Raw genomic sequence first — 72,089 nt, 5'->3', positions numbered from 1 at the left:
TGGTGTGAAGTCTCCAGTGCTTGCTGACAGTCCAGAGTACCCGTACATCTCTCTCCTCCAACAAAGAATGCCAGATAATATTTGGGCCAATTTACCAGTTTATTATTTCCTAATGAAAAGCAGATGTGGAGTGGCTTTTGAGTTGGATGGCTGTTGTTAAAACTGGCCTGTTATACTGTTCAAAATGACAAGATAAAATAAACATAACATTTTTCTGACAGCTATTTTTGCATTTCATCTCTGAGACTCTCAGATTCTGGAGAACAACTGGCCGTGAGGTGTGTGTTACACTGTGGTTTTATACAGCAGGCATTAACCCACTGGTTGCCACAAGACCTTTCTTTCCAAACGCTGTTCTGCCAGAAAGTCATGTCTCCTGAACTCAGTAAACCAGCCCGCGGGGTTCAAAGAAATGTGTAGGTCACCCGGGTCTGGAATCACGGAGTAATGTTGCTGTGGGGGGATTGGGGGGGGAGGCCATTCAGCCCAGCACATCTGTGCTGACCCATGGGCACTATCTCCTAGCACATGGGCCATAGCCTTCTCTGCATGTGCAAATCAAGTGCCCGTCTAGGCCAGCCATTGTCAATGGGGGCCCTGAGCTCCCCCACTCCCCCAACTTTCCCGGGGACAAAGCACTTTTAAGTAAGAGCTTTGTTTTCTTTTTACCTCGTAGCATAACTTTTTTATGTCGTCAGTAGGAGAGAAATACACAAGAAACTTGACTACTTTCAAGGGAAGGGGGCCCATAAACTTTGAGCAGAGTCCTGGGGTGGGGTGGGGGGGGGTGCGGAGGGGGTGCATAGCTGAAAAAAGGTTGATAAAGGCTGGTCTATAGCAACCCTGTCAGTGACTCTGCCTCCACTGGCTGTGTTCCAGAGCCACTCCCCACTCTCTGGGTGAACGAATCCCTCAGGCCAGTGGTTCTCAACCTTTTTCCACTCACATCCCACTTTAAGTAATTCCTATGCCATCAGTGCTCTGTGATCAATAAGGGGTTGCTTAAGGTGGGATGTGAGTGGAAAGAAAAAGGTTGAGAACCACTGTTTTAATCGTATCTAATTATGTGCTCGGTTTCAGATCTCCAAAAGAAACGGGCCAATAACAATTTTTCTAAAGCAAAATATTTCTGTAACAATTGGGTCGAGAGAAGTGATTCTCAACCTTCCCTTCCCACTCACAGACCACCTTAAGCAATCCCTTACTGATCACAGAGCACCGATGACATAGGGATTAATGTAACAGTGAGCGGAACATGTTTCTGGACTGAGACCAGTCGGTGGGCCAGTGACTCTTGGCTCAGCAGTTGCAGTTCCCCCCATCCAGAGGCTGCTACAGCTTTACACCGTGCAGCCGTCTGAGGTTTCTGACTACTACCAGGCCACAGATGGTAGCGAGATCCTCCAACCTATTTTTCAGGGAAACTCCCCTGAGTCTACAGTTCCTTGGAGCCTTGGCCCTGGCACTGGCCGCCGCTGTACCCTGCACACCCGCCCTACACAGCTGCAGTGGGTGCCTAAGCCAGCACGCGGCCCACTGCTCCAGACCCTCGACTACCTCCTCGACTCTTCCAGCTCTTCCACCTTGAGGCTGCCTCGAGGTACCGCTGACTCCGGCCTTCCCCTCTGACTCCGCTCACTGTACCACCACCCGAGGGTTTGTCCGTGACCACCAGGCCGCAGCGAGTTCTCCGCTGCCACCACCAGCTGCTCGGGTCTGACCTTGGTGACTTCTCCAGCATTGCCCTTCCCATTCCCCATCATTCCAGAGGCCATCCTTGATCCATTTCAGTGTTCCTTCATGCCACCTACTTAGGTACGTGTAACACCCGTGTCCGGAGAGGCCACTGCAGTCACACCACCATCTTTAATGTTGTACACATTAAATTAAAAGAGTTAATAAAAGATAGATAGAGCTTAAATATTCAATTAGCTTAGTGCAAGAAATAAAGTAGCATTAAATCATCCAGTCAGTCCATTCTGTGTGCTGGAATATTTTAGAATTTATGGGTAAGGCACCAGTCTTCATGTGTCCGTGCCTTCTTCCCGAAGGGAGCAGTGAGAAGAAATTGTGGCCAGGGTGATGGGGGTCCTTTACGATGTTGCTGCATGTCTAGGCCTCACATTGTTGTCTGTAGTGGACGGGAGGTCGGAGCCTGTGACGGCTTCGTTTGCTGCCTGGTTTCTGGCGAGTTGAATTAACAGACGAAGGAAAGGGGATGGAAGAGGCCAGAAGAAAGCGCATAGAGTGGTGGGGCCGAATGGTCTTGCTTGATCATTCTCCTGCAGTCTTGCTCACCTAACTGCACACTTCGCTTATCTTATTCCAGATTTATTGCCTTCTTTCCTTTTTTATTAATTTTATCCACTCAAATTATGGACATGACTTCAATCTTCTGTAAGCCTGGGCTTTTATTAAATTTTCAACAAGCAGATGAACATCAGGGCCGTGAGCTGTGAAGGTTTCTCACGATGGACGTCAGGAGCACGAACTGTGAAGGTTTCTCACGATGGACGTCAGGAGCACGAACTGTGAAGGTTTCTCACGATGGACGTCAGGGCTGCGAGCTGTGAAGGTTTCTCACGATGGACGTCAGGGCCGCGAGCTGTGAAGGTTTCTCACGATGGACGTCAGGGCTGCGAGCTGTGAAGGTTTCTCACGATGGACGTCAGGGCTGCGAGCTGTGAAGGTTTCTCACGATGGACGTCAGGGCCGCGAGCTATGAAGGTTTCTCACGATGGGCGCCAGGGCCGCGAGCTGTGAAGCTTTCTCACGATGGACGTCAGGGCTGCGAGCTGTGAAGGTTTCTCACGATGGACGTCAGGGCCATGAGCTGTGAAGGTTTCTCACAATGGGCGCAAGGGCCGCGAGCTGTGAAGGTTTCTCACGATGGACGTCAGGGCCATGAGCTGTGAAGGTTTCTCACGATGGGCGTCAGGGCCATGAGCTGTGAAGGTTTCTCACGATGGGCGTCAGGGCCGCGAGCTGTGAAGGTTTCTCACGATGGGCGTCAGGGCCGCGAGCTGTGAAGGTTTCTCACGATGGACGTCAGGGCCATGAGCTGTGAAGGTTTCTCACGATGGACGTCAGGGCCATGAGCTGTGAAGGTTTCTCACGATGGACGTCAGGGCCATGAGCTGTGAAGGTTTCTCACGATGGGCGTCAGGGCTGCGAGCTGTGAGGGTTTCTCATGATGGACGTCAGGGCCATGAGCTGTGAAGGTTTCTCATGATGGGCGCCAGGGCCGTGAGCTGTGAAGGTTTCTCACGATGGACGTCAGGGCTGCGAGCTGTGAAGGTTTCTCACGATGGGCGCCAGGGCCGCGAGCTGTGAAGGTTTCTCACGATGGACGTCAGGGCTGCGAGCTGTGAAGGTTTCTCACGATGGACGTCAGGGCCATGAGCCGTGAAGGTTTCTCACGATGGGCGCCAGGGCCGCGAGCTGTGAAGGTTTCTCACGATGGACGTCAGGGCCATGAGCTGTGAAGGTTTCTCACGATGGGCGTCAGGGCCATGAGCTGTGAAGGTTTCTCACGATGGGCGTCAGGGCCGCGAGCTGTGAAGGTTTCTCACGATGGGCGTCAGGGCCGCGAGCTGTGAGGGTTTCTCACAATGGACGTCAGGGCCATGAGCTGTGAAGGTTTCTCACGATGGACGTCAGGGCCATGAGCTGTGAAGGTTTCTCATGATGGGCGCCAGGGCCGTGAGCTGTGAAGGTTTCTCACGATGGGCGTCAGGGCTGCGAGCTGTGAAGGTTTCTCATGATGGACGTCAGGGCCATGAACTGTGAAGGTTTCTCACGATGGGCGTCAGGGCCGCGAGCTGTGAAGGTTTCTCACGATGGACGTCAGGGCTGCGAGCTGTGAAGGTTTCTCACGATGGACGTCAGGGCTGCGAGCTGTGAAGGTTTCTCACGATGGACGTCAGGGCTGCGAGCTGTGAAGGTTTCTCACGATGGGCGCCAGGGCCGCCAGCTGTGAAGGTTTCTCACGATGGACGTCAGGGCTGCGAGCTGTGAAGGTTTCTCACGATGGGCGCCAGGGCCGCGAGCTGTGAAGGTTTCTCACGATGGACGTCAGGGCCATGAGCTGTGAAGGTTTCTCACGATGGGCGTCAGGGCCATGAGCTGTGAAGGTTTCTCACGATGGACGTCAGGGCCGCGAGCTGTGAAGGTTTCTCACGATGGACGTCAGGGCCATGAGCTGTGAAGGTTTCTCACGATGGGCATCAGGGCCGCGAGCTGTGAAGGTTTCTCACGATGGGCGTCAGGGCCGCGAGCTGTGAAGGTTTCTCACAATGGACGTCAGGGCCATGAGCTGTGAAGGTTTCTCACGATGGACGTCAGGGCCATGAGCTGTGAAGGTTTCTCATGATGGGCGCCAGGGCCGTGAGCTGTGAAGGTTTCTCACGATGGGCGTCAGGGCTGCGAGCTGTGAAGGTTTCTCACGATGGGCGTCAGGGCCGCGAGCTGTGAAGGTTTCTCACAATGGACGTCAGGGCCATGAGCTGTGAAGGTTTCTCACGATGGACGTCAGGGCCATGAGCTGTGAAGGTTTCTCACGATGGACGTCAGGGCCATGAGCTGTGAAGGTTTCTCATGATGGGCGCCAGGGCCGTGAGCTGTGAAGGTTTCTCACGATGGACGTCAGGGCTGCGAGCTGTGAAGGTTTCTCACGATGGACGTCAGGGCTGCGAGCTGTGAAGGTTTCTCACGATGGACGTCAGGGCCGCGAGCTGTGAAGGTTTCTCACGATGGACGTCAGGGCCGCGAGCTGTGAAGGTTTCTCACGATGGACGTCAGGGCTGCGAGCTGTGAAGGTTTCTCACGATGGACGTCAGGGCTGCGAGCTGTGAAGGTTTCTCACGATGGACGTCAGGGCTGCGAGCTGTGAAGGTTTCTCACGATGGACGTCAGGGCCGCGAGCTGTGAAGGTTTCTCACGATGGACGTCAGGGCTGCGAGCTGTGAAGGTTTCTCACGATGGACGTCAGGGCTGCGAGCTGTGAAGGTTTCTCACGATGACATCTTCCACAGTCATCACTTCAATGAAATATTGAGTCGTCTTCAATAACCCTGTATGAATAATGTTGAGAGGACCATTTGCCTCCAGTCCTGAGTGTACATGGAGTCTCTTTATTCAAAATTACAGCAGGTTCATGGATGGGGAGGAATATGGAGTGGGTGCAGGTCAGTGGGACTTGACAGAGTAATAGTCGGGCACAGACTAGAAGGGTCAAAAGGCCTGTTTCTGTACTGTAATGTTCTACGATTCAAAGAAGGGTCATTCTGGCCATCAAATCTCTGCCTATTCCTTAAGTGTTCTGTTCCTTTGCTCTGTCCTTATGTCCCTGCAAATCGCTCTCAAGAGAGTGAAAGTGGGCACCGGGAGCTTAAAGACTGTTTCATTCCACCAGCCATCAGGCTCCTGAATGAGCCCCACCACAGTGCCCTCTCGCTGCCCTTGCCCTTGACTGATCTTGCTTTTCATTGTGATCCCATACCCTTTAACTTGTCCTCTTTACACGGCTGTATGAACATTAGCAATACCATAAAAGGGAAAACACGATGCTGGAAAAACTCAGCAGGTCACACGGCGTCCTTCAGAGAGCAAAGATGAAGGTGCATAACCAATGTTTCGGGCTTGAGGCCCTCATCAAGGGTGGGACTGTGCTCCTACCCCTGCCCCTCCACCCCCCACCATTTTGTTCGGGCATCTGCCTGCATTTTGCTTGTACCGTGATGAAGGGCTCAAGCCTGAAACGTTGGTACTGTAACTTTATCTTTACTCTATAAACGACACCATGTGACCTGCTGAATTTCTCCCAGCTTTTGTGTGTTTTTACTTCAACCACGGTGTCTTCAGACTCTTGTGTTTCTCTAAGTATAAGAGACAATCTGCTTTGAAGCTTGAAGAAGAACCACTCTCACTCTCTACCAGATATGATATAACAAATAAATTTAAACTTGAACTTTAATTCTGTACAAAGTGAAGGGAGGAGAGTTTAGGGCAGGCATCAGGGGTACGTTTTTTATGCAGAGAGTTGTGGGGGTCTGGAAAGCCTTGCCAGGGGTGTGGTGGAGGCTGAAACTTTAGGGGCATCTAAAAGACTCTCAGACAGTCATATGGATGGAATAAGAGGGTTATGGGGTAGGGAGGGTTTTTTAAGGAATATATAGCACAACATTGAGGGCTGAAGGGTCTGTACTGTTCTTTAGTGTTCTGTGTTAATACCTGCTCAAAAGGCCCTAACTGCTGTTGCCTTCTCCCCCGCAGAGTGGTGCAGTGGGTAATAATGCTGCCTCACTCTCCAGTGGCCCCGTTTTGATCCTGACCTCAGGCATTGCCTGTGTGGAGTTGGCATGTTCTCCCTGTGACTGCATGGGTTCCCCCTCCCACTCCAGGTGCTCCTGTCTCCTCTCACATCGAAGACGTGTGGGTCGGGTGGAATGATTGACCGCTATTGTAAATTACCCCTGGTGATGGGTAAAAATTGGGGGGAGTTGATGGGAAAGTGGAAATAATAAAATGGGATTCGTGTGAAAAGGTATAAGATGGTCAGCATGTACACAAGGGACCAAAGGGCCTTTATCCATGCTATATCTTTCTCGCCCTGTACAGGCTGTGAATTCCAGATTATAACCACTCCATATAAAAATTCCTTGATCTACTCTCCACCAGACTGAGATCACCCTCAAATTGGAGGAGCAACAGCCCATATCCTGCCTGGTTACCCTCCAACCAGATGACAATAACATGGACCTCCCTGCTTTGCGTTAGGCCCCTCTATCCATTCTCTAGCACCATTGCTCTCTCTCCCCTTTTCTGTATGTTGCTTTCCCCCTAGCTCTACATTCATAGTTCTCACCTTCCCTCTCTCCGTCCTCCTCTCCACGACCAATTAATACCTTTTGTCTGTTGGTCTGTCCTCCTCCCCCTGCCCTTCTGCCCTTCTCCCCCAGCCTTTTAATTCGGACACCTGCTTGCTTTTTACTCATACCCTGAGGAAGGGCTCTGGCCCGAAATGTCGGTGATATATCTTTACCTCCTCTGGACACTGCGAGTCCGGCCAAGTTCCTCCAGCATATCTGTGTTTTGACCACAATCGCAGTATCTGCAGAGTCTCGTGTTTCATTTGATTTATTTTCTCCCTTGTAACTTTGGAATCTTTTCTTCCTCCTTCTTTCCCTTCAGGACTTGCTTCTACCCTGCACCCTCTCCACATTCTTTCTACCACTCCTTCCTGGGGGCCAGCACATCGAGGCGACCGTGAAGAAGGCTCACCTTCTGTAGCATGATCAATGACCACTCGCAGATATGATGTAAGTAGTCAAAGGCTTTATTAATCAGAAAACCTTGGCTGGCTCACGCCCAAGGCAGATATGAAGGTGGAGACTAGGGCTTGCAGCTTTTATAAGGAATCTTATGGGGAGGGGCTACAGGTACAGAAGGTGGGCCAATCTGCCCAGCCCAGTGAGGTCATGCCCACAGAATCGCATTCCACCACACACCGCCTCTACATTCTGAGAATTCTGAGGCGATTTGGCAAGTCGACAGATTCTTTATCAAACTTCTAAAGGTGCACTGTGCAAAAGTACAAGTCTGATTGCATCATGGCCTGGTTTGGGAATTCAGGAGCCCAGGAACGCAGCATAGCCAACACAACCAGGTCCACCACAAGGTCCGATCCCTCCATCCAACATCATAAGGGACACTCATCACCTTGGTCTCAACCTCTCCTCATTGCTCCCTTCTGGCAGAAGGTACAGACGCCTGAAGACCAGCACCTCCAGGTTCAACAACAGGTTCTTTCCGACAGCCGTCAGGCTCTCAAACCTCCCCATGTTACCCTGACCTTGTCCATAAACTTCTCCGGGAGCCCTCTAAAGACCTGCCTGAGCTGTTGAAAAGCAGCAACTTTTTTCTTGCCCTCCTGTGCCCATGAATATTTATTATCTATCTGAATTATATATTGATGGTCTTTTTCTGTGCAGGAATTCAGAGTATAGTTTTGGAAGTTTTTATTCGGAAAAGTACGTGTGTGGCTGCAGAAGTGGGAATGACAGCTCATCTGTGCATTGTACTTACATGTATGACAATAAACTCGTAATCATCTCCCACCACTATTGGTACGGCTGCTGTGACCTGGCCCAAGTTTGGTTTAATCTCCCTGCTCTACGTTTGGTCTGGGGGCCACCAGCGTCTGGCTACAATACAGTCACTGAGGGAAGTGCAATCTCTACTAGACTTCTGCTTGCTTCATATCCAATGGTGTGGTAGCTGGAACACAGCCCTGGCAGTGGCACAGCAATGGTAGAGTGGGGTAGGTTCACTCCCACTGCTTTGGAACCTCCCCACTTTAACAGCGAGAATCAGTCTCAGAGCAGGGAATGTTTAGTGAACCAGGGAACAGGCCCTTCAGCCCACAATGTTGTGCCGACCCATGTAAACCAATTGCAAAACAATCTAATCAATCCCTTCTCTACAGGGGCTACAGCACATTTAAGTAAAAGCCTTGTTTTCCTTTCCCCTCAAGTAACATCAATTTTAATATCAATAGGAGAGAAGTTCCGGGAGAAACCAAAACCTGACTGCTACACAGGGAGCAGGGAGGCGGGGGGGGGGGGGGGCATAAACTGAGCAGACACCTAGAGGAGGGCAAAGAAAGTTGAGAAGAGCTGCCCTAATCCTTCCCTCCCTCGCCCCCATCACACTCCATTTTACTTACATCTGTGTGCCTATGGAAGAGAGATAGATTGACTTCCCCCCCCACCCCCCCACTCCCTTCCCCGCACCTCCTCCTCAGCCACAGTGAGAGGCTGGAACACTGGCTTCATATTGTTAGAAAGGATGCTGTGTTGCACATTGATTCAGTGAGATATTTTCAGCAAACTGCAGCCGATGTTGCAGTAAAGTTGCACTTGAAGAATTTTTTGCTGAGTTCAGTATTAATATTCTCAAACACAGAAAGTTGCTTTAACAAGTTCGCTTTGAATATCCTTTAAATCTCAGTTTTTTCTCCCACACTTTTGTGAGTTCTTCCATGGAAATACATTTAACCATACTGCTTGTATAACTACCATCGTGCAGAACAGGTTAGACCATAAGACATAGGAGTAGAATAGGCCATTCAGCCCATTGAGTCTGCCCCACCATTTAATCAGGAGCTGATCCATTTCCCCACTCAACTCCACTGCCCAGCCTTCTCCCCATAACCTTTGATGCCCTGGCTAATCAATCTCTGCCTTAAATACACCCAATGACCCGGCCTCCACAACCATCCGTGGTAACAAATTCCACAGATTCAGCTTCCTCTGGCTGAAGAAATTCCTTCGCTTCTCTGTTCTAAGTGGACGTCCTTCAGCCTTGCACCTAGATCATAGCCCTCTGTACCCCTGGCATCCACCCGATTGGTGACATTTCTGTGGCGTTACCATGGACTGTGCTTGAGGGTTCTGTCAGCGTGTCCATCAACTCCTGCCTCAGGTGCTCTGCTTTAAAACAGTTTTCTACTTGGAATCTGCAGTGGGATCTGCTTGCCCTCGTACACCCAACAGCTCACAGCCTCCTCATTATCCTTCAGTTGTATAAGCAGGCACTGTGCAAAAGTCACTCACCGTGGCAATGGCATTCCAGGAACATCAAACGAATGTTCGGGGTTTATGTTTGCATTGGAGCTTGGAACAGAAAGTTGCTTCAGCCTCTGAACTGTGAAGAGGCGTGAAATGGGTTCCAAACTGTACTGATGGATCGTGCATTTAGCGAAGTCCCCTCTGCTTGGACCCACACAGTCAGCTTCTGAGGGTCACAAGAGTAAGGTAGGAGCAGAATGAGGCCATTCAGGCCATCATGTCTGCCCCACTATTTTAACTATGGCTGACTTATTTTTCCTCTCAATTCCATTCTCCCACCTTCTCCCCATAACCTTAGACACCCTTACTGATCAAGAACCTATCAACCTCCAGTTCAAATCTACCCAATGACTTGACCTCCACAGGCATCTGTGGCAATGAATTCTACAGATTCACCCCCCCACCCCCGGTTGAAATAACCATCTCTGTTCTTAAGGGACATCCTTTTATTCTGAGTCTGTACCCTCTGATCCTAGACTCCCAGTAATGGAAACATCTCCCCCACGCAGAAGGTGGTGAACCTCAGGAATCCTCAGCCCCACGAGATTAGCACGACGCTGTTACAGCGCCAGAGACCGTAGTTCTGGTCTCTGAACAGACTGGCTTTGGAGGTGGTGCAGAGGGGGTTCACCAGGTGGGTTCTGGAGATGAGGGGACATTGAGTCACCTCATTCTCAATGGAATTTCCAAGAATGTGAGGGGATCTTTTGGAAACATCTCATATTATGTCAGATAAGATAGAGGCAGGAAAGTTGTTTCCACTGGGAAGTGAGACTAGAACTCGATTTGGGGCAATAGATTTAGGTGGAACTGCTTCTCCCAGAGAATAGTGAATGGGTAGAATTCTCATTGAATGTGTTTTAGACAGAATTACATAGTGGGGGAATCAAGAGCTACAGGGAACAGGCGGGTTAGTGGAGCTGAGTCCATGGCCAGATCAGCGGTCATCATATTGAATGGTAGAGCAGGTTCAACGGGCCAGATGGCCACCTCCTGCTCCTGTTCCTTCTGTGTGTCTTAACCTGCCCACTGGTCCCTCCCTCCTCTGTGCACTAGCCCACTCACTGAACTATCCTTCTCCCATTGAAGGCCATGCCTCCATCCCTTCTCTCCCACCGAAGCCCAGGATTGAACCTACCTGTCACTACCCTGACCCCACTGAAGCCCAAGCCTCCCTGACTCACACTCTTCCCTAAAACTGTTCCCGTTCACAATCCAAAGCAAATACCGTGGTGGCTCTAATGCTGTCCAGCTCCAGCCCAAACCTACCCCCCCCCCCCCCCCTGCTGTGCACTTCCTCCTGCAAAACCTCATTAAAGCTCCATCTGGAAAAGCTCCTTTTATTCAACAGCAATCAGATGTGGCCAACATCTGTCAGTGCTCTGCTAGCGCACAGCTCTCGGCTAAACACTCAAGGGCAGCTGACACAAGCTGGACAAGGACTGCATCAGGCCCAAACATAATGTGGTAACATGAATGCTCAGGGACAAGTTGGAGAGGAGAACAGGGTGTGTGCAATTTATATAGCATTCCCAGCACCCATGTGATCATGTTGCTTCTCCTCGTCTACCCTCTGACCATCTCCACTGCCTTTTTTCACCAATCCCCCCGTTGAAACCTACCCCTGAAATCCCCTCAGCCCCTCCCTATGGATGGGAGCTCCAGAACCTGCCCGTCTCTGGCTTGCATTTTCTGACACGACCATCCATTATTGGCTTCCCTTGCTATCGTTGTTCCCAGACGGGGAAGCTTCCAACTCCACCCTATCAGCCTGCTCCCAGAACATTAAAGATTTCTGTCAGGACACCACCCCTTTCAATTACAATGGCATCTGCCCTAATCAAAACACAAGTCATGTTACATATCCAACATCAGCCGCTTCTTGTACGTCACTCCAGCTGGAAACGTTGACTCAGAAGTATTTCTTCCCTTGAATGCCAGAGTCATCACAGTCAATTACAGCACTTAGAGGAGCACACTGTTAACTGGAAGGGCTCATCACGTCCAGCAGAATGAGAGTGAGAGAGAGAACAGTCCAATGCTTCAAATGAGAATACATCAGACTTGATCAAGACTGAGAGGGAATCTGATAGAAAGGAATAAAATTATGACAATTTTATAATAATAATATAAAATTATTATAAAATTATAATTATAAAATTAAGATAGAGGTAGGTATTGATCGGGAAACCTGATGGACATGGGGAGAAAAGTAACTAAATTCCAAATGAACTTTGTCAGTAGCAAAAAAATGGAGATCCAGAGATGCACAACTGCGTGCCCACAGAGAAAATAACATATAATTTAAGAAATAAATATGACACTTTTGCCAAAATATGACAACCTTATCTGCAGCACTTTGGTGCCCAGGTATCAGGACAGCCCACAGATTGAAAATTTAGGCAAAATATACAAAGACAACAACAGTGAAACTATCTCAAAGAGCAGAAGTCGATGAGAGAGACCGGCGACAGGATGAAATTTCCTTTCCTTTACTCTTTTCTAACTCTTTAGTTGTTTTGTGTTTCTTTTGATGCTGGGTGGGGGAGAGGGGTGGGGGTGGAAGGGAGGGGGATTACAAGTGAATTGATATTGTACTTGAATCTCAGAAGCAATTTGTACTAAAAGAATGTGTAAATATGTTAAAAATGACTGCGATTTCAAAAGTGACCCTGTGCTAATTTAGAAAACAAATAAAATATAGATCAACAGAGCCAAAAAAATAGATAGAGGGAGATAAGTTATTTCCATTGGTGGGGGAGACTAGAAGTGGGGGCATAGTCCCAAGACCCAGGGCTGCCAACATTCCCATCCTCCGCTCAGTGGAATTGGATTGAAGTGAATTGTTTATTGTCATGTGCGCAGAGATACGGTAAAAAGCACTCGCTGTGAGCTATCCAAGCAAGTCAACGTATCCTCAAGCCTGGCAGTTGGTGTGACAGTAAAACAAAAGAGCGGGTATGGTGTAACAGTGCATCACAGAGTGAAGGACCATTTTACAAAAACACAGTGCAGAGAAAGGAACAGGGTATCCATCACCTTTTATCAATGAGGGGACCACTTCAAAGTCTGAAACAGAAGAAAGAAACTGTCCTTGAATCTGGAGGTCCGTGCTTTCAAATTGACCTTAAGTTATTTGATGGAATTTGACAATTTAAATTTCCATGAACCCTTCATGATCTAATAAAAATAGAACTCCATTCTCCAAGATCCAGGGTGGTAGATTTAGGATGGAGATGAGGAGGAATTGCTTTCCCCAGAGGGTAGGGAATCTGTGGAATTCGCTGCCCATTGAAGCAGTGGAGGTGATCTCAGTAAATACATTTAAGACAAGGTTGGATAGATTTTTACATAGCGGGGGAATTAAGGGATATGGGGAAAAGACAGGTCGGTGGAGATGAGCCGTGATCACATTGACTGGCGGAGCAGGCTCAACGGGCTGGATGGCCGACTCCTGCTCTTATTTCTTATGTTCTTAAGGTCTCCGACCGGAAACATTGTCCATTCATTCTCTCGCACAGATGCTGCATGAGCCCTGAGCTCCTCTAGCAGGGTGTGCATTGCTCCAGATCCCTGCAGTCTCCATTCTCATAGGTCTCCCCTGGGGACCACAGCACATTTAAGGGGGGGCCATGGACTGAAATCAGAATTTTTTAGGTGTGATAGATGTACGGAAGAAACCAACTAAACTTGACTGCTTCACAGGGAAAGGGGCCCATAAACTTTGAGCAGAGCCCTAAGGGTGGGGGGGTCATAGCCCAAAAAAGGTTGGGAATGGCTGCTCTAATCTTACCGTGCCCCCCTTCAAGAAATCCCTGTAATCCCTCTCAATGTCTGATTGAGTGTAGCAACTTCCAGGACATAGGAGCCTGCTTGAGGAACACCCCATCCCCAACCATTCACTCACTCCACCACCGATGGCAGGAGCAGCAGTTCCACGTCTACAGGACGCGCTGTGCCAACTCTCCCTTGCGTAGCAGCTTCCAAACCAACCGCTTCTACCATTAGTCCCCTGTGGCTTTTCAATTCTGCAACTCTTGCTGCCTCCATGAACCCTGGATGAACCTTGCTGGGCCAGTGGAGATGCACCAGGTGAACTATTAATGAAATGAAAGGTCAGCAGCTCGTAGTTTAGGAACCCATCCAAGGTGTTTCAGACAATAGGCATCCTCCTGGAGTGAGGAGGTTGCTGGTGATAGTAATCTATTTCCATGGATATTGAAGCAATTATTAAACGAGTCTCACTTCAGTAACACTTGTGAATGTTGCGCATACTCAGGAGACCTTCAGTGGAAAAAGCCAAGTTTTTAAACAAAATATCCTTTCATCGCGAGAGAAACCAGCTGTCCAATTATATCCTGGAATGTGAGCCCACTGCAGAACATAGATTGGTCCCCTCTCAGATCCTACTCAACCTCTTCCAAACAGTTTGGAGAGTAAAAATGTCCTTTAATATGTTGGCAGCTTCCCCAAGACAGCAGGAGCTGCAAAGTGAGCCACTGGAGTGGAGGGTGTGTGTCTGTGATGACCCAGGCTGGATTCACAGGAAGGAAGGGAAGAGATTACTCAGGTATTAGCAATGATCTTTGCATCCTCTTTGCCCACGAGGGAGGTGCCAGAGTATTGGAGGAGGGCAAATTTGGTCCCCTTATTTAAAAAAGGTAATAAGGAGTATCCCGGGAATTATAGCAAACGAATGAAGAGAATTCCTAAGGACAGGATTTATGAGCATTTGGAGAAGTCCAGTCTACTCAAGGATAGTCAGCAGGGCTTTGTGAAGGGAAGGTCATGCATCACGAGCCAAATTGAGATTTTTGAGGAAGTAACAAAATAAATTGATGAGGGTAGGGTGGTAGATGTGGTGTCTATGGATTTTAGCAAGGCATTTGGCAAGGTTCCCCATGAGAGACTCATCCAGAAAATCATGAGGCACAGGATCAGTTGAACCTCGTCTGTGTGGATTCAGAATTGGCTTGTCTGCAGAAAGCAGACAGTAGTAGTAGAAGGAATGAATTCTGCCTGGAGGTCTGTGACTAGTGGAGGGGCCGCCAGGATCTGTTCTGGGACCCCCTGCTCTTTGCGAATTTTTATAAATGACCTAGCTGAAGTGGCGGAAGGATGGGTCAGTAAGTCTGTGGATTATACAAAGGTTGGAGGAATTGTGAATGGAGCTGAAGGTTGTCGAAGGTTACAGGAGGATTATAGACAGGATGCAGAGTTGGTCAGAAAAGTGGGAGATGGAGTTCAATCCAGAAAAATATGAGAAGATGCACTTTGGAAGGTCAAACAATGGCAGAGAACATGGTTAATGGTCAGATACTTAACAATGTGGAAGAGCAGAGAGACCTTGGGGTCCAGATCCAGATCAAGGTCACTGCACAGGTTGATAAGATAATTAAGGCCTATGCCATACTGGGCTTCAATCATCAGGGGATTGAGTTTAGGTGAGTTCATGTGGCAGCTCTATAAAACTCTGGTGAGACCCATGCTTCAAATATTGTTCTGGTCACCTCATTACAGGAAGGATGTGGAAGGTATGGAGAGGGTGCAGAGGAGATTCACCAGGATGTTGTCTGGATTGGAAAATGTTTTAAGGGGTAATGTTAGCAGAGCTGGGGCTTTTCTCTTTTCAGCCAAGAAGGATGAGAGGAGACTCGATCGAGGTCGACAAGATTCTGAGAGGCATAGATAGGGTGGACAGCCAATGCCTGTTTCCCAGGGCAGGATCAGCATACAACAGAGGATATGTGCACAAAATGAAGGGAAAGAAGTTTAGGGGAGACATCGAGGGTAGAATGTTGTTTTTTCACATTAAAAAAAAAGTTGTGGGGCCTGAAATGCCTTTCCAGGGATGGTGGTGGAGGCTGTTAATGCCAGTTAAGAGACTTACACAGGCAAAGAAAAATAGAGGGTTACAAGGTAGGGAGGGTTTAGTTATTTTTTGGTATACATGTCGGCACAACATCGTGAGCAAAAGGGCCTGTACTGTGCTATTAAGTTCTATGTTGGATGCAATGATGAGGGGAAAAAAACAGGATTAGTATCGGATCAGTGAAAGTGGATGTTGGATGGCCACTGTGAGCCTCTCTGACTCTTGCATCCAAACTTATCTATTCCAATGCCTGGGGCCCGAGCCCACAAATTCTCTCCCCCACCCTCTCTCTGCTCCAACTTCTTAATTCTGCCCTTCCATCAAGCCTTTGCTCAGTCATTCCTCCTTTTGTAGCCCAGTGGCTGGCTTTATTCGTGCTTCTTTTGGACACCCTGAAGGCTTCACCACTGTGTCAATGGAAATTATTTTTTGCATTCTCAGCACAGGAGATCATGATAGCAAGAGAGTGAGGGAGATGGAGATAGAGAGAGGGAGAGATGGAGAGAGAGGAGGAGAAGGAATGAGAGATGGAGGAAGGGAGAAAGGCAAGAAAGAAAGGGAAAGAGAGAGAGGGAAAAAAAGAGCACACCACAACTTGTAATAAAATGCGGTACCTTTTGATGGAGGTAGTTCACACAAAATATAAACAAACTTGGCAGAGAGTCAAATATGAAAATATTCTGGCATGACTAAATGCTGCAGAACATCTAGGAGGAGGGAGAGGGGGAGAGATAGAGAGATGAGAGAGAGGGAGAGGGAGAGATAGAGAGACGGAGAGGGAGAGAGACAGAGAGGGAGGGAGAGGGAGAGATAGAGAGATGGGGAGAGAGAGGGAGAGGGAGAGATAGAGAGACGGAGAGGGAGAGAGACAGAGAGGGAGGGAGAGGGAGAGATAGAGAGATGGAGAGAGAGGGAGAGGGAGAGATAGAGAGATGGAGAGAGAGAGGAGGAGAAGGAACGATAGATGGAGGAAGGGAGAAAGGCAAGAAAGAAAGGGAAAGAGAGAGAGAAAAAGAGCATGAGAGAGAGCTGGGGGAAAGGCAACAGGGGGAAGAAGAAGTGGTGGGGGTGGGTAGGGGAGAAATCAGTGATAAATCCATCCGATTGGAGGGTGCTCAGAGAGAGAGAGAGAGAGAGAGAGAGAGAGAGAGAGAGAGAGGGAGGGAGGGAAAAGGAGAGGGAAGTGAGAGAGTGAGGGAGATGGAGATGGGGGGAGGGAGAAAGAAACCCAAAGAAGGTCCAGTCAAGTTTTACAGCACAGAAAGAGACCCTTGGTCCAACCAATACATGCAGACCAAGCAAGTCCCATTACCAGTGTTTGGCCTTTATCCCTCTGAACCATGTCTATCCATGTGCCATCCTAAATGTCTTTTGAACATTGTAGAAATCCCTGCCTTTACCACTTTCTCTGGCAGCTTGTTCCCACGCACCAACCTGTGTTGAAGAAGCTCCCTTTAAATCATCCCCTTCGCACCTTAAACCAATGCCCTCTGGTTTTAGATTCTCCTACTCTGGGATAAAGACATATCTATGCTTCTCATTATTTTATAAACCTCTATAAGGATTTCCCTCAGCCTCATATGCCCCAGGGAGAAATGTCCCAGCCTCTGAAACCTCCCCTTCTGTCTCAAGCCCTCCAGCCATGGAAACATCCTTGTGAATCTTTTCTGCGCCCTCTCCAGCTTCTTGTCAGCCCAACGGTATCAAAGCTGGGATCAGAGTAAGAATTTGTGATGCAATTGGCCAGAGACCCGGGTTTGAGCCTGACCTCCAGCACTGAATGTGTGGAGTTCACAAGTTCTCCCTGTGACCACATGCTTCTGCGGTTTCCTTCCTCGTCCAAAAGATGAATGTGTCGGTGGGTTAATCGGCCAGTGTGAATTGACCCCTTTACAGCCCATAATGGGGGGGGGGAGATTCTGGGGGGAGGTGTTGGGGATGTGGGAGAATGGGATGGGATTCCAGTGGGGTTGGTGTGAATGATGCTTCATCTTCACCACGGACTTGGTGAGGGAAACTTTTGGAGAATGGGGGGATCTCATTGAAACATTTTAAATGTTGAAAGGTCTGCACAGAGTAGATGTAGAAAGGTTGCTTCCCACGGTGCGAGAGTCTAGGACAAGAGGGCACAAGTTCGGGATTGAAGGGCATCCACTTAGAACAGAAATGCAGAGGAATTGTTTCAGCCAGAGGGAGGTGAATCTATGGAATTTGTTGCCATAGATGGTTGTGGAGGCCGGGTGTGTTTAAGGCAGAGATTGATAGGTTCTTGATTAGCCGGGGCCTCAAAGGTTATGGGGAGAAGGCCGGGCATTGGGGCTGAGTGGAGAAATGGATCAGCTCATGATTGAATGGTAGAGCAGGCTCAATGGCTGAATGGTCTATTTCTGCTCCTATGTCTTATACTTCAACCTTTAAGAACTCTCAGTTTCACATTTCAATGTTTAGATACAGTGACAGGACCAGCACGACCATCAGGGGCAACTAGGCAGCTGCCTAGGACGCAGACCCCAGAGGGGCGCTGTTAAAGAGAGATTCCAACAGCTCCTCTGCATCATGAACGATGTGGTTCTGACTAACACACTATAAGCACGCACGTTAGTCTGGTGAGGCAGACGGGGGAAGTGGTATGGTGCACGTCACATCAGGTATTGGAGCCACCAGTCAGGCCCCCCCCCACCTCCCCACATGCTCAGCCCAGCCTTGGACACAAAATAGTCTGGCACCGATTCTGTACAGTGATAAGGTTTGTTTTGCCTGCTCTCCAGCAAGATTATCTATAATCTTTCTGGGCACTCCCCAGCCAGACAGCATAAATATCAACCTCCAATTTCGATTTGTCCCTTTCCCTGACTCTCTCTCTCTCTCTCTCTCTCTCTTTTTCCCTCATCCCCTGGACTCCCTTCCTTCACCTAACCCCCTTCCCTTCTTTTGCCCCTCCCCCATTACCTCTGGTCACCTGCATGCACGAGTCCCTTTTCCCCCTTGTAGAAGGGCCCAGGCCCGAAAGCCCTTTCGCTTCCCGTGGATGCTGCGTGACCCTGCTGAGTTTCTCCGAGTGCTGCCCCCCTTGACAGTGCTCCCCTCTCCCACTACAGCGTCACATCATCACTGTTACCACCCACCCCTTTCCCAGTTCAGCTCTGTGCCAGAACTCCCAGGGCATTGCCTTAGAGCCCATCCAACAGTTCACAATTAAGAGCCGTTTCCCAGTCACACTCAGCAGGTTTGGAGAGAGCAAGCGTCCTGTTCACTCTGTGTGGTTCCTGCATTAAGCGCCTCAGTTCATCCAACATCTGGGTGGAAAGAATCCTCTCTCAGATGGGATGTGCGTAATTTAGAGCAACTCCCTTCGCTCAATTCTACCCTCATTACCCTCAGTCTCGATTCTAAATGCCAAACCCAGGTTTTCACCGAAAATATAGAAACCATTCATTGACACTTCAGGCTACACAGTGAGTCCAAGAAAAATAATTGTTGGAAACATGATTAAACTCACTGTTGTACTGAGATGACATTCTACTAATCAGGATTTATTCCAGTAGCTCATTCCCTTGTATGGGCTGGATATCAGTTCAGTTTAGTTCAGTTCAAGTTTATTGTCACACGTGCCAAGCTACAGTGAGAAAGTTTGTTTTGCTTGCATCCAGCTGATCAACCCATGTGTAGAACAGTGGTTTAAAACACAATGTAGTGTGCAAAATTGCAGAGAGAGATCAAATCGAATGGGGGCGAGGTTTGTTCAGGAGTCTGATAACAGTGGCAGAGAATCTCACACCCATGATTCTTCTTCCTGATGGGGGGAGGAGGGGTGAAGGGAGTGTGGCCGGACGCTTGGCAGTGGGAAGTGCAGACGAGGTCGATGGAGGGGAGGGCGTGTGCTGATGGTCTGAGCCACCTTCACAACCCTCTGCAGATTCCTACGGTCTTGGGAGGAGCTGTTCCCATCTCATGTAGTGACACACTGTGACAGGGTGCTCTCAACAGCTCACTTGTAGAAGGTGTTGAGGGAAGCAGGAGACGTGTCGCATTGCCCCATTCTCCTAAGGAAGCAGAGCCAGCAGGAGGCACCTTCTCGGCCACTGCATCGGCGTGGGTGGAACAGGACAGGCCATCCTAAAAATTAAAACCATCAACTCTCTCCACATCCTCGCAGTCTATGCAGTCAGGAAGCGAGCCCCATGCCCCCACCCCTGAAATCCTCACCATTTCTAAAACAAAGTTATGGACTGAGACTTCTGAAGGAGTGACAACAAATTCAGTTCTTTTGGTTCTTTCCCCCATTGACCAACAATACAGAGAAACATTGGTGTTTTGTTAAAAATAAAGGTCATGCCATTGAGATCTGCAAGATGTTAGAGCAGGGATTAGTCTTAGAGCCATAAACGTTTAAATGTATGTAAATGAGTGAGAGAAATGGACAAGGTGTGAATGATAAATTTGCTGTTAACCGCAAGAGCATCAATTATAAGACCTTAAGACATAGGAGCGGAAATAGGCCATTCAGCCCATCGAATCTGCCCTGCCACTTAATTATGAGCTGATCCATTTTTCCCACCCAACCTTCTCCTCATAACCTTTGATGCCCTGGCTAATCAAGAACCTGTCAATCTCTGCCTTAAATACACCCAATGACTCGGCCTCCACAACCGCCTGCGGTTGCAAATTCCCTCGGGCTGAAGAAATTCCTCCATGTCTCTGTTCTAAGTGGACACCCTTCAATCCTGAAGTTGTGCCCTCTTGACCTGGACTCTTCCACCATGGGGAACAACCCTTTTAATTATGGGAGGAGATTTAACAGAATTTTGCCTGGATTGAAGAACGTGTCACATGAAGCAAGTTTGACAGAGCTGGAGCTTTTCTCTTTGGAGTGACAAAGGATGAGAGGGGACTGAAGAGAAGTGTTTAAGACTTAGAGGGCTTTGATAGGGTGGCCAGCCAGCACTATAGCAAATATCAGAGGATTCCTGCTTCAGGTGAGTGGATGAAGATTGAGGGGTAAATATTTTTTACCCAGACAGTGGTTGGGCCTGGAATACATTGCCAGGGCTGGTGGTGGAAGCTAGTACAATAGGGGCATTTAAAAGATGCTTCGACACGCACATGGATGAAAGGATTGTTGTGGAGCAGGTTTACATAGGTCAGCACAACATAGTGGGTTGAAGGGCTGGGACTGTTCTGGAATGTTCTATGTTTCATGAACTAGGAGGCTACAAAAAGAAGGTTAAGTCATTGGGCAACATCGGAAAAATGGAGGGTAATGTTAGCTGATGTAAACATTAATTTTGGCAGGAAATATAAAGAGGTTCTCTAAATGGAGAAACGTTTCAGAAATGTAGAGGGATCTGCTGTTTATGAATCACTAAAGGTGAGAATGCGGGCATGGCAAGGAGTTAGGAAAGCTGACGGGAATTGACTTATTGGTCCTCATACCTAATAAAAGAATGTGGGAGATTCAAGATACCCCAAAGGAGATTCTTTCCTGTGCCCTCTAGTTTTAGACTCCACTATCTGGGTAAATGATTATGGCCTTGCCCCTTCTATCCCATATTCCCCCCCCCCCCCAGCCTTCTCCACTCCAGGGAGGATAGTTCCAGCCTCTCTTCATAAATAGTCTCCAGTGCCATTTACATCCTCATGTATCTTTACTGCACCCTCTCCAGCTTAACGACATCTTTCTTACAGTTGGGTGACCAGAATTGTGCACATCAGTGCCCCTACTTCCTCAGGAGTTTGCAGAGGTTTGGTACAACATCGAAAACCCTGGCAAATTTCTACAGAGGTGTGGTGCAAAGTGGGTTGACTGGCTGCATCACGGACTGGTGTGGGGACACCAATACCCCTGAGCGTAAAGCCCTGCAAAAGGTAGTGGACGCAGCCCAGGACATCACAGGCAAAACCCTCTCCACCATCGAGAACATCTATGGGGAACAGTCCCGTCGGAGACCAGCAGCGAACATCAAGGATCCACACCACCCAGCAGATGCTCTGTTCTCGCTGCTGCCAACAGGAAAGAGGTATCGGTGCCACAAGACTCACACCACCAGGTTCAGGATTGTTTATAGGTGCTTTATGACTTAGGCAGACCAATAGAAATGGGCACAGACCTTCTGTGGCCTCAGTACCTGATAGAGAGGAAGCAGAGGTTAAATGGACTGTGCATGTTAGAATGTAAGTGAAGGACTCTCATGATATGGTAAGATAGGAGTGAGAGGCTGAATGGTCTCACTGTAATGTGGGACAGGAGTGAGGGTTGAATAGTCTCAATGTATGGTGGGATAGGAGTGAGGGGCTAAATGGTCTCGCTACAATGTGAGATGAGAATGAGGGCTGAAGGGTCTCACTGTATGTTGGGATAGGATTGAGGTGCTGAATGGTCTCATTGTGTGGGGGTTAAAATCGCACTGGTGGAGAAAGTCAGCAGGGAAAACAGCAAAGATAAAGATACAGAACCAACGTTTCCGATTGCATCCATCAAGAGAGGAAACAGACTTTCGTGTTTTCCTTTCCTGTACGGTGGGAAAGGAGTGAGCAGCAGAATGGTCTCAATGTTTGGTGTGATAGGAAGAAGGAGGCAGAAAGGTCTCACTGTACAGTGGGATAGGATTGAGGGACTGAATGGTCTTTTCCTCTTCTATATTACTGAGAAAACAACTGAGGGTGTGAATCTCCTTTCACCTCCCTTGACAGACCCAAAACGTTCCACCGTGTGCCTCCTTGATCCACAATTCCAAAAAAATATTTCTTTGAACATGCTAACCTTGTAATTATCTTCACTTCTCCAGAATAAAGTTGTGTCCGTAAAGCAGGTAATTAGTGGGCAGTGTGTGTGTAGGAAGGACAAGTTACAGAAAGCACTCGGAAAGGTACTGCTACCCTTGTTGCGGAAAGGAAATCATTTGCATTGTCTCTGACCCGGGGGGGATACATAAACATTTCATTTTGGAGCTATTCACACTGCTCTTGTTGCATCTGGAAATACAATTTGGTTTGGTTTCAGCCACAGAGCCTGATATTTACCTGTCGCTGGATCCAAAACAGAAGAACATCTGCAGCTGAAAGGAATTCTTCAACCTGGCACGGGTCCAGCAGTCCTCAACCTTTTCCTTTTTACCCATATCCCACTTTAAGTAATCCCTGGGCCATTGGTGCTCTGTGATGAGTAAGGGGCTGCTTAAGGAGGGGAGTGGGTGGGAAAAAAAAGTTTTTGATAACCCCTGTTTTAATCGTCCCTCATTAACTCATTATGTGCATGGTTTCAGAACTCCAAAGGAAATGGGCCAATGACAATTTTTCTCAAGCAAAATATTTCAGTAACAATTGCTCTTTGACCACCAAGTTACCTCTATCCTCCCCACATCGAGAACGTCTACAGGGAGTGCTGCCGTTGGAGAGCAGCAGCAATCATCAAGGATCCACACCACCCAGCACATGCTCTATTCTTACTGCTGCCATCAGGAAAGAGGTACCGGTGCCACAAGACTCGCACCACCAGGTTCAGGAACAGTTGCTCCCCCTCCACCATCAGACTCCTCAACAACAAACTCCATCAGGGGTTCATTTAAGGACTCTGACTTGTGCTCTTTACTGATTTTTTAATTCTCTGTGTATTGCACAGTTTGTTTACATTCATTATCTGTTTAAAATTATTTATTTGTTGACATGTATGTTGAGTACAGTTTTTTTTGCAGTACCAATAAGAGGTAATTCTGCCTCATCCGCAGGAAAAAGAATCTCCGGATTGTATGTGATATCGTGTACCTACTCTGACAATAGATCAGAATCTGAAAATTCATTACAGGTATCATCTGACTGTATATATACAACCTGATGAAACAGCGTTTCTCCGGACCACACCTCACACACATTCACACACAATACACAGCACATAATAATCACAGATAGACCCCAGGGGAGATTATACAGTATATGACTAAAACCATTCCAGGGTACAGTGTACAGTGACAGGGCAGAGAAGAAACAAGGTTCCTGCTGTGGTCTCCTCTACATCAGAGAGACTGGATGCAGACTGGGAGATCGCTTCTTTGAGCATCTCGGCTCTATCAGCCGCAATAGTGCGGATCTCCCAGTGGCCACCCATTTCAATTCCCCATCCCATTCCCTCGCTGACATGTCTGTCCACGATCTCAGGTACCACCAAACTGAGGCCACCCACAAATTGGAGGAACAACACATCGTATTTTGTCTGGGCCCCCTCCAACCAGATGGCATCAACATCAGCTTCGGTTTCCATTAAAACACCCCACCCACCCCCCATCTTCATTCCCCTGTATCCTTTCCTCTCTCTCTCTCTCTCTCCCCTCCACCTCTCTTTCTTCCTCTCTCTCTTTCTTCCATTCTCTCTCTCTCCCCCCTCCTTTTCCATCTGTCTCCTTTCACAGAGCCAAAAACTACCAGCCCCATCAGTTCTCAGCTCCTGTTCTCTCTCCTGTTCTTTTATTACATCCAGTTAACACCTTTTGCCTGTTGTCTGTGCTGCTTTGCCTGCCCTTTCTTCCCAGCCTCTAATTCAGGCATCTGTATGGTCTTTACGCATATCTTGAAGAAGGGCTAGGCCTGAAACTTCGGTTATATATCTTTACTCATGGACACAGAGAGACCGGTTGCATTCCTCCAGCATTTCTGTGCTTTTACTTTTCTCTATGGACTTGTCAAAATATCCTTTAAACCTAACTGCCCCCCCCCCCATCTTGTTCCACACCCCCGTCACCCCCTGTGTGAAAACTTTACCCCTCAGGCCCCCTTGAAATCTCTCTTCTCACCTTAATCCAATTCCCCCTCCCCTATCCTGGAGGGAAAAATATGACCATTCATTTATCCACACCCCTCCTGTTTACAGAGTTGGATACATTTCCCAAAATAAATTTTATTCGTTTTTCTTCTGCATTGTGAGTGGATTAAAGGTTAATTATGAATGTGACATGGATAGAATATGTTCATGGGTAAAGTTGGAAATGGGCCATAACTAAGCCATGATCTCTTTGTATGGAGGGATACTCCAAGGCCTTCATTTCTCCCCACCAATCTTCGTAGCATCTTGCAACCCAGCGCAGGAGAAGGTCTGGCCTGTGGTCACGCTTGACATGCTTGGGCTTTGAACAGAGTTACCAACAACTCAGTCCGTGTCAGGCTTATCTGCAGGAAACAACTCTCTGGCTTGTGATGGACAGCGAACATTTCAGCTCATTTCTGGGAGGCTTATTTTGGTTCTTTACAGCTTGCCACCAATCAGTGATGGAAAGTTCAAACTCATTCAGATCAGTTCTGGTCGCCTCATTACAGGAAGGATGTGGAAGCTATGGAGAGGGTGCAAAGGAGATTCACCAGGAATGAAGCAAGGTTGACAGAGGTGGGGCTTTTCTCTTTGGAATGACAAAGGAAGGGAGGTGACTTAATCGAGGTGCTTAAGTTATGAGGGGATCAGATATGACGGCCAGCCAGCACCTTTCTCCGGGGGTGACAACAGTAAATCTAGAGAAAGTCTGTTTAAGATGAGTGGAGGAAAGTTTTGGGGAGACGTCAGAAGTAAATTTTTTTAACACAAAGAATAATGGTGGAGGTTGGTACAATACAGACATTAAAAAGACTCTTAGACAAGCACCTCTTAGACAAGAAAAATAGAAGGTTTCAGGGATTGAGGTGGGGATACATTTTGCTCCTACCTTGATCAAGCCCAAAATGTTGGTTACATATATTTATCTTTGCTATACAAAGGACACTGTTGGACCAGCTGAGTTTCTCCAACATTGTGTTTTTACACACATCAACAGGGCTTTGATGGAGAGCTTCAAGTCCAGAAGCATAAATATCAACAACCTATTCTGTTATGTAACCACCTAGAGCAGTGGTTCTCAACCTTTTTCTTTCCACTCACATCCCACTTTAAGTAATCTCTATGCTATCGGTGCTCTGTGATTAGTAAGGGATTGCTTAAGGTGGGATGTGAGTGGGAAGGGAAGGTTGAGAACCACTGCTCTAGACCCAACTGTTAATGAAATATTTTGCTTGAGAAAAATGGTTATTGGCCCACTTCCTTTGGAGTTCTGAAACCGTACACGTAACGAGGCAATTAGGTACAATTAATATAGTGGTCTTCAAACTTTTTCTTTCCACCCACATCCCACCTTAACCAATCCCTTACTAATCACAGAGCACTAATGGCATAGGGATTACTTAAAGTGGGATGTGGGTGGAAAGAAAAAAGTTGAGAACCTCTGACCTAGAGAGTGCACAAAAGGAGTCTACTTTCTTTAGAAGACTTGGCATGCCCCTGAGTTTTCCTCTGGTCCATCACCATATGAGACAGGAACTGCTCCGCCCAAGATCACAAGAAACCTCAGTCAAACGCCCCTCCTCTCCATCCATCTGCACCTCCTGATGCCACGGGAAATGTGGCAATGTATTAGATGTATCATCCCACCTCAATCACACTCTCTCCTCCCATCAGACAAAGGTCACAGGAGCTTCAAAACCCAAACCTCCAAATTCAAGGACCGCTTCTTCCTTGCTATTATCAGGGTCTTAAATGATCGTCCTATTGGAAAAAATGATGTATTTATAACTGGATCCTACAGTAATTGACGTTGTTATACGACTCCCTACACATTTAACAGTTGGTTTATTTGTCATTATTGTAGTACTCATTGACTTGCCTGGATAACACACAAAACAATATTTCTCACTGAACCTTGATGCATATGACAAATAAACAAAAATCCCTTGACAGAATGAGCCATATAAACCTCAGAGGAGATAGAAAGTAGGGAGAAAATGGGCGGTCACTCACAGAGGTCCTTACAGTTCAATCTCTGAATCATTCCAACAATATGATGACATCCACAAGATATGTTGGGGTCAAGATACAACTCTTAAAGTAGTAATGGCCTAGGGGCAACAACTAAACTTAAAATTTATTTTAAATTTTAAATTTAGACATTCAGGGCGGTAACAGGCCATTCTGGCCCACAAGTCTGTGCCATCCAATTGCACCCAAATGACCTACAACCACCTGTACATTTTTGAAGGGTGGGAGGAAACCGGAGCCCCAAGGGAAAACCCACACAGACACGGGGAGAACGTACAAACTCCTTACAGACAGTGCAGGATTTGAACCCCGGTCCCAATCGCTGGTGCTGTAAAAGAGTTGCACTAACCACTACACCAACCCTGCTGCCCATTTTTATTGAATGGCAGGGCAGGCTTGATGGGCCGGATGGCTGACTCCTGCTTCAATTTCCAGGTATTCTTTCACCCCATCTAGTGTGTGGGTGGGTTTTACCCGGGGGCTCCGTTTCCTCTCACCATTTCATATGTACCGGGGATTATAGGCTAATTGGGTGGCATGGGCTTGTAGCCTGTTACTGTGCTGTATATCTAAATTTTCAAAAAGTTAAAATTGAAGATCATGGCTGATGTGGCCGTGGACTCAGCTCCTCTTTGCCTGTTTGCCTGTTCCCCCTAACCCGTAACTGCAATGGCATACATTAAATTTCCAATACATGCCATGGGACAAAATAAGAGAGATTAAATCACAGTTCAGATTTATTGTCAGAGTACATACATGACATCACATACAAGCCTGAGATTCCTTTACCTGCAGGTGAGTCAGAATTTCTACTTATTGGAAGGGCAAAAAAACTGTACTCAAGAAAAGATCAGTAAACAAAAGAGAGAAATGTAAACAAAGAAAGAAATGTGAACAAACTGACTGTGCAATAAGGAACGAATATTCAGTAATAAATATTGTGCAAAGTTAGAGTTCTAAACGAGTCCCTGGTTGAATATGTTGTTGAGGAGTCTGAACCTGGTGGTGCGAGTGATGTGGCACCGATACCTCTTTCCTGATGGCAGCAGTGAGAACAGAGCGTGAGCTGGGTGGTGTGGATCCTTGATGATTGCTGCTGCTCTCCAACGGCAGCGTTTCCCGTAGATGTTCTCGATGGTGTGGAGGATTTTGCCTGTGATGTCCTGGGCTGTGTCCACTACCTTTTGGAAGGCTTTACACTCAGGGGTATCGGTGCCCCCGTACCAAACTGTGATAAAAATATAGATGAACAGAATTATTATAAAGCTTTGCAATTGAAATTTATTAATGAAATGTTTGATTTAAATAAATGTTCTATTTGGGCGAATATAGAATTAGATAAAATTGATGAGAAGTGTATGTCCAAATTTATTTATGTGGAATTCAAAATTGTTCATTAGTAAAGATCTGCCAATTTTGAAACATTTAATTGAAATATGGAATAAAATTGATTATGAGAAGGGAGGAAAGGAAAAAATTTCAGCAAAAATGCCTTTAAATCAAAACAAACTTTTTCCTTTACTGTCAATAATCAGTTTTTGAAAATATGGAATCAATTGGGGATTTAAAAAGTTGAAGATTGTTTTGAAGTGGGGAAGTTTTCATCTTTCAAGGAGATATTTCAAGTTCCTAGTAATACTTTTCTTTGTTATTATCAGGTTAAAACTTTTTTATTGGGAAAATTAGGCCATCGTTTAAAATTACCTAGACAATCTGCTTTGGAATTATTACTTACTAAGGAAGAACCAAATAAATTTATCTCTGAGATGTATAAGTAATTACAAAATAAAATGCCTAAGTTGAATGTTCATAAATCAAGAATGAAATGGGAACTTGATTTAAATAGAAGGATGGATGAAAATATTTGGAGAAATTTGTGTAAAGATAATATGACTAAGGTTATAAATGTACAATATTGACGGGTACAATATAATTTTTACATCAATTGTATTTAACTCCTCAGAAATTAAAGAAATTGGAATTAATTTCTTCAGATTTGAGTTTTAGGTGTGGACAAGAAACAGGTACTTTTTTTCATTCGACTTGGACTTGTTCTAAGGTTAAAAATTTTTGGTCACAAGTTAAATTGGTTTTGGAGTGAGTATTAAAAGTAAGTTTACCGTTTGTTATTTTTATGTACGGATATTGTCGATTGTTTTTGGGTTGAGACTGACTATGTATCAAATTGAATTTTGGTTGTTTCTAAAAAATGTTTGGCTGTGACTTAGAAATCTGATTTAGTTTAAGGAATGCAAAGATGGCAACATTGAAATGAAATCCTATATTCCTCTAAAAAAAGATAACATACAATTTGAGGGATAAATATAATTTTTTGTAAAAGTATGGAGCCCATATTTAAAAACTCTTGGAATTAAAATTTAATCTCCTGATCCGCTCCAGTGGGTGTCTCAGTTTCCACAGCTAAAAAGTTGATTATGGTTGTTTTTAAGTGATTATCTCCTTTCTTATTTCTGTGTAGGTGGGTAGGGGAGGAGGGAGGGTGTTAGTGGGGTGGATGAGGGAGGTTGGGGGTTTTTATTCAATTACATAATGTTTGTATGTTATAATTAATGTCATATGATTTGAAATTGTAAATAAAATATTTAAAAAATATATATTGATGAACATTCATGGTTGTGGTTAGTGCAAGAAAAGTCAGAGATGTTTTAACCGTGTAGACAGATCTTTGGGCAGTCGTGAGGTCGTTTATGGCTAGGGTTAGTGTTGTAAGGGGAGGTTCAAGACCTTGATACCTGTTGGAAACTCAAACCTAGAGATGAAGGACTTCAGGTTTCTGAACCTTCTGCCTGTAGTTAGTAATGAGAAGAGGGGACTCCTTTACAATGTTGCCCCATAAATATAACAATAAATTCAAACTGGCTGTATGTGGCCTAAATGCCCCCATTCACTGCATGTTCATGTGGTTATCTAAATACTCTGCTTCCATCAACTCCCTGGCTGCATATTTTGCACACCGACCCATCATTTTCCCTCACATCCCCTTTAAAATGTCCCCCTCTCTCCTTCACCCTCTGCTCTTGAAAGGGTGATGCTTCCAGCTTGGAAAAAAGATTCTGTTGATGCCTCTCATGTTTTTATAAACCTCTATCAGGTCTCCCCTTGGCCTCCGACACACCAGAGCAAATGACCCAAGTTTGTCCGAACTCACGTTGGACTTCTGAAGTTTTGTTGGAGCTGTACAAATCCTGGAAACCATTCCACCCCTAATGCAATGGAATCCGTACACATCTTTCAGAAGTGGGAGTTTGAGCCCACCACAAAATTAAGGAAGAACATTACTACTGGACAGTGGCTACACTGAAGGTGATCATCAATACAAATGAATGTCATTGCTGCTAGCACATCTCACCACATAATGACAACATCACCGTGTGGGTACGGTGGCTGCAGAGAAATGGATTGGAGGTCAATCCACAGGACCAGAAGAGTGGCAGAGAGGATCACTGGAGTCTCCCTCCCCCCATTGACATGATCTACTGGGAGCATTGTCCGAAGAGGGTGCACAAAATCATTGAGAACCCCTTCCACCCCGCACACAGTATCTTTCAGCGGCTACCGTCGGGAAAGTGATCCAGGAGGATCAAAGCCAGCACCACCAGGCTGAGGAACAGCTTCTTCCCACAGGCAGGGAGAATCCTGAACGACTTAATGAACGGCTCCTACAAACCTTCTGGCACTCTACTATTTATTAAATGATATTCATATGCATGTTATCCAACTGCACAAAAACCAACAAGGTCGGGTCAGATACAGCAATGAGCTCTCTGAACCCTTCTCCATTAACAATGGCATGAAGCAAGGCTGTGTTCTCGCACCAACCCTCTTTTCAATCTTCTTCAGCATGATGCTGAACCAAGCCACGAAAGACCTCAGCAATGAAGACGCTGTTTACATCCGGTACCGCACGGATGGCAGTCTCTTCAATCTGAGGCGCCTGCAAGCTCACACCAAGACACAAGAGAAACTTGTCCGTGAACTACTCTTTGCAGACGATGCCGCTTTAGTTGCCCATTCAGAGCCAGCTCTCCAGCGCTTGACGTCCTGTTTTGCGGAAACTGCCAGAATGTTTGGCGTGGAAGACAGCCTGAAGAAAACTGAGGTCCTCCATCAGCCAGCTCCCCACCATGACTACCAGCCCCCCCCACATCTCCATCGGGCACACAAAACTCAAAACGGTCAACCAGTTTATCTATCTCGGCTGCACCATTTCATCAGATGCAAGGATTGACAATGAGATAGACAACAGACTCACCAAGGCAAATAGCGCCTTTGGAAGACTACACAAAAGAGTCTGGAAAAACAACCAACCAAAAAACCTCACAAAGATTAGCGTATACAGAGCCGTTGTCATACCCACACTCCTGTTCGGCTCTGAATCATGGGTCCTCTACCGGCATCACCTACGGCTCCTAGAACGCTTCCACCAGCGTTGTCTCCGCTCCATCCTCAACATTCATTGGAGCGACTTCATCCCTAACATCGAAGTACTCGAGATGGCAGAGGCCGACAGCATCGAATCCATGCTGCTGAAGATCCAACTGCGCTGGGTAGGTCACGTCTCCAGAATGGAGGACCATCGCCTTCCCAAGATCGTGTTATATGGCGAGCTCTCCACTGGCCACCATGACAGAGGTGCACCAAAGAAGAGGTACAAGGACTGCCTAAAGAAATCTTTTGGTGCCTGCCACATTGACCACCGCCAGTGGGCTGATATCGCCTCAAACCGTGCATCTTGGTGCCTCATAGTTCGGCGGGCAGCAACCTCCTTTGAAGAAGACCGCAGAGCCCACTCACTGACAAAAGACAAAGGAGGAAAAACCCAACACCCAACCCCAACCAACCAATTCTCCCTTGCAACCACTGCAACCATGTCTGCCTGTCCCGCATCGGACTTGTCAGCCACAAACGAGCCTGCAGCTGACATGGACATTACCCCTCCATAAATCTTCGTCCGCGAAGCCAAGCCAAAGATTCATATGCATATATGTAAATAGGTACTGCTTATGTATTGTTTCTCTGTAGGTCTGGTTGTGTGCCTGAGTGTTTTGCACCGAGGACGGGAGAACGCTGTTTCATCAGACAATAAACTTGATATGTTATCAATGTCAGATTTGTTCAATTCTGCTACTTTACAAAAATGGACATCTTTTGTAATTATAACTCTTTTGATTCATCGGTGCAGAATGTCTGCAAAGATGCATCTCCTGCATATTAACAAGCCACAGTGCATCTGCAAATAAACATTCATAACGGTCTGAAAGATAAAAAGATTGGCTCGTGTTGGAAAATATTTGCAGTCTGAATATTGCAGGAAGTTTTTGTTCATGTGAATCTGCCAAGTCCTTTTTTGGGAACACATTCTCGGTGAAACTGAGGAGAATCCTGTGGTTACCCTGGCTGATTTTACATGTAAAAGGCCACATGGCAGGAGGGTATATCACAGGATGCTGCAGGTCTGCAAGCCAATCAAAAGGGTTTAATTCAGGTTAGACGTTCAGTTCCCAATGCGAAAAGATGTGCACCATAGCCTCGTCCAGCGTTCTGCACTAAGGGAGTGTTCCATTGTCTCGAGCTAAAACTTTGTGTGGACCTGCAGGCAAATCCAAATGGGAACTTGGCTTCGTGGCAAACCACAGGAGGGATCCATCCTGATGGGTTCTATGTGGCTTCAATGGAGCAATGCATAAATTCTGTGAGGCATAAATTCGACCTCACCATTGGCACTGGAGTAGATAAATCCAGTCCAGTGAATACAAGTAGGATAAAAGGCTACTTTTATCTGTGCTGCCCAATTACCCCCAATACATTTTGGAGGGTGAGAGGAAACCAGAGCACCCAGAGGAAACATGTAGACACAGAGAGAACATGCAAACTCCTTACAGACAGCGTTGGATTTGTACCCAAGTCACTGGCGCTGTAACCACATTGCACTAACTACTACACTAACCGTGCTGCCCCTTCTGGACTTGAAAAGATAAGATCAGTATTGGTGACTACAAGCACAAGCACCAAGATACAGTGATAAACTTTGTGTGACATCGAGGCCTATCCTTGAGTACATAAGAAATAGGAGCAGGAGTCGGTCAACCAACCCATCGAGCCTGGTCCACCACTCAATGAGATCACAGCTCATCTCCACCGACCTGCCTTTTCCCCATAACCCTTAATTCCCCCAATATGTAAAAATCTATCCCACCTTGTCTTAAATATATTTATTGAGGAAGTCTCCAATGCATCAATAGAATATAGAACAATACAGACCTCTATCAAGTCTCCTCTCATCCTTCTACGCTCCAAAAAGAAAAGTCCCATGTATCTTCTCCCCAATGCAAGAGGGGATTGGACTGTTGTGGTCAAACAGGGAAGTCTGCAGATGCCAAGATGGTAGTGCGATACACAGAAGTGCTGGAGAAATGGTCACACAGCAGCCATAGAAAGTAAAGGGTTACCAACGTTCCGGGCCTGATCCCTCCATCAAGGTCTGAGTAAAAAACAGGAAGGCACCTGAATAAAAAGGTGATAGGAGGAAGTAGGGAGGGAGGATGGGTCAGAGTGACAGGCAAGAGGTCATAGGTGGATATGGGTGAGAAGATGAAAGAGGAAAAAGCTGAGGACTGACAGGGGGGAGGGGGTAGCTCTCTAAATGGAGAGGGATGGGGGTGGAGAGCGGGAGGAAAGGAGGCAGAGGGATAGGGAGAGAGATTCGGGGAGGGGTTCAATGGAAACTAAAAAAGTGAATGTTAATACTGTTCCGTCTGGTTGGATAGTGACCAGAGGTGCTGTTCCTCCAATTTGCAGGTCGCCTCAGTTTAGCAGCACACAAGGCCATGGACAGACATGTTGGTGTGGGAATGGGGTGTGGAATTGAAGTGGTTGGCCACAGGGAGATCCCTGCAGACAGAGCGAAGGTGCTCAGTGAAGCGATCTCCCAGTCTGCGTCCAGTCTCTCCGATGTAGAGGAGACCACAACGGGATGCTGTATATGACCTCTGCAGATTCACATTGGAAAGACTATTTGGGGCCCCGAATGGTGGTGAGGAAGGAGATGTGGGCGCAAGTGGAGCATTTCTTGTGGTCTCGGGGGGGAATTGGTGAGGAGGGAGGAGTGGATGAGGGCGTCCCAGAGGGAGTGTTCCCTGTGGAAGGTGGTGAGGGGAGGAGAGGGGAAGATGTGTCTGGTGGTTGGATCATGTTGAAATTGTGGAAGATTTTTTACATTTTTTAAATTTTTAAATTTAAGCATACAGCAAGAGCTTGTTCCATCCAATTACACCCAATTGGCCTCCACACCCAGTACATTTTGAATGGTGGGAGGAAACCAGAACCCCCGGGGAAAACCCACACAGACACTGGAAGAACATACAAACTCCTTACAGACAACGCGGGATTCGAGCCCCAGTCCCGGCCGCTGGAGCTGCAACAGCATTGCTGTCCAATTTTTGTGGAGTAGGTTAACATAGGTTGGTGCAACATCGTGGGCTGAAGGGCCTGAACTGTACTGGAATGTTCTATATATTAACAGATCCTGAACCACAAGGTTTCATTGCAATTGTTTCAACAGTGAAAGGTTTGTTACTGGCACGGCCAGCATTTAAAACTCATCCCCAACTGAATCTCAAGACAAAATGGTGAAGAACACAATTAGTGTAGCTGGACTAGCTCAATGCCGTTATAGCGCCAACGATCTGGGTACGAATCCCACACTCTCTGTAAGGAATTTGAACATTCTCCCTGTGTTTTCCCCAAGGGTTCCAGTTTCCTCCTACTGTTCAAGATGTACTGGGGGGGGGGGGGGGGGGGGGTTGGTACAGATTCGTGGGCTGAAAGATCCTGTTACTGTGCTGTATGTCTAAATATAACATTTAAATAGTTCACACCTCAGGATATTAAACCAGAATCATAATCCTTATTGTTACCATAGCGACCAGTGCATTCTTGAGATCGATGTCACCAGCATCTATTGTACATCCCCAACTGTCCAAGTTGAGATGGTTTTTGAACAAGCAACTAGTTCCTCCCAAGTCCCTGTGGTCCATGAGTGTTCCACAAGTGTCTCACTGCATAGCTTCCCATCTTAAAACTTCCTCATTAAATGTTAAACAGGAGTGGAAGTCAGCCGTCCGGCCCATTGAGCCTCTCCACCATTCAATAAGATCATGACTGATCTGACTGTGGACTCAGCTCCCACCGACCTGCTTGTTTCCCATCACCTTTAACTTCCCTCTACTTTGCAAAAATCTCTCTGTTCCTTCAACACATTTGATGAGGCAGCCTCTACTGCTTCCTTGGGCAGAGAATTCTTAAGATTCTCCACTCTCTGGGAAAAGCAGTTCCTCCTCATCTCCATCCTAAATTTACTCCCCTGAATCTTGAGGCCATTTCCCCAGTTCAAGTCCAACCTGCTAATTGAAACAACTTTCCTAACTTCTATTTTACCTATTCCTTTCCTAATTTTATATTTCTATAAGATTCCCTCTCATTCTTCTGAATTCCAGTGAGTAGAGTCCCAGATGACTCAATCTCTCCTTATAAACTAACCCCCTCATCTCCAGAACCAACCTGGTGAACCTCCTCTGCACCACCTCCAAAGACCCTCCTTTCTCCAGTGAAGAGACTGAAACTGCACACAGTTCTCCAGGAGCAGGCCTCACCAGTCCCCTGTACAGTTGCAGCAGAATCTCCCTGCTCTTAAATTCAATCCCTCCAGCAATGAAGCCCACCATTGGTCTTCTTGATGACTGATTGCATTCCCAGGTCCTTCTGTGCAGCAGCATGCTGCAATCTTTCACTACTTAAATAATGACAATGACTTGATCTTCCATTTTTCCTTCCAGAGTGGATGACTTCTACTGATCAACATTATACTCCATCTGCCAGACCTTTGCCCACTCACAGCCTATCTATATCCCTCTGCAGACTCGTCCCCTCATCCTCTGCACAATTTGCTTTTCCACTCAGTTTAGTGTCATCGGGAAATTGAAATACACTGCACACGGTTCCCTCTTCCAAATCGTTAGTGTATATTGCAGCACTCACTCACCGCTGATTGCCAACCAGAGAAACACCCTTCTATCCCAGCAATCTGTCTTCTATTGGTTAGCCAATCCTCTGTCCATGCTAATATACTACCTCTCAATTTCCTCTATCCTTACCTTTTGGATGTCTTGTATGTAACACCTTATCGAGCAACTTCAGGAAATCCAAGTATTCAACATCCACCTGTTCCCTGCGATCCACGGCACTCGTTATCCGCAAGGCACGCCTTTTGGGAGGAAACTAGAGCATCCAGAGGAAGCCTATGCAGTCACAGGGAGAAAGTGCCAACTCCTTCCGAACAGCATCCAAGGTCAGCGTTGAACTGGGTCTCTGGACCTGTGAGGTATCCAGGAATCTGGTGTTTGTAATCCAGGGACAGTCTGTATCAGAGCCAGATGTTTCTCCTAGTACACACATGTCAAACTCTGGCCCGCGGGCCAAATTTGGCCCGCGATATAATTATATTTGGCCCGCAAGATCATTTCAAAAATGTGTTAGAGGTGGCCCGCTGGCCGCCGCGCCAGTATAGCGCATGCACAGCTAATACTATAAATCCCAGAATGCATTGGTGTCAGCCCGCTAATCGCCCCCACCTCCTCTGTTTACGTTGCAGGGTCTCACCGTGGACTCTGGTTTTGGGGCTAGACCGGTGTCAGGGGAAGCCAAGGCCGCTTCCCAGCGCCCAGAAGCGGAGGCTTCGGGCCTGACCTCGCCAGGACCGTTGCCCAATCCCCCTCCCTGCCGCAGGCCGACCCGCGACTCATGGTGATGGGGCCGCTGATCCGCCGAGATGCCGCCCTGCAGCGAGAGCCGATGCCCCTGCACTGTCGTTGTCCAACCCGATCGCCCGCAAACCCCGCCCTCCCGTACACAGGCCTGAGTAAGGATTATGAACTTTATTCTCAGGATAAAACGATCTTCCAATAGTTTCATGTCACAGTGATAAATATATTCCTGGTTAAAAATGGTCCTGCACCTGGATACAAGCTCATTAGGCATAAAATTTGAAAAGTGTGTAAATCAAAGGATATCTGTACCAATGGAAAAAGAGCATGGCAAATAACCCTGCTAGAGTTCATGCCCACAATCAGTCACCCATTTGATTGTTTCAGGAATCATGTTATTCTCCCACATTCTCAATAGCCCTCAGATTTTACTATTCGACAGCACACTAGCAACATTTGACAAATCCTCTATAGAGAAATATTATTTATTGAATATTTTATTTCTCATTTGTTAATGCTTCTGGAAAGAGTTTATCCAAAACTATTATTGAACATTTATTTTAATAAGAAAAAGTTTAACATTACATATGTTGAAAGAAGAGAAAACATGCAGATGTTGTTGAAAATTTTCAATAAATATTTATTTCGGCCCTCGACTTAGTCCAAGTTTTTAATTTTGGCCCTCCGTGAATTTGAGTTTGACACCCCTGTCCTACAGGTCATACATCTGTGACAGTGCCTTAGTCCTGCTCTCTCCATTAGTGCAGCTGGACTCACGGTGGGGGGGGAGGGGTGGTGGTCCCAGCCCTGTTACCAGTAATGCAAATCACTCTCCAACTACCCCAAGATGTGGTCTCCCCATCACAGACACTGCCTTTGTTCTGTCCATCCCTCACAATTTTATAATATGATCTTTTCCCCAGTTCTGACCAGGTTTCAACCAGAAATATGAAATAGGAGCCACATTTGATTTTCCGTCTGGGCCCTCTCCAACCGGATGGCATTAACATCAACTTCTCTGGTTTCTGCTGGCCCATTCTCTGTTCTCCCTCTCTTCCCATCCCTCTGTCTCCTTTCCTCCAGCTCTCCATCCCCTTTGCTCTCCATTCACAGGGCCAACCCCCCTCCCTCTGCTTGCTGGTGTGCCCTCCCTCCCTTATTACCTCCTGCCTCTCCCCATGCTCCTTCCCTTCCCCTCCTCTCCATTTTTTTGGGTGCCTGGCCACATTCTGCTCGTACTTTGGTGAAGTGCTCAAGCCTGGAACGTTGGTTCTGTATCTTTATCTTTGCTACATAAAGTTCACTGTTTGACCTGCTGAGTTTCTCCAGCGTCGTGCTTTTACTTCAATCATGGGGTCTGCAGACTTTCATGTTTAACTCCTTCGACCCTCCCCCCATGTAGAAAAGTGGCGGCACTGCCGGAATTGCTGTAACGGCAGCCCTGCCGCTGGTGCGGACCCACGAGGAGCTTGGAGTGGAGTCATAACGCTCCCATCTGGAGTCCAACCGCCCAGTCCGACTGCCATCAGCTCTGTATCAGCTCTAAACAGCCTGTAAATGGAGCCAACGGTGGATTCATGTAAAAATCCTGCGACCGCGGGGTCTGGGCTCAAAGTGGCGGTGCCTCAGATCGGTAGTGGCCACGAGGGGTTGCAGTCTCCGGGGAAGCGGAGGACTGACGCAGGGCACCGGATTTGGAGCTCGAATTGCCAATGGTTTGGACTGTGTAGCTCCGGGGACTGCAGAAATGCTGGAGGCAAATCCACAGACACTCAGTAATTCTGGGAGGATCTCTCTTTTGCTTCTCTTTCTCTGACTGTAAGAGAGACTTCAGGCAATTTCTGCCAATGGCGAATCTGTCTGCATTACAGCAGGCGAAAGGCAACTTTGTGTAATATTGCACTGTCTTCATTGCATGACAATAAATTGAATCTTGATCTTGCCTTGAAATATGATGTGTTTTTTCTCTCTCCACAGGTAATGCCCGACCTGCTGAGAATTTGCAGCGAATTCTGGCTTTTTTTGGTGGCTTTTGAGCATCTGTAGGTTTTTGCATTTATTTTTGGGACAGACTGGCTTCCTTGTGGGAGCCCGGGTGCACATTCCTTGCAGGCTCCTGTATTTGCACAGCTGGCTTCGTTTCCTAACCTGGTCCAGGGCAAGAAGGAATGGGGCGGCACCTGACTGGCAGATCCACCATCCAATCGTCCACCGGAGAGCCAGCGCGCCCGAGGCTGACTCACCCATCAGAGCAGAGGGGGCGGTTCCAAGAGCCAGCTCGTTTCTGGCGAGGAGGGCAGAGCTCTCTGTTCAGATGTGGGGGGAGTTATTGCTGCGATGAATTAAACCGTTGCAGCCGAGAAACGTAGACTAAAAAGTTGGGGAATAGTCTGCAAAACACTTCGGAGAAGTCTGTAACAGGCTTCTCAAATCTGTCGAGGATTTTTTAAAACGTATAGGGAAAAAGTTTTGAAACTTAGGAAAAAAGTTTGAAACTTCGGAGAGTTTGCAAGAACCTTGAATTTGTTGTGTCGAGAAATGTGAACAGCAGCCTTTTAGAGGTTTTCGGTTCTTGGGCAAGGTTGTCCCGCAGACATGGCTGTGTACACTCTGACCGGCTTCTCCTTGATGAGCCTCCTGTCCTTCGGTTACTTGTCCTGGGACTGGATGAAACCAGGCGCTGCCAAGACGAAGGCGGTGGTCGGGGCGGCGAGAAAACCTCACATCATCTTCATTCTGGCGGACGACCAGGGCTATCACGACATCGGGTATCACAATTCGGCGATTCGCACCCCCACCATGGACCAGCTGGCGGCGGAAGGGGTTAAACTGGAGAATTACTACGTCCAGCCCATCTGCACCCCCTCCAGGAGCCAGCTTCTAACGGGAAGGTGAGTGGGGCGTGGAGCACGAACGTTGGCAGGTCGGGGCGAAGTCGTTCAGGTTGTGCCCGACTCACCTGCAGCCTGCCCCGAGTTGACAGCAACGCGAAGCTGGAGGGACCTTGTGTGGTTGTAAACTTTGCCGTCCCGGGCATCAGTCTTCACTCCATTAAAGACATCTGCAAGAGATGGTGCCTCTATCCTCAAGGACCCCCACCCCCTCTTCTCACTCCACCATCAGGCTCCGAAGCCTGAAGACGTATAAAACAGTGCTTTGCCATCAGATTTCTGATAGAAGCAAGCACAGACACCACCTCACTTCTCATTTCTACTGATTTCTTTTTAAATAGTGTCTTTACAGAACTGTATAGCAATACATTCCTGACCACAAACCTGATTCGGAAAGATGTAAGGGGGCTAGATTGGGTGGGCAGCCCCACCTTGCTCAGGGGGAGTTGTTACAGAGCCTCGGGCCATTAAGAATGATGGGAGGTTAATGCTTTGCCACTGAAGCCCAGATTTGCCAACGATTCTTTTCAGAGCTCCTTGGGAGTGGAGGTAAATGTTGTCAGGAGGCTCTGAGCCGTTGATATTGGGAAATTCCTTTGCCTGGTGTTCTTTACACACTGGCTTCTCTAGATTCAGAATTTATTGCCTTGAACCTATCACGAAATTCGTTGTTTTACACAGCACCACAACAGGTGTAAAAACTAAGGGGGGGGGGGGGGGGAAAGTGTCATTGGTGCATTGATCATTCAGGAATCTGATGAAGGAGCAGATAAAGGAGGGGAAGAAGCTGTCCTTGTGCCACTGGGTGCTGTCTTCAGGCTCCTGTACCTTTTCCCGGATGGTTGCAGAGTGAAGAGGGCATGGCCTGGGTGGTGGCGGTCTTTGAGGATAGAGGCTGCTTTCTTAAGACACCGTCTCTTGTGGATATCCTCAATGGAGTGAAGACTGATACTCGTGATGACCCAGGCTGAATTAACAACCCTCTGTAACCTTTTTCCTGTCCTGTGCATTGACACTTCCGTACCATGCCATCAGTCACGTTCAAGTGTCTGGTGATGTACCAAATCTCCTCAAATTCCTCTTAGCTGCTGGTGAGCCTTCTTTGTGATTACATTGACATGGAGGCCCCAGGAATTTGAAATTCTTTACCCTTTGCACTTCTGACACCTTGATGAGGATGCTTCTCCAGTATACTTCCCCATCTCGATGAAGGGTTCTGGCCTGATACATCGGCCAGTATCTCCCACGGATACTGCTCGACCTATGGAATTCCTCCAGTGAATTCTTTTGGCTTCAGATTCCAGCCCCTGCAATGTCCTGTGACGGGAACAAAGCAGACATGTCAGTGGAGATGGGCAATGGAACGCTGATGGTTCTGCATTCTTTCTTTGGCTTGGCTTTGCGGACGAAGATTAATGGAGGGGTAATGTCCACGTCAGCTGCAGGCTCGTTTGTGGCTGACAAGTCCGATGTGGGACAGGCAGACACGGTTGCAGCGGTTGCAAGGGAAAATTGGTGGGTTGGGGTTGGGTGTTGGGTTTTTCCTCCTTTGCCTTTTGTCAGTGAGGTGGGCTCTGCGGTCTTCTTCAAAGGAGGTTGCTGCCGGCCAAACTGAGAGGCACCAAGATGCACGGTTTGAGGCGATATCAGCCCACTGGCGGTGGTCAATGTGGCAGGCACCAAGAGCTTTCTTTAGGCAGTCCTTGTAGAAACCAACACTCCTGACCTTTGAAGTACAATTTGCCAAGTTAATGTTTGTTTTGCTGTCACACTCTGCATACACTGAGGACAGGCAGGGGAAAGTCGTGGTTCTGTGAGAGTGACATCTCCCTTGTTCTTGAAAGCCTCTTTTTGATCACACTTGCTTTCCAACTGTTGTCAGGGAATAAATTTTTGCAACAAAACTTGAGGAGATCTCACGTTGTATGAAGAAAGTACATGGCCAAAAGTTTTAAACTAGGGAAAATGGCATTGATAAAAATAAAAAAATATATTCTCGGCTGATTGGCAGTGGAAACTCTCCCAATCAATTCTCACCTTTCCTCTCTCCTGTCCTCCTTTCTGTCCAATTAACACCTTTTGCCTGTCGGTCTATACCCTGCCCTTTCTTCCCTTCTCCTTTTAATTCAGGCACCTGCCTGCTTTTTACTCACACCTTGAGGAAGAGCTCAGGCCTGAAATGTTGGTGATATATCTTTACCTGCTTGCTATAGATGCTGCAAGACTGGATGAATCCTCCAGTGTTTCTGTGTTTTTACTGTTCTCAGCTGATGGCTGGATGGGGGGGGGTGGGGTGGTGGGGGAATGGCATTAGGATGGGTGGGATTTGAAACTGGTGATTTGGGGTGGGGTGCAGGCCATTCATCCCATTGCTCCTGTTTTACCCTGCAGTATGATCCAGTATGCTTGTAAATCCTGTCTCTCTCTTGATCTTCTTCAACAGTTTTCCTACCACAGAACTGAGACTCCCTGGTCTGTAATTTGCTGGGTTTTCTTGACTCCCTTTCTTGAACAGGGGAAGAACATTTGCAACCCTCCAATCCTCCGGTACTTTCTTGTCTCTAGTGACAATGTGAACACCATCACCAGCAGGCTCAGTAATCTTTTCTCTCACTTCCTACAGTAGCTTTGGGTAAATCTTGTCTGGTCCTGGCGACTTACTTAACTTTTCAAAAGCTCCAAGACATCCTCTTTCTTAATGTCAACCTGCTCAAGCACCTCAGTCCGCCCACGTCAACCTCACAATTGCCAAGGTTCTTTTCTCTGGTGAATACTGAAGCAAAGTGTTCATTAAGAACCTCCACTCTCTGACTCCATACATATGTTTCCATTATCACCCGTGATGGGTCCTATCTACATATAATTCATCCCTGTTCTTCTCTTTACACACTTGGGATTTTCCTTAATCCTGTTCACTAAGTCCTTCTCATGGCCCCTTCTAGCTCTCCTAAATCCTATCTTAAGCTCTTTCCTGGCAATCTTGTAATTTTCTAGAGCTCTATCAGTTCCTATCATTTGGAATCTCTTATAAGCCTTTCTTTTCCTCTGAGCTAGATTTTCGACATCAGTTTTTTCACCTTACCATTCCTTCCCTGCCTCAGTGGAATATACTTGTGCAGAGCACCATCCAAACATTCCCTGAACATTTGCCACAATTCAACCATACTTTTCTCTGAGTACATCTGCTTCTAATTTATGCTCCCAAGCTCCTGCCCCTAATAACATGTTTTCCCCAACCCCATTAAATGTGTTCTCAAATAAGCCATAGGAGCAGAAGATCCCTTCTCCCACTCAGACCCCACTCCCTGGCCTTCTCCCCATCACCTTTGATACCCTGACTAGTCAGATCCCCATCAATCTCTTAAATATCAATGCCTTAAATACACTCAACGGCCTGGCCTCCACAGCTGCCTGTGCTGGGAAATTCCAGAGGTTCCCCGCTCTCTGGCTAAAGAAATTCCCCCACCTCTCTGTTTTAAATGGGCACCCTTCAATCCTGACGTTACACCTTCTTGTCCTTGACTTTCTTACCATGGGAAACAACTTTTCCTGTCCTTCTCCAGTCTCTGGGTAAAGGAGAGGGAGTTGTAATCTCTTTCTCCAAAATGTTCGCCCACTGAGAGATCTGACACCCGACCTGGTTTATTTCCCAAGACCAGGTCAAGTGTAGCTTCCCCTCTCATTGGCCTTTCTACATAATGAGTCAGGAAACTTTTCTGAACACACTGAACAAATTCCACTCCATGCAAACCCTTCACTCTAAGATGGTGCCAATCAATATTTGGAAAGTTTAACTCACTCGTCAGTACAACCAGTAGACAACAATTCCACTTCTTCCCCCACCCCTTGTACCTCCCTCCCCCACCCCTTGTACCTCCCTCCCCCACCCCTTGTACCTCCCTCCCCCACCCCTTGTACCTCCCTCCCCCACCCCTTGTACCTCCCTCCCCCACCCCTTGTACCTCCCTCCCCCATCCCTTGAACCTCTCTCCCCCCACCCCTTGTACCTCCCTCCCCCCACCCCTTGTACCTCCCTCCCCCTACCCCTTGTACTTCCCTCCCTCACCTCTTATACCTCCCTCCTGCCAACTCTTGTACCTCTCTCCCCACCCCTTGTACCTCCCTCCCCCACCCCTTGTACCTCCCTCCCCCACCCCTTGTACCTCCCTCCCCCACCCCTTGTACCTCCCTCCCCCATCCCTTGTACCTCTCTCCCCCACCCTTTGTACCTCCCTCCCCCCACCCCTTGTACCTCCCTCCCCCACCCCTTGTACCTCCCTCCCCCTACCCCTTGTACTTCCCTCCCTCATACCTCCCTCCTGCCAACTCTTGTACCTCTCTCCCCTACCCCATACACCTCCTTCCCCTGTCCTTATTGAACATCTAAAGCCTGGAGAGTTCAGCAGCCATTCCTCCCCCTGAGACACCCAAGTCTCTGTAATGACCACAACATCATCGTCCCATGTATTGACCCATCCTCTGAGTTCACCTGCTCTATTCCAAATACTCCTTTTGTGAAAGTAGCACATTTCAACCCATCCCCTGCCTGTCCTTCCTCACTGTCTCACCACACGCAGCATCTACCATTTCACCAACTGCTGCACCATCTGACCTAACACTCTGGTTCCCAATCCTCATCCCAAACAGCTCAATCAAACCTGCTCACCAGGATAACAGTCCCTCTCCAGTTCAGGTGCAACCTGTCCTTTTTTACAGGTTAGACCTTCCTCACAGGAGATCCCAACTCTGAACCCCTGTCTGCTTCACCAATTCCTCAGCCACACATTCATCTGCCACAACTTCCTATTCCTGTCCTCCCCAGCAATCTGGAGATGACCACCCTTGACATATCTCTTCAGCTTCCTGTCTAACTCCCGATATACCCTCTTCAGGATCTCACCCCTTTTCCTATGTATGACACTAGTACTAATGTGGACCACGACATCTGGCTGCTCACCCTCCCTCTCAAGAATTCTATGGATTCGATCTGAGACATCTTTGACCCTGGCACCTGGGAGGCAACCTACCATGTGAGAGACTCCATCCCTGTCCATTCTCCTCACAATTGAATCCCCTATCACTGTTGCACTCCTCCTCTCTCTCCTTCCCTTCTGAGCTACAGAGCCAGACTCTCTGCCAGAGACCTGGCTTTTCCCTGGAAGGTTGTCCTCTCCGACAGTTTCCAAATCATTGTACTTGTATTTGAGGTGAACCGCCACAAAGTTGCCCTCCACTGACTGCCTGTTCCCTTTCTCTCTCCTGGCAGTCACCCAGCTACACTCCTCCTGCCCCCAGGGTGGGTGGGCGGGCGGGTGGGGGGGGTGGGGGGGAAGGAAGAGAAAAGAAAATAATAAATGGTTGGAGTTGGCTAGCAGTGCCAAACATGTGTTCTGCTGGTGGCACAGAGAGCTCTTTGGTGGTCTTGTGGTAGTGCTAGCTTCTATACGCAGTGTGAGAACTTTGGAATCCTTCTGCACATGCTGATTGATCCCAGATGTGCTCAAACTTAATTCATAGTTTTGTTAACCCAAGGTGTAAGGGGATGTTGGATGAGGTAACAGATCCACGACTAAGCTGCAGAGGAAGTCTCTGCCTCCTGTTCCAAGTTCACAAATTGCCAAAATATCCAGCAGTATCTATTTTTTTCCCCTTTTCACTCTCACCCTTTGGAATGTTCTGGTTTGTGAACAGCTTTTCCTCTCTCTGGCTTGTAGCACTGATTCCAAATTTAATTTGCAGTCAAGAAACTTAATCAGCAAAGCCTCATTCCAGATTTTGAGTTGGGGGGGGGGGGGGTGAGAGAGATTTAAAGTGGATCTGAGGGGCATCTTTTTCACACAGAGGAATCTAGCCGACAGAGATGGAGGTGAAGAGAATTGTAGTGTTCAAGGACGTTTGGATGAGTTGGTGGGTCATGAAACGATTGGAAGGACCTGGGCTGAACTCAGGGAAACAGTACTAGCTTCCATGTTTCTCTGCTGCTGGGCCTCTAGTCCAGTCCAACTCCATCCAGTCCAACTCCATCCAGTCCAACTCCATCCAGTCCAACTCCATCCAGTCCAACACCATCCAGTCCAACTCCATCCAGTCCAACTCCATCCAGTCCAACTCCATCCAGTCCAACTCCATCCAGTCCAACTCCATCCAGTCCAACTCCATCCAGTCCAACTCCATCCAGTCCAACTCCATCCAGTCCAACTCCATCCAGTCCAACTCCATCCAGTCCAACTCCATCCAGTCCAACTCCATCCAGTCCAACTCCATCCAGTCCAACTCCATCCAGTCCAACTCCATCCAGTCCAACTCCATCCAGTCCAACTCCATCCAGTCCAACTCCATCCAGTCCAACTCCATCCAGTCCAACTCCATCCAGTCCAACTCCATCCAGTCCAACTCCATCCAGTCCAACTCCATCCAGTCCAACTCCATCCAGTCCAACTCCATCCAGTCCAACTCCATCCAGTCCAACTCCATCCAGTCCAACTCCATCCAGTCCAACTCCATCCAGTCCAACTCCATCCAGTCCAACTCCATCCAGTCCAACTCCATCCAGTCCAACTCCATCCAGTCCAACTCCATCCAGTCCAACTCCAACTTCAATATACAAGCTGTTCAGGAAACCTCCAGGTTGAGTCGTTGGTGAAGAAGGTGAATGCAATGTTGGTGTCATATCAAGAGAGATAGGATACAAGAGCAGGGATGTGATGTTGAGTCTTTATAAGGCACTGGTGAGGCCTCAGTTGGAGGATGGGGCACAGTTTTGGTCTCACTTATTTAAAAAGGATGTGCTGGTGATGGAGGGGGTTCAGAGAAGATTCACAGTTCCTGGAATGAAGGGATTAGCAGATGAGGAACGTTTGACGGCTCTTGGACTCGACAACTTGGAGTTCAGAAGAATGTTGAAAGTCTGGGACAGAGTAAATTTAAAAAAATTAAAATTACACTTTAAAATTTAAAATAAACATGGATGTAATCCTATAATAAAGTTGTTTCCCATGTTGAGTGAGTCAAGGACAAGAGCACAACTTCAGGATTGAAGGGGGTCCTTAGGTCAGAGGAATTTCTTCAGCCAGAGAGCCTCTGGAAGTTGCTGCCACGTTGGGTGTATTTAAGGCAGAGGTTGATGGGTATCTGACTAGTCAGGGTATCAAAGGTTACGGGGAGAAGGTCGGGGAGTGGGGCTGAGTGGGAGAATGGATCAGCTCATGATGGGACTTCATGGGGCGAATGGCCAAGTTCTGCTCCCATATTGTCTTCTGGAAACCATATGGTAAAGAGAAAGACCACAAGTTAATGTACATCAGCAAGCACAAAGATGTAATTTAATTTCCCTTCAAACTGCAGAGACTTGAAAAAAGGAGCAAAAGAAGTAATCTTGGAGAGGAGCTCAGCAGGTCGGGCTGCGCCAGAGGGGCTGACATTTCGGGTAGGAACTCCTCATCAGGACTTGAAGGGTTCTGACCTGAAACATTGAGCATTCTTTTTCTCCTACTGTTCAGCTCATCCTGCACTTTGAGCAGCCTTCGGAGGAACATCTTCACTCTGACAGGGGAGGGTATGTGGGCCAGCCGGCCACAGAGCTGGTAGATGCAGGGTCGATTTCAACATCTAAGAGAAGGTTGGATGGGAGGGATATGGTGCAAGTCAATGGGGTGAGGTGGACAATAGTTTAGCACAGACTTGATGGGCCAAATGGCCTGTTCTGTGCACATCCTCTGCATTCAGTGGTCTCGCTGACAAGCTGGTCTATTCCAATGAAATAATTGACAATAGAACAGAGGTTTGAAACCCACTGTTCTAATCGTCCCTCATTATCTTGTTATGTGCACAGTTTCAGAACTCCAAAGGAAATGGGCCAATGACCAAACTGTGCTGTCTTGCATGGTTTTTCTAGTTCTGGACTGCATGTGACTCTGGACCCACTGATGTGTTGAGTCCTAACCACATCCAGTTTCTTCTTTTTGGGCCCTGCAACTGAGAAGGTTTCCGACTTAACCAAAGCCCCTCTCCTTGCAAAGGTTCCAACCAGTCTCCTCTGCACACTCTCTGACACCTCATCTTTCCCACAACATCTACCGCCCAGCAGAGGGCACTCTCCACCTGTGGCCGGAATTGTTCCATAGTTATTCATCGTGATGTCTTTGCTCCTGCACTCTCTGCCTTCTGCCCCAAGATGTTGATTGCCCATCTCTCTCCACAGATGCCTCCTGACCCACTGAGTCCCTCCACTTTCTCTTTGCGCTTTCATTTATTTAATATCTATAACAGTGGTTCTCAACCTTTTTCTTTCTACTCACATCCCACTTTAAGTAATCCCTATGCCCTCGGTGCTCTGCTTAAGGTGGGATGTGGGTGGGGAGGGAAGGTTGAGAATCACTGCTCGAGGCCCAATTGTTACTGAAATATTTTGCTTGAGAAAAATTGTCATTGGCCCATTTCCTTTGGAGTTCTGAAACCGAGCACATAACAAGTCAATTAGGTAAAACAATCGTTTTCAAATTTTTTCTTTCCACCCACATCCCACCTTAAGCAATCCCTTACTAATCACAGAGCACCCGATGGCATAGGGATTACTTAAAGTGGGATGTGAGTGGGAAGAAAAAGGTTGAGAACCGCTGTGCTAGTTGGTCATAGGTGTGGACTCTGGGGGGGAAAAATGCTTTTGTTGTATAATTACATGAATTGAAACAAAGATCTTATTGACAATTAAGGAATGCTTTTGTACAGAAAGTGCTGTTCTAAAACATTGATTGTTGCATTGGCTCGTGAGAGGATCTGAATTCACTGATGTTTCAGGATTAGAGGGAGGGAAGGGTAATGTGACAAGGTGTGCCCATTGACTGGGGAGTGTGGAACTGAGGTCACTGTTTCTATTTGAGGAACTTCACAGAGCGAGGTGGATCCATGGAGGTTCGTCATTGAGTATGTTCAAAATGGTTGGGTGCTTAGATATTGAGGGAAATGGGGCAAAACAAAACTGTTGGAGGAACCTAACAGGCAGAGGAGCTTGTGTGTGGAGGGAAAGAGAAGCTCGACGTTTTGGGTCATGATCCTGCCCTAAATGTGTGAGATAGGGTTCATGCAGGAAAGTTAACTGGGATAAGTTATATGAAATGCCTACACTTCTACGGTGATGAAATGCTTTGAGAGGCTGATCATGGCCAGAATTAACATGTACCTAAGCAAAGATCTGAACCCACTGCAACTCGCCTATTGTCACAATCGCTCCACAGCAGATGCAATATCACTGGCTCTCCACTCATCTCTGGATCACCTTGAAAACAACACTTCATACATACGGCTGCTCTTCATTGAATACAGCTCACCCTTCAACACCACTGTTCCCTCAGTGCTGGTCAAGAAGCTACAAACTCTGGGCCTCTGAAGCCCCCCCTCTGCAACTGATTCCTTGACTTTCTCATTGGAATCAGTACAAATTGGAAACAACGTCTCCTCCTCACTGATCATCAACACAGGCGCACCCCAAGTATACGTGCTTAGCCCACTGCTCTACTTATTATACACCCAACTGTGTGGCCAGGCACAATTCCAAGGCTATCTACATTTGCCGATGGCACCACAGTTGTCGGGAGAATCACAAACGGCAACGAGGAAGCATCCAGGAGGGAGATAGATCAGCTCATTGAGTGGTGTAATGACAATAACCGTGCTCAACGTTAGCAAAACCAAGGAGAATATTGTGGACTTCAGGAGGAAGTCAGCGGAACATGACCCAGTCCTCATCGAGACCTCAGTAATGGAGAAGGTCAAAAAATTCAAATTCTTGTGTGTCAACATCTCCAAGGATCTGTCCTGGGGCCTCCATGTTGATGCAATCACAAAGAAGGCCCGCCAGCGGCTATACCTTATGAGGTGTTTGAGGAAATTCGGTATTTCACCACAGACTCTCAAAAACTTCTACAGGTGTACCGTGGAGAGCATTCTGGCTGGTTGCATCACTGACGTACCAAATTTTCCCAATCTCCTCACGAAGTACGGCCGCTGGTGAGCCTTCTTCATGATTTAATCAACATGGAGGCCCCAGAACAGATCAGCAGAGATGTTGAAAATGGAACCTCAAACACTACAACACAGTACAGACCCTTCAGGTCTCGATGATGAAGCAGCCTACATATCCCCAGCAAAAAACCGAAGCCCTTCCTATCCTGTAACCCTCCATTTTTCTTTCAAACATGTCTTTTTGAGATTCTCAAATTCCCCAAATAATTTCAGCCTGCACTACCACCCCTGGCAAGGCATTCCAGACACCCACAACTCTCTGTTTAAAAAAAAAATCCCTTGCCCCTGATGTCTCCCCTAAATTTCCCTCCCTTCACTTTGTACAGACGTCCTCTGGTGTTTGCTGATCCCGCCCTGGGAAACAGGTGCTGGCTGTCCATCCTGTCTATGCCTCTCAGAATCTTGTAGACCTCTATTATACCACCTCTTGACACCCAGGAATTTGAAATTCATTGCCCTTTCTACTGCTGGCCCCTTGGTGTGTGTTCTCCTGGTTTCCCTAACCTGAAGTCTTCAATCAGCTCCTTAGATTTGCTAATATTGAGTGCAAGGTTGTTGCACTGACACTGCTCAACGACCTGATCTACCCACAGATGCAGCTTGACCTGCTAAGACCCTCCAGCACCTCGATGTGTGCCAAGGTATAAGGCAGTTCTTGTATTTCTCCATTTCTGTCTCTAGTTGGCTCAGAGATGGAGGCCATTGAGAAATAACCACCTTAGTTCTTTGATCAAAACAAATAAAGGTGGATAAATCCCAAAGGCCTGACATGATAGACCTTTGTATAGAAATTACAGGGGTTTTGGAAGAAATATTTAAAATGTCCTTAGCCACAGGTGAGGTGCCAGAGGATTGGAGGGTAGCTCAGGTTGTTCCATTGTTTAAAAAGAGACTCCAAATGTAATCCTGGTAATTATAGGCCAGTGAGCCTGATGTCAGTAGTAGGTAAATTATTGAAAGATGTTCTAAGAGATTGGATATACAATTTGGATGGCCAGAAATCGATTAGGGATAGTCCACATGGATTTGTGCGTGGTAGGTCGTGTTAAACCAATCTTAGAGTTATTGAGGAGGTTACCAAGAACGTTAATGAAGGAAAGGCTGTAGATATTGTCTACATATACTTTAGTAAGGCTTTTGACAAGGTCCCATATGAGAGGTGAGACAGAAAAGTTCAGATGGGAGGTATTCATGGTGAAATAGTGAACTGGATTTGACAATGACTGGATGGGAGAAGCCAGAGAGTAGTGGTGCATGATTGCTTCTCAGACTGGAGGCCTCTGTCGAGTGATGTATCTCAGGGATTGGTTCAGGAACTATTGTTGTTTGTCATCTATATCAATGATCTGGATGATAATATGGTAAATTAGATCAGCGTTTGCAGATGACACTAAGATTGGAGGCATGTGGACAACAAATGTTTTTAAAGCTTGCAGAGGGATCTGGACCAGCTAGAAAAATGGGCTGAAAAATGGCCGATAGAATTTAATGCAGACAAATATGAGGTGTTGCATTTTGGAAGGACAAACCAAGAAAGGACATACATGGTGAATGGTCGGGCACTAAGTGTGGTGGAACAGAGGGATCTGAAAGTGATGTCTCAGGTGGACAGGGTTGTAAAGAGAGCTTTTGGCATACATATTGGCCTTTATAAATCAAAGTATTGAGTACAGGAGTTGCGATGTTATCGTGAAGTTGTACAAGACATTGGTGAGGCAAATTTGGAGTATTGTGTGCAGTTTTGGTCATTGAACTATAGGAAAGAGATCAATAAGATAGAAAGAGTGCAGAGAAGATTTACTACGATGTTGCCTGGACTTCAGGAACTGAGTTACAGGGAAAGGTTAAACAGGTTAGGACGTTTAAGAATGAGGGGAGATTTGATCGAGGTATTTAAAATTATGAGGGGGAGAGACAGAGTAAATGTAGGTCGGCTTTTTCCACTGAGGGTAGGTGAGATAAAAACTAGACAACATGGGTTAAGAGTGAAAGGGGAAAAGTTTAGTGGGAACATAAAGGATAACTTCCTCACACAGATTGGTGGAAGTGTGGAACGAGCTTCCATCTGAGGTGGTGAATGAGGGCTCAATTTTAACATTTAAGAAAAATTTGTACTGGTACGTGGATGGGAGGGTGATGGACTGGGTGCAGGTCAGTGGGACCAGGCCAAAGAAATAGTTCAGCACAGACTAGAAGGGCCAAAGGGGCCTGTTTCTGTTGGTGGGTCTGTACTAGCTCATAATCCAGACTCCATTAATATGGCAAATCTACTTTCTTAAAGTACATTAGTAAACCAGATGTACTTTCACAACAATCCCGTGATTTCATGTTTACTGCAGGCTTCTAACTTCAAAGCAGGAATGTTGGGGCCATTTTGGTTAGATTATTGGAGGCTGTGATTAATCAACTGTTTGTTTCTGTACTATTAAAAACTGAACGAAAACTGGTTTCCATCCAGCATCCACTAAGCAAATACCGAAAAATCCCTCAAATCAGGATAAAGTACAAGTGGCGAAAATCTGAATGAGAAACATAGATCACAAGTTCCATCAGATATAGGAGCAGAAGGAGTACCATTAGGTCTGCTCTGCCATTCTAATCATGAGCTGATCCATCCTCCCACTCAGCCCCACTCCCCATAACCCTTGATACCCTGACTAATCAGATACCTGTCAATCTCTGCCTTAAGTACACCCAATGACCTCACATCCACAGCCGTCTGTGGCAACAAGTTCCACAGACTCATGACCCTCAGGCTGAAGACATTTCTCCATCTCTGTTTTAAATTGATGCCCTTTTATCCTGAAGTTGTGCCCTCTTGCCCTAGACTCCCCAGCCATGAGAAACACCCTTGTCGCATCTACTCTGCCCAGGCCTTTCAGCGTTAGAAATGTGGGATGTCCCCCCTTATCCTTCTGTCCCCCGAGTGCACTGTTTTTATTCAAATTCAGCACGTCCTCAGGAGTTTGCAGAGGAGCTAGTGGAGTTGTTCAAGTGAACCGGTACGGACTTGAAGGGCCGACATGGCCTGTTTCCGTGCTGTAAACGGTTATATGGTTATATGGTTACAGTCCAAGAGCCGAGAAATGTTCCTCAGATGCTGTTAGGGATATTTAGCAGGACGAGCTGCGTCTGGGCAGAGAGGAACCGAACGTGGGGATATTCAGCAGGTCGAGCTGCGTCTGGGTGGAGAGGAACCGAACGTGGGGATATTCAGCAGGCCGAGCTGCGTCTGGGTGGAGACGAACTGCTAACATTTCACCATCAGAATTGCCTCTGCCTGAGTCACGTGATGGAGTAGTGGCCGGACGGTGAACTCCAGCCCTCTCCAGAAAAGTCGGGAAAAACAAGAGAAAACACAAAGGCACAGAAATAAAAGTTACAGAAAAGTGAGTATAAAGGTGGAAAGAAGATGGCGACAAAAAAAGAAAAATCGAAAGCAACGGTAAGAAGAGAGGAAGAGAAGACAAAGGAGGAAAAAGGTGAAGGCCTTACCTGTCCGAAGAGGCCCGCTGCGGAGAGAGAAACCCGCTCCCTCAGGTCGGTAAATAATGGACTACAAAAATGGCTCGCAGAGCCGAGTAAAAGTGCGCAACCGCGCATGCGCGAAGTATCGCGCATGCGCGATGCGAATGAAAAAAAACACACCGACGGGAGGGGGGACCAGCTGGGGAGTCGATCTCCACAGCCGGCAACGACAGCTGCAGAACACCTGCAGCAAGAAGAGACCACAGAAGACAATGGAAACAAGAAAGAAGAGGAGGAAAGGGCAACAAAGAAACAACAGATGGCCAACCCAGAGGAAGATGAAGAGGAAGAGTATGGTGAAATAGAAGAAGAAAAGAAAGGCAAGGTAAAGGATATACTTGCTCTTATTAAAGGATACATGGAGTCATTTAAAGAATGGCAAACACAGGAATTTAAGGATTTACGAAAAAGAATAAACAACACAGAAGAGAAAATAAATAAAATGGAGATGACCTTAACAGAAATGGGAAAAAAAATGGACAAGATGGAAGAGCGGGCAGTAGCAGCAGAAAGGGAGGTAGAAGACTTAAAAAAGAAATTGGAGAAATCTAATAAAAAAACTAAAGAGACACAAGAACTACTAGCTCAAAAAATAGATACAATGGAAAACCATAACAGAAGAAACAACATAAAGATAGTGGGCCTTAAGGAAGATAAAGAAGGCAAGAATATGAGGGAGTTTATAAAAGAGTGGATCCCTAAGACCCTAGGATGTCCAGAACTACAGCAAGAATTGGAAATAGAAAGGGCACATAGAGTATTGGCCTCTAAACCACAACCACAACAAAAACCAAGATCTATTGTAGTAAAATTCCTAAGATATACTACAAGAGAAAAGGTACTGGAGAAGACAATGGAAAAAGTAAGAGAGGGCAACAAACCACTGGAGTATAAAGGGCAAAAAATCTTCATTTATCCAGATATAAGTTTTGAACTCCTAAAGAAGAGAAAAGAGTTCAATACAGCAAAGGCGATTTTATGGAAGAAAGGGTATAAATTTATACTAAAGCATCCAGCGGTATTGAAAATATTTATTCCAGGACAACAAAACAGACTATTCTCGGATCCAGAAGAAGCACGAAAATTTGCAGAACAATTACAAAAATAGACTGAGGGTAATGAGAGTAAAAATGATCACGATTGATATGTATGCGGGTAAAGACAAAAATAGACTGAGGGATGAAGACGGGTAATGAGAGTAAAAATGATCACGATTGATATGTATGCGGGTAAAGAGGTATAAGAGTGAATAGAGACAATGTGCATACGTGAATGTATCTGTAATTAGAGGAAAATATAGATAGTATAGACAAGAATTAATAAGGGAAGGTAAAAGGAATAGAGAGAATAAGGAGGGAATTAAAAGAGTGACCTTTGTGACATATGAAAAGTGAAATCTTTTCTGGGGGAGGCTGGGTGGGGGGAAATAGCGGTCACTGCAAAATCAGTTGATGCTTGCGAGTGGATTCGCAAATCCAAATGGAGAGGGGAGATGTGGTTGTCCGACAAGGGATAAAGGACAACTCAGGAGGTGAAGGGGAGATTGGGGATAAATAAGATAGAAATAGGAGAATAAGGAAAATGTTGGATGTTGTAGGAATGTTGTCTTATAAAGAGTTGAAAATAAGAAAACAGAAATGGAAAAGGAGGAAAGGTAATGATGGAAAAACGGAAAGAGAAGATAAACAAAATATAAAAGGGCTACGCTGAACTATATGTCTTTAAATATTAATGGAATACATAACCAAATTAAAAGGAAGAAACTACCAAATTTAAATGAATAAATGTATTCCATTAGAAAAAATAACATATTGGTTAAGAAATAATATTGAAATATTCGAACAAGTATAGGAGCCTTACATTAAATACAATAGTGAAAACCTACCGGGGATAAACATTACCTAAGCTGATGGAAGGAGAAGGAAAGAAAAGAATGGACTCAGTAGAATTTCTGGTGTAATTTTGTTGAATGACAACATTGTCTGACTGGCTTAATGCAACCTAGATTGTATAACTAAAATGGATGAGAGTGGGGGTGGGGGGGTGGTTTGGGAGGAAAGGGGGGGGGAGAAAAAGTCACTGTATATGTGTGAAAAAGAAATAGTGTATATCATGGCTAATGTGATTTATGGTGTGAAAAATAAAAAAATTAAAAAAAAACCCATTAAAAAAAAAAAAAAAAAAGAATTGCCTCTGCCTGCATCCGGGCCCACATTTGGCTGCTGCATCCCCCGACCAAAGCTTTCCCACGGCTTCACTCAACATTTTGGAAATGGAGATTATTCAGACCCTCTGACGGTCCTTCTATCCAGTGCCTGGTCCCAGCCCTAAACAGATATTTATTTTTTCGGCTTCATAAATTTTGATCAACCTCAGATGTTAGTCATCGGTTGATCTGGCTTTAGTTACTGAGTGCAGACAAGAATTCCCAATTTCCACCCTCCAGAGTGTTTGCAGACTTTAACACCTCCCCTGAGTTCCAGACTATTTAAAAGTTCCCTTCCATCTACTCAAACATCTCGTACCTCAAACTTCAACCCCTTAACCTTCCAAATTCCAGTGGGACAGCATTTATTTGTTTAATCTTTTGGAGAATTTAGCCTGTTAGGGCAACTTCCTGATTTGTGGAATAACATTTACAAAACCTGCTGACTTTATGATATTGGAGCTTTGATTAAAAATGAATACTTCACACTCTTTATTAGGCAAAAGAGTTAAGTCACTTCATTCTCTCCCCTGGTAAAACAAACGAGTAACTGGCCTTCAGGGGAAATGATTTAAATGAAGTATTTGGGCTCTCCATGAACCAAATGCTTCCAATTTCATTCTTCAGGGATTATCTACATAGCTCTGAGCTGCTCGCAATCTGATTACTTGTTTGGGCAAGAGACTCTGTGCACAAGAAAATTGGAGCAGGCCGTTCAACCCATCAAGCCTCCCCACCAATCATTGGTGCCCCCCACCTGGGCACCTTCCCCTGCAGCCTCAGGAAGTGCTACAATTGTGCCCAGACCACCTCTTCACCACAGTTTGGGACCCCAAACAGTCCTTTCAAGTGAAGAAGCACTTGTATACCTGCCGGAGTGATCCGCGGCATCTGGTGCTCCCACTGTGGCCTTCTCTTCATCGGAAAGACTGGGCATAGACAGGGAGATTGCTTCGCTGAACACCTTCACTCTGTGACGGGGGTCTCCCAGTGGCCCACCACTTCAATTCTGCACCCCACTCCCGTGCCAACATGACTGCTCATGGCTTCGTACTATCCCACCAAGACCACCCTTAACTGGGCGTAATACCTAATTTTCCATCTGGGCCTGCTCCAGCCGGATGGCATTGACATCGGCTTCTCCTGTGTCTGCTAACCTGCTCTCCCTCCCTTCCCTTCTCCCCTTCTTCCATCAGCTCTCCACCTCTTCTCCATTCACAAAGTTTAAACTCCCCCCCACCCCGACACAGCAAGGTCCTCCCTCCCTTATCCACCGATTACCTCCTGGTTTTGGAACCAGGCTCCTCTTCCCAACCCTTTCCCCCATACCATTTTGTTTGGACACCTGCTGACATTTTCCCAGACCTTGACGAAGGGCTCAAGCCCAAAATGTTAGTTCGATATCTTTGCTGTATAAAGGAGACTTTTTGACCTGCTGAGTTTCTCCAGTGTCGTGTTTTCAACCACCATATCAGCAGACCTTTTTGTTTTACTTCTGCTCTGTCATTGGCCAGGAACCGAACGTGGGGATATTCAGCAGGTCGAGCAGGGTCTGGGTGGGGACGAGCAGCATCTGGGTGGAGATGAACCAAATGTGGGGATATATCTTTGCAGAGAATTCCACAGATTCTTTCCTCCTCATTGTTCTTGAATCTAGTTGAGGCAATGTCTCCTAGTTTTAGTGTCACCTGCCAGTGAAAGCAATCTCCCTACTTCTATCTTATCTGTTTGTTTCATCAGTTGATACATCTCTGTAAGATCTCCTTATCCTATATCAGTGGTTCTTAACCTTTTTCTTCTCACTCACATCCCACTTTAAGTAATCCCTAGGCCATCAGTGCTCTGAGGGAAGGTTGAAAATCACTGCTCTCGACCCAATTGTTACTGAAATATTTTGCTTGAGAAAAATTGTTATTGGCCCATTTCCTTTGGAGTTTTTATGAAATGGTGCACATAATGAGTCAATGAGGGATGATTAAAACAAGGATTTTCAAACTTTTTTTTCATCCACATCCCACCTTAAGCAACCGCTTACTAATCATAGAGCACTTATGGCATAGGGAATACTTAAAGTGGGATGTGAGTGGGAAGGAAAAAGTTGAGAACCACTGTTCTAAACTCTGAATGCAGGCCCAAACAAGAGAGTGAGATAGTGTCTGTGATTCACTGTCAGTTCAGAAATCTGATGGCAGAGGGGAAGAAGCTGGTTCTGTAGCTTTGGGTGCTCATCTTCAGGCTCCTGTACCTCCCTGATGGTTTCAGAATGAAGAGGGCATGGCCTGGGAGGTGGGGGTCCTTGAGGATAGAGGCTGCTTTTTTGAGGCACCATCTCATTTGGATGTCCTCGATGGAGTGAAGACTGATGCTGGCTGAGTTTTCAACCCTGTATCCTGTTTCTGTCCTGAGCATTGGCACTTCCAATTGGCAATGCACCCAGTCAGAATGCTCCCCACGGTACAAGAGTCTTTGGTGACGTACCAAATCTCCTCAAACTGCTCATGAAGTATAGCCACTGCAAACCTTCTTCGTTATTGAATTGACTTGGATTCTGATCTAGAGAAGTCACCAAGGAGCTTTTGCTGGGCTCTGAGTACTAATCTGATGATGCTGCCCTCCTAGCCATAACCCTTTGCTCTCCTATAGACCCAATTCATTAACTCTACTTCTGCACGTCTCAGGGGAAGGGAATTCCAAAGATTTATGACCTTTGAAAAATTCCTTCATCTGTCAGTAATGGGCCCATCCTCATTCTGAAGAGAGATCTCGCTCTCCATACCTCCCCAAAGGAAATATCCTCAGCATTCCCCCTTCGCTCTGTTCGCTGCAACAGCAAGGGTCACCCCAGTGGCCAACCACTTCAACTCCACACCCCATTGGCACAATGACATATCTGTCCATGTCCTTGTGCACAGCCAAGCTGAGGCCACTCGAAAATTGGAGGAACACCACCTTTGAACATACAACACTACAGCACAGTACAGGCCCTTCAGCCCTCAATGTTGTGCTGACCTATATATTCCTACCAAAAAAAGTACTAAACCTTTTCTACCTCATAACTTTCTATTTTTCTTCCATCCATGTGTCTAAGAGTCTCTTAAATGCCTCTAATGTTTCAACCAACACCAGGCAAGGCATTCCAGGCCTTCACCATTCTCTGTGCAAAATACTTACCCCTGACGTCCCCTCTGTACACTCGTCCTCTGATGTTTGCTGATCCTGCCCTGGGAAACAGGTGCTGGCTGTCCACCCTATCTATGCCTCTCATAATCTTGTAGACCTCTATTAAGACACCTCTTATCCTTCTTTGCTCCAAAGTGAAAAGTCCCAGCTCTGCTAAACAAGCCTTATTCTCCAATCCAGACAGTGTCCCGGTGAATCTCCTCTGCCCCCTCTCCATAGCTTCCACATCCTTCCTGTAATGAAGTGACCAGAACTATTCTTTCACTTCATAATATTGGAGATGCAATTCCAAGTCAAGGTGGCGTGGGACCTGGAGGGGATTGTGTAGGTGGCGACCCTCCCCTGTGCCAGCTTCCCTTCTCCTTGATGGAGGGGGTTGTGGGTTGGAAGGTGGAGCTTGGTTGAATGAACGCAGAACATCTTTGGAGCTGAGGCACTCTGTGTGTACTGTTGGTGGAGGGATGAAGTGTCAAGGTGGCTGGTAGGAAGTTAATTGGATAGTTTATTAAATATTTGCAAATTCAAAACTCTTCCATGGCAACTATTACCATAGAAACTGCTTCCAATTGCAGAAAAGCCAGTAACTCGAAAGCTTGAATGTTCATTTTCAGCGAGACCTGGGTAAACAAATTATTGAAGGTTATCAGGCTGGTTCTTGGAAGGACCTGGTGAGACCTCAGTTGGAATGTGGTGAGCAGTTTTAGACTCCTCATTTAAGGAAGGATGTGCTGACATTGGGGAGGGTTCAGAGGGAGGGTCACAAGGATGATTCCGGGAATGAAAAGGTTATCACATGCTCCACCTGTGCTCATTGGAGTTTAGGAGAATGAGGGGGGATCTCATCAAAACCTTTTGAATGTTAAAAGATGTGGGCAGGTGAGTTTTAGAAAGATTGTTTCCCATGGTGGGAGAATCTAGGACAAATGGAGCACACCTTTAGGACTGAAGGGCATCCTCTTTGAACAGAGATGTGGAAGAATTTCTTTTGCCAGAAGGTGGTGATTCTGTGGAATTTGTTGCCACAAGCGGTTGAGGGAGCCGGTCATTGGGTGTATTTAAGACAGAGATTGACAGGTTCTTGATTAGCCAGGGCATCAAAGGTTATGGGGAGAAGGACGGACAATGGGGCAGAGTGGGAAAATGGATCAGCTCATGATGGAATGGCAGAGCAGACTTGATGGGCTGAATGGCCTATTTCTGCTCTGTTATCTTATGGTCAGAAAAACATGTGGGAAGGTCAGTGATATGCCATCCTTTATTGCAAAAGGCATTCAGTAAAGAGTTCTTGCTGCAGTTAAATTGGTCTTGGGCAATTCAATTGAATTGTTCATTGTCATGTGTATTGAGATATAGTGAGAGGCTTTGTTTTGTGTGCTATCCAGGCAGGTCAACCCACACTTAAGTACAGCTCATAATGCAATAATAAAAGTTCAGGGTGTAGTGTTACAGTCAGCCAAAGAGTGGAGGGTACAGACTTGATGGGCTGAGTGGCCCAATTCTCCCAAGTCGGAATTGGAATTTATTGTCATGAACATGCCACAAAATTGGTTGGTTTTGCAGAATGCCACAATGCAAATATTGGTATAAATTACCTTTTTATAAAATGAGTACACAAGAAGAGAAAGTGAGGCCGTGTCTGTGGTTCATTGTCCGTTTAGAAATCTGATGGCGAAGGGGAAGAAGCTGTTTCTGAGCCTTTTGATCTCAGTGACAGAGGCCATCTAGCCCTTGGGGTCTGCTCTACCATCCCATAAGATGCCACCGTTCTGTCTTACTCTGATGTCAGGTTTTTTTCCCTCGCACTAACTGCAACTGTGAATATTTATTTATCTATCCCTTTATATTCATGATCTTTCTCGGTCTTGGCACATTGTGGTAACTGAATGGCTGCTATTGTAGCTGGTTTATCTTGCGAACCTGTGCGGCTGCAGCAAGTAAAGATTTTGGAGGCACATGGGAGACTGCAGACACTGGAATATGAAGCAAAACACACTCTATTGGAGGAACTCAGCGGGTCGCGCAGGGTCTGTAGGATGTAAAACAGCACAGTACGGGCCTTTTGGCCCACATTTTTGTACTGCGTAACCCTACAAATCTTCCCCACCTCACTCTCATAACGTTCTATTTTTCTTTCATCCATGTGCCTATCTTAGAGTCTTTTAAATGTCCCTATTATACACCACCACCCCTGGCACTATATTCCAGGCACCCACCATCCTCTCTATTTAAAAAAAAAACACCCTTGACATCTCCCCTAAACTTTCCTCCACTTACCTTAAACAGACGTGGTCTGGTATTGCCCATGGCTAAATAAAAATGTCCATCCTATCTATACCCCTCATAACCTTGTAGACCTCTATTAAGTCTCCTCTTATCCTACACTCCAAAGAGAAAAGTCCCATAGGACATGTTCTCCAATTCCAGGCAACATCCTGGTGAATCCCGTTTGCCCCCTCTCCACAGCATCCACATCCTTCCTGTAATGAAGCAACCAGAACTCAGCACAATACTCCAAGTGTGGTCTCACCAGAGATTTATACAGCTGCAACATGAACTCACAGCTCTTGAACTCGATCCTCTAACTTGAGATGGGATGGTTAGAATGGCAGTTCGCAATGTTATTACAGTGCCAGTGCCACAGGTTCAAATCCAGCACTGATTGTAAGGAGTGTGCATGCTCTCCCCATGTCTGTGTGGGTTTACACTAGGTGCTCTGGTTTCCTTCCATTTTCCTTGGGGATTAATTGGTCACATGAGTATATTGGGGCGGTGAGGGCACGTGGACTGGAATGGGCTGTTACTGTGCTGGATATCTAAATTTATCTGAAAAAACTAAACACTAACTGAAGGCCAGCACACTGTAGAACTTCTTGCACAGCCTGGAATAGATGGAAAAGGATCAGAAGGGATATAGACCAGATGCAGGAAAACAACACTAGTCCTGAATGTTAAACTTGGTCAGCGTGGGCCATAGAACATCGCAGCCCTTCTAGAATGTGCTGAAATATTATTCTGCCCAGTCCCACTGACCTGCATTCAGGCCATACCCCTCACATCCATCAACCTGTCCAAATTTTTCTTAAATGTTAAAATTCAGCCCAAATTCACCACTTCAGCTGGCAGCTTGTTCCACACTCCCACCACTCTTTTTACATTTTAAATTTAAATTGAATTTTTAAAAACATTAAATCTAGACCTACAGCACAGGAACAAGCCATTCTGGCCACGAGCCTGAGCCTCCCAGTTAACCTACAACCCCCAGTACATTTTTGGAGGGTGGGAGGAAACCAGAGGCCCCCGGGAAAATCCACACAGACACGAGGAAAACGTACAAACTCTTTACAGACGGCAGCGGATTAAACCCCAGGTCACCGACGCTGTGACAGCGTTGCCCTAATGACACCTCCACGTTAACCATGCCACCTGTCAATGTGAAGAAATTTTCCCTAATGCTTTGGGTATATGTAGTTTGACACAACATGGTGGGGCCAAAGGGCCTGCACTGTACTGTAATGTTCTATTTTCCCCCTAAACTCCTCCCTCTTCATCCCTATCCCATGTCCTCTGGTCTATTTGTTTATATATTTATTCATTCATTCATATCATTTATTTATTTATCTATATTTATTTATCCATCCATCCATCTATTTATTTATTTGGATGAAATACTTGTCCTACGTATGTATTGCGTGTTCACACAGACAACCAGAGAACGCTGTTTCATTGGGTTGTACTTGTACAATCAGATATCAATTAACATGACTTGTATCCCACCTACCAGCACTAGAAAAAGCCTACGTGCATTTTTTCTATCTATACTCATCGTAGTTTGTCCCTGAAACACCTGCTGTGTGTGGTGCATCCAGTCTTCGCAGTGGAAGTTGTCTGCCTGAGTAATAGTCTGTTCTCTTCCTCCAGGTACCAGATCCACACGGGTCTCCAACACTCCATCATCCGGCCAAGACAACCCAACTGCCTGCCCCTCGACCAGGTCACCCTGCCCCAGAAGTTGCAGGAAGCTGGCTACTCCACTCATATGGTTGGCAAGTGGCACCTGGGCTTCTACAAGAAGGACTGCCTGCCAACCCGTCGAGGCTTTGACACCTTCTTTGGTACACTGACAGGTAGCACTGATTACTACACCTACGATAACTGTGACGGCCCGGGGGTTTGTGGCTTCGACCTCCACGACGGGGAGAATGTGGCCTGGGAGCACAGTGGCAAGTACTCCACCTCCCTCTACGCCCAGAAGGTGGCCAAGATCTTGGCCTCGCACAGTCCCAAGGAGCCCATCTTCATCTACATTGCATTTCAGGCCGTGCACACACCCCTGCAAGCCCCTAAGGAGTACATCTACCAGTACAGCTCGTACGGCAACGTGGCACGTCGCAAGTACGCAGCCATGGTGACCTGCATGGACGAGGCCATCATGAACATCACCCTGGCCCTCAAGCAGTACGGTTACTATGACAACAGCGTGCTCATCTACTCAACGGATAATGGGGCACAGCCCTTCTCTGGGGGAAACAACTGGCCCCTGAGGGGTCGCAAGGGGACCTATTGGGAAGGGGGAGTCAGGGGAATTGGCTTCGTCCACAGCCCCCTGATCAAGAAGAGGGGGCGGGTGAGTAAGTCGCTGGTTCACATCACGGACTGGTACCCGACCCTGGTCACGCTGGCTGGGGGAAACCTCACTGAGAGCCCCCCGCTTGATGGTTATGACTTGTGGAAGACCATCAGCAAGGGGAAGAAGTCCCCACGCAAGGAGATCCTGCATAATATCGACCCCTTGCACAGCCTGGCCAAGTCGGGCTCCTGGGAGGAAGGGCAGGGCCTCTGGAACACAGCCGTTCAGGCCGCCATCCGACAGGGCGACTGGAAGCTGCTGACCGGAGACCCCGGCTATGGTGACTGGATCCCCCCGCAGACGCTCCCCAGCCTTCCCGGCACTTGGTGGAACCTGGAGCGCCAGAGGCCGGGCCACCGGAGGACGGTGTGGCTCTTCAACATCACGGCTGATCCATTTGAGCGAGAGGAGGTGTCCAGCAAGCATCCAGCAGTGGTGAAGAGGCTGCTGGCCCGGCTGGCGCACTATGACCGGACCTCCATCCCTGTGCGTTACCCGGCGGATGACCCCCGCGCCAACCCAGAGCTCCACGGGGGCGCCTGGGTACCTTGGGCAAGCGAGGATGAGGAAGATCAGGGGGCGAAGGGTGCGGTGAGAAGGAAGAGCAAGAGGAAGAACTGCAAGATCTGCAAGCTCAAATCTTTCTTTAAGAAACTAAACATGCGGATCATGTCCAATCGGATCTAGGATGAGCTGTGGTCCGTGATCCCACGTGGGAAGCTAACCAGGTGTGAGATGAGACACAAACGTGCTGGAGAAAATCAGCAGGTCATGCTACATCCACAGCAAGGACAGGGTAACCAATGGTTCGAGCCTGGGCCCTTCACTTCCCATGGATGCTGCGTGACCTGCTACGTTTCTCCAGCACGCTTGTGTCCTGCACTCCACCCCAGCGTCCGCAGACTTTGGTGTTTATCTAGACGAAACTTGGTGCTTGTGGGGTGCTGAACACAAGAGTCTGGGGACATTTGCCCTGCCCTGCATCCTGGGCCCCTTTACCTGTGCTCCTCCTACCTTCCTGGGGTGGAGTGGGGGGTGGAGTGGGGGGTGAAGGGAGGAGCCTGGATTTAAACAAGGATAAAGTATCCAATGCTTTGTGTGGTTTGAAATATTGCCTCAGATCCAGGCACCCCAGTTCAATTCCAATCCACGACGCTGTCCATGCAGAGTTTGCATTCTCTCCCAGTGTGGCTGCTCGAGTTACCCCACCCCAATCCCAAAATGTAGGGGTCAGTAGATTAATTGGTCATGGTAAATTTCCCCTTATGTGGAAGTCTGGGGGGAGATGACAGCTTGTTCCAGGTTCAGACCAGCCATTGGTGAAAATAGGTCCCTCATAAATCTCTCCCATCTCACCTTACACCTGTGCCCTCCAGTTCTAGAACATCTACCTGCGAAAATGGGCTGTGACTGTTCACTGTATTAACGAGTCTGTTGATGCATTATTGTGAGTCTTGAGTTTTGGATCTAATGGAATTGGGCAAAATTAGCATTCAATTGTAGAAGTGTGGATGGATCAGAGAGTCCGTGTGGAGTTGTTGATGGTGAATTGTTAGTTGAAGCTGGAAGACTTGCAGATGACACGAAGGTTGGTGGTATTGTGAACAGAGTAGAAGATTGTTGAAGGTTACAGGAAGCAGAGTTGGGCAGGGAAGTAGCAGATGGAGTTCAATCCGGAAAGTGTGAAGTGATGCACTTCGGAAGGTTGACGTTGAAGCTGGGGCATGTGGTTAATAGCATGATTCTTAACAGTGAGGAGGAACAGAGAAACCTTGAGCTCCAGATCCATTGATCCCTCAAGGTTTCCATACAGGTTGATCAGATGGTTAAGCTGTGCTGGCCTTCATTACTCGGTGGACTGAGTTCAAGAGCAATGAGGTAATGTTGCAGCTCTACAAAACTTGGTTGAGACCAGACTTGGAACATTGTGTTCAGATCTGGTCATCTCATGACAGGAAGGATGTGGAATTTGTGGAGAAGGGGCAGAGGAGATTCACCAGGATGTCACCTGAATTGAAGAACGTGATGTGTGAGGAAGCATTGACCAAGCTAGGACAGCCAGTGCCTGTTTCCTGGGGTGACAGTAGCAAACACCAGAGGACATCTGTTTAAGGTGAGGGGTGGAAAGTTTCAGGGAGATGTCAGATGCAAGTTTTTTTTTTACACATAGAGAGGTGGGTGCTTTGAATGCATTGCTGGGGGTGGTGGTGGAGGTTGGTACAATAGGGACATTTAAAAGACTCTGACAGGTACATGGATGTAAGAAAAATGGGCTATGGGTGTGAGGGAGGGAAGGTTTAGAGGGAAAGAACATAGAACATTCCAACACAGCACAGACCCTTCAGCCTTCAATGTTGTGCTAGCCTATGTAAACCTACTCCACAATCTAACCCAATGGTTCTCAACCTTTTTCTTTCCACTCACATCCCACTTTAAGTAACCCTCTGCCATCGGTGCTCTGTGATTAGTAAGGGGCTGCTTAAGGTGGGATGTGAGTGGAAAGAAAAAGGTTGAAAACCCCTGTTTTAATCGTCCTTAATTGACTCGTTATGTGCATGGTTTCAGAACTCCAAAGGAAATGGGCCAATGACAATTTTTCTCAAGCAAAATCTTTCAGAACCAATTGAGTCTAGAACAGTGATTTTAAACCTTCCCTTCCCACTCACATCCCACCTTAAGCAATCCCTTACTCATCACAGAGCACCGATGGCAGAGGGATTACTTAAAGTGGGATGTGAGTGGAAAGAAAAAGGTTGAGAACCACTGGGTTAGATTGTGGAGTAGGTTTACATAGGCTAGCACAACATTGAAGGCCGAAGGGCCTGTGCTGTGTTGGAATGTTCTATATTCTTTCCCTCTCCACCACCACCTTCTTCTGTCTGGCAGACCTGGACTTCTCCCTCAATAACATCAACTGCTCACACTCCCTCCAGATCAAAGCTGTGGGTATTCGTTTGGGACCAGAGCTGAAACATTGAATGGGCTTTGCTCTTTACGGATGGTGCCTATCTGCTGAGTTCCTCCAGCCCCCTGTGTGCCCAAGGAGATGTACATTGGAATGAGAGAAGAGGGGGGAGCTGCAATGCTGATAAATGTAACTCAACATCAAAACCAGGAGCAGGAGCCGGCCATCCGGCCCATCGAGCCTGCTCCATCTTTCAATAAGATCACAGCTGATCTGGCCGTGTGCTCAGCACCACTTACCTGCCTGTTCCCATAACCCTTAATTCCCCTCATATCAACAATCTATCAAACTGTGTCTAGGTCCAATTAATGGAATACCCTCTACTGCTTCCTTGCACAGAAACTTTTACATTCACTCGTCACAAGGAAGAGTTCCTCCTTATCTTTCTTAAAAGTAATGTCCCCTAGTTCTAGTGTCACCAGCTAGTGGAAAGAACCTCCCTGCTCTAACTCATCTATTCCTTTTGTCCCCTCATCCTAAACTCTGATTGTAGTCCCAGACAACTCACTTCTCTCCTCCCAGGCTGACCCCCTCAACTCTGGAATCAACCTGATGAACTTCCTCTGCACTGCCTGCTGCCTCAAATCTTGAGGCTTCTGCTAATGTGAGGTTCACAGAGGAGGCTTTGGAAATGTCTCCCATGGGGTGGGGTTTGTTTCCTACAGCTAGCAACAGGCCTCAGTACCTCGTGAAGTTCTCACTCTCCAGGGCTCCTGCCCTGCTCCCCAAGAACAGATTTAAGTTTTTGTTTGTTTGTCACATCATATCTGGTACGGGGGTAGGGGGGAAAGTTCTTCTGTGAGCAATCTTGCTGGTTATCTCTAACATTCATACAGCTGTGCAAAGATCACAATTTACATGGAACAGTTATAAAAAGGAAGATCCACTAGCACCGAGCAAGGGCAGCGTGAGACCACTGTTTGTGGGGGTTCATTCAGGAGCCTGATGGTGCATGATTCCACTCTCAAACCTCTCCAATGGGAGAGGGGTGTCTGGGGTATATTGTGTTCCTCAGTATGATGGCTGCCTTTCCTGGCCAGCAGATGATGTAGATGGAGTCCATAGAGGGGAGGGACATTTGCAGGATGTTCTGAGCTGCATTCACCCAACTTTGAGCAGAGCAACTCCCGTTCCTCAAGGTGATGCACCCGGCAAGTCTGCCCTCGAGGGGACACGTAGAGGTTCTTGAGGGATGGGGGGGGGGGGGGGAGAACCTGTTGAACCTCTGAGGAATTGGATGCGTTGGAGTGTAGTTTTTCTTCACTGCTCTGATTGTGACCCAATTGCTACCTGTCTTCTCCGAGGTAACTCTTGATTGATGTTGTCACCAACCTCTATCCAGCAGTAACTTTTCTTTGGCGGGAGGTATCTTGTGGCTAAGAGCCCATTGGCACCACTCATCTCGTGGTTAGAGTAGCTGGATTCAAAGTGCAGGATCCTAACCTGAAATGTAATCATTCCAATTGATGGATGCTCCAGAAATTGTTATCCTGGTCCATTTTTGATGAAGTTGATAGCTGTGAATTTCATAAAGATATGGCCAACTATTTTTATAGTGTTTATTTAATATTGTCTTTAACTGTGATTGATTGTAAGAGAAATAAAATGAACCAATGGGAACTGCGTTCTGATGTCCGCATCCTTTCTGTGGCTTTACTTTCTTCTAACCTTGGCTGCATTTCAGCTCACAGAGATCAAGAAAATGGCAAAATGTATCTTTAGACAATCAGGTTTTTGGCAGCAGGTCTTGCAGTGTTTTATCGGCCTGCCTGAGGCCACTTGAGATGGTGGTGCACTGCCGTTAAACCTGCTGCAGGGACACGAGTCATTGTAACCCCACCCAAGCCTGGACAGCACCAGCCATGCTCTGGAGCAACACCAGTTGCAAACGCTGGAATCCTGCCCAGACAAAGTGCTGGGGGACTCAGCAGGATCCTCGGTAGGATTCTAAGGTGTGATGGAGCCCAGGCCCACAGATCCCTCAAGACTGCCACATAAGTTGTGGCAGTCCACATTAGGGAAGTTAAGAAGCCTTGTGTGCTAGCCTGCATCTTGACGGGGAATTGACTTCAATCCCTATAAATCTCTGCTGAGTATTCATTTCAGTTCTGGTCACCTCGTTACAGAAAAGATGTGGAAGGTATGGAGAGGGTGCAGAGGAGATTCACCAGGATGTTGCCTGGATTGGAGAACGTGAACAGAGCTGGGACTTTTCTCTTTGGAGTGCTGAAGGATGAGATAAGACAATGAGGGACTTAGACAGGGTGGGCAGCCAGTGCCTTTTCCTGGAGCTAAAATAGCAAATAGCAAATATCAGAGAACATCTGTGTAAGGCAGTGGTTCTCAACCTTGATTTTTCCACTCACATACCTCTTCACTAAACCTCTACTAGCCATAGAGCACCAATGGTCTAGGTCCTCTGTGGTTTGTAAGGGATTACTTAGGTGATATGCGAGTAGGGAAAAAAGGTTGAGAACCCCTGGTTTAAGGTGAGTGGAGGAAAGTTCAGGAGAGATGCCAGAGGTGAGCTTCATGGAGTAGTGGGTGTCTGGAACACGTTGCCGGCGGTGGGAGTGGAGGCTGATCCAATAGGGACATCCAAAAGACTCTTCCACAGGCACCTGGAGGTAAGAAAAATAGAAGGTTGTGGATGTAAGGGAGGAGAGGGTTAGATTGTTGTGGAGTGAGTTTACATGGGTCAGCACAACATCATGGGCTGAAGGGCCTGGACTGTGCAGGAACACTCTATGCAAAGCAGACTGTATCCATGGATAGAAATGGCCAGTCCAGATTTCGGGATGGAACCCTTTATCAAGATGGTTAGAATAAGTGAAATTACATCTAAAGAGGGAAAAAATCTGGGGGAGGGGGCCAGAGGTGATGGACAGAAGGTGTGAGAGCTGGAGACAGGTGGACATGGCACTAAGCTAGGGGAAGTCGAACCACGGCTCGTGAGCCTCATGTAGCTCTTTGACATGAATGTGCGGCTTGTGGCTGCATGCCATGGGTGTGGCCTGTGATTGTGTGATTGTGGCACATGTGGCTGTGATGTGGGGAGTGGAATTAGAGTGATGCAGGTTGCCCTTCCATCAGAGCTCCCGAAGGCCCGGCAGCCCACCCATGCGAGCTCTCGAGGCCCCAACCATGGACTCTCCTAGGCCCCGCCCACCTGTCTGAGCTCCCGATGCTTCGAACAACTCGGGTACTTACCGCAGTCAAAAGTAGTATGCATGTAATAGTCGACCCCCTAAATTTTCCCCTAAAAATCAATAGCATTGCACACGGTTGGTGTAGCGGTTAGCGCAATGCTGTTACAGCACCGGTGATCAGGACTGGAGTTCGAAACCCACACTGTCTGTAAGGAGTTTGTACGTTCTCCCCGTGTCTGAGTGGGTTTTCCCCGGGGTCTCCAGTTTCTTCCTACCCTTCAAAAATGTACTGGGGGTTGTAGGTTAATGGAATGTAATTGGGCAGCATGGGGTTGTGGGCTGGAAAGGCCTGTTACCGTGCTGTATGTACCTGTATTTCATAATATTTATATAAAATTATTGTAACAAAATATGCACAGAGTAAAAGCGTGTATGTAACATTGGTTTCATGTTTTGCAGCTCTCAAACACCTGACGTATATCGTATGTGGCTCTTACGTTAAGCAAGTTTGCCTACTCCTGTCCAAACATGTTTTAAATGGATGTGGAGATGGGTAGCATGCAGGGAGCAGATGGGCTGAGTGTCCTTCATTTGTTACCTTGCTGTGTTCCAAACACTGCTGTAATGCAGAGAAAGAATGTCGGCTTGAATGATCTGCTCTGGAATTAGAGTGAAAGCCGGAACTTTCCAGCCCAGAGCTTACGCAGTAGGTTGGTGTGAGTGGCTGCATCTCTTACTACACAATGTAACTGGAACTTGTTTCCTAAGATGCATTTATGTCACTGGAGCTGTCAATGGAAGCGCTAACGATATTTTTGGGGACGTTTCCTTGGTGAAAATAGACTGCCACAATATTTATTTGTGTGAAGCCCTGATGAATTCAAAAGCCAGAGGCAAGGTTGGGAACAGTTCCAGTGTGCGCAGTGAGGAGAATGTGGATCCACTCCCACAGGAGCCAAAGGATGGGGGAGGCGGTTGGAAGGGGCTCCAGTTGGTGGTTTGAACCACACTCCAATTAGGGGAAAAGATATCAAAAATGCTGCAAATCTGGCCGTTTTTGAGTTGCTGTTTGAAGGATCCTCCTGTGGGCGAATTGGTGGGCTGTCTCTGACTTCACAACCATGGGGGGCCACTTCCTTTTACCTTGTGAAGCAGCACGATGTCCTCTGAACACAGGAACCCAGGTCGGCAGAGGGAATATGCTGCAGATCTGTTCAAGAAGCTGGCTGAATCAGCAGGGGAGAGCTGCATTCCTGCCCAGGCTCAAGGCTTCATTCGTGAGGGAGAGCTGCATTCCTGGATTTTTGAGATATCCCACCTGGGTCATGAGGAGAGGGATTTTCCTGACCCTACCCTGTGAGGCCAAACTCGCAAAATAACTTCACAACCTTGTTTGCTCAATGTAACTTGGGGTCTATGAGCCAGCAGAGAGAAGATGGAGATCTGTTCCTTGGTGTTTGGATAGGAACCTGGCTGTCAAGGTCACAATTTATTGCCCATATTAAGTTGTGGCATCATGGAGCTCTGATGGAACTGGCCAATGGGCTTCAAGGGAAGTCACTCCAAAAAGGGGAGTTGGACCCTGCATAGAGGAAGGTGGTTGTGATGGTTGCAGATCAGTCATCCCAGTTCCGTGGCTGCTTTGGGGCAGTCCTGGGTCCAACCATCTTCAGATGGTTCATTGCTGACCTTCATTGGTAAGGTCAGAAGGGGAACGAAGCTGGTGGTTGAAAAATTCCTTTTGCAATTTCTCAGTAAATGCCCATGATGTAGCAGGTTTGGGATAAGTGCAGTTCGCATTCACACCATTGATGTCCTTGATCCAAACCAGCCTCGATGGGAGAGGGGGACACCCTTCCCACTGGGATTACCCCTGCCATGCTCATCCTCTGCTCACCTTGGAGCGAGGGTCTCAAGGGGGCCAGTCAAGTAAATCAGTGGCTTGAAGAGCAACTCGTGCATCCAGCAGCTCACCTGCTGCCCCAAAGCCTTTGAGCAGCTCACAAAGGGCAAGTCAGCAATGTGATAAATACTCACTATATGTGCTGGGAAATGCTGAGCCAGGGGAGAAGGAACTTCACCTGCTTCATCACCTTCTGTCATTCGTTATAAAAGTAAAAATGCAGAAATGATGGAGGAACTTTGCAGGTCTTGTAGCGTCCAAAAGACCATCGAGTCCGCCCCACCATTCCATCATGAGCTGACCCATTGTCCCACTCAGCCCATCTCCCCTGCCTTCTCCTAATCAGCTTTGATACCCTGACTATTCAGGTACCTATCAATCTCTGTGAACGAGCCGGCTTCCACAGCTGCCGGTGGTAGCAAAGTCCAGAGGTTCGCTGCCCTCTGGCTGAAGAAATTCCTCCGCATCACTGTTTTAAATGGGTGCCCTTCAATCTGAAGTTATTCCCTCTTGTCCTGGACTCTCCCACCATGAGAAACAACTTTGCCACGTCTACTCTGTCCAGGCCTTTCCACACCTGAAATGTTTCTGTGAGGTTCCCCCCATCATTCTTCTGAACATCAAGTTGTCCAGTCCCAGAGCAGTTAAGTTTCCCCATCTGCTAATCCTGTCATTCCTGGAATCGTTCTTGTGAATCTTCTCTGAACCCTCTCTAATGCCAGCACATCCTTTCTTAAATAAGGGAGACCAAAACTGTCCCCCGTCCTACAACTGAGGACTCACCAGTGCCTTATAAAGCCTCAATATCACATCCCTGCTCTTGTATCCTATCCCTCTAGATATGAATGTCAGCATTGCCTTAGCCTTCTTCACCACCAACTCAACCTGGAGGTTAAAGGTCGGTTATTTTACCCCCTATGGATGCTGCGAGACTTGCTGATTTCCTCCAACATTTCTGTTTTTTAAAAAGCATTTGCAGACTTTCATGTCAGCCATGAGCTCAGAATTGGCGCAGACACTGATGTTCACCCAAAGTTCCCCACCATTGCTCCAGTTCTTCCTCAGAAGCTCAATGAAACTGGTGCATCCCTCAATAACTTCTGCAGGGTCACCATCAGCAGGCCATTCACCTCTCCAAACATTCCATCCTTCGCAGAGAAGCAAACTATCTATGACATCTCAATACTGGGCATCCATCTCCCCCCCCCCCCCACCGCTCTCTCCCCCAGCTCTCTCCCCCAGCTCTCTCCCCCAGCTCTCTCCCCCAGCTCTCTCCCCCAGCTCTCTCCCCCAGCTCTCTCCCCCAGCTCTCTCCCCCAGCTCTCTCCCCCAGCTCTCTCCCCCAGCTCTCTCCCCCAGCTCTCTCCCCCAGCTCTCTCCCCCCGCTCTCTCCCCCCGCTCTCTCCCCCCGCTCTCTCCCCCCGCTCTCTCCCCCCGCTCTCTCCCCCCGCTCTCTCCCCCCGCTTCTCTCCCCCCGCTCTCTCCCCCCGCTCTCTCCCCCCGCTCTCTCCC

General features: G+C 47.1%; 1 protein-coding gene across 1 annotated transcript; it reads left to right on the top strand.

Moving 5' to 3' along the window:
* Positions 1 to 38,396: 38,396 nt before the first annotated feature.
* On the top strand, positions 38,397 to 64,886 carry LOC138743123 (arylsulfatase I-like). The gene is made up of 2 exons (XM_069897992.1): positions 38,397 to 38,999; positions 61,852 to 64,886. Exons 1-2 carry the CDS (start codon positions 38,704 to 38,706, stop codon positions 63,245 to 63,247), a joined length of 1,692 nt encoding a protein of 563 aa, XP_069754093.1. The 5' UTR covers positions 38,397 to 38,703; the 3' UTR covers positions 63,248 to 64,886.
* Positions 64,887 to 72,089: the final 7,203 nt, after the last annotated feature.

The sequence above is a fragment of the Narcine bancroftii genome, chromosome 9, assembly GCF_036971445.1.
Source record: "Narcine bancroftii isolate sNarBan1 chromosome 9, sNarBan1.hap1, whole genome shotgun sequence".
Classification (NCBI taxonomy): domain Eukaryota; kingdom Metazoa; phylum Chordata; class Chondrichthyes; order Torpediniformes; family Narcinidae; genus Narcine; species Narcine bancroftii.
Note: the sequence above shows the minus strand (reverse complement) of the source record. Positions and strands in the feature narration are given on the sequence as shown.

Excerpts from the sequence above, each read along its gene's own strand:
- LOC138743123 (XM_069897992.1), top strand. The coding sequence starts at position 38,704 with ATGGCTGTGTACACTCTGACCGGCTTCTCCTTGATGAGCCTCCTGTCC. Across the intron at positions 39,000-61,851 it reads AGCCAGCTTCTAACGGGAAG|GTACCAGATCCACACGGGTC; the intron begins GTGAGTGGGGCG and ends CTCTTCCTCCAG.